We start from the raw sequence: 72,089 nt of genomic DNA on the forward strand, positions 1-72,089 counted from the left end.
GTCTGATCCCAGACGCTTGGTAGCCATGTTAATGAATTGGTTTAATGCCAGTTCTGCTGTGTGCTACAAAGCTGCGCAATAATAATTTGATTGAGTTAACCGTAGAAGACCTGAGAGTGTTGAGCGATGAGTTACAGAACCGCGCATGCTGCAGACAATCGCTGTGTTAAGATAAGGGACGCTGTTTTGAAACACAATGATCCAAGGTACTTTCCACGAGGTTCAGTACCATATACGAGCGTCTTTTAGGAAGAAATAATGGCAGGCTTTGTTTTTTCTAAGAATCCGAGCTCCGTGTGGTCCTGACACATAAATCTATCGCTTTCTGCCATCAATGGAGTTACTCGGGATGGGGATGTTTGTAGGAAACGCAAAAATAACGCTTGGAAAATAAAAACTATTTCCCTGGATGAAGAGACTCCACTTTTAGGAATAGATAGATATAGATTTCATATATATATTAGACCCGTACGCATGCTTTTTGGTCTGGGGAATTTTGGGAATGGCTTTCACCCGCTCTGATAAATAATACATTATTATTATTATTTATTATCTTTTTTATTTTTATAGCACCAACAATGTACGCAGTGTTTCTTACAATACATAAATTCAAGAAGTATGAAGATACTGAGACCAACCGATACATTTCCTAGAAATCTTTCGTTATTTAAACGTTTTTGCCTCGTTGATGCTTTGTACCGGGAACAGCTAATTGTCATGTGACGCAAAAGCAGCCATTCATAGATTGTTTAACGCCGCTTCTGTGCTGACGAACGCACGGCTACGTTTTCCTTTTCTTAACATGCTAGAGAGTTTAATAAATATTTTATCTAAGTAGCGCGCACCTCTAACCCTCCTGTCCTCTGGTTTACCTCTTCGCATTGAAACTGTCCTAAGGGCAAAAACTTTTGTGACCGCTGCTTCTTTGTGATTGGAGGCTACGGGTCAGATATTTATCTCGATATACAGCATTTTTAATGATCCCCCCTCGTCTGGGTGTTCTGGTCTCGGAACACTAAGCAAAAACAAATCTCTGCGCTCCGTAGCGTTCGCCAGACCAGCCTGACGTTGAATAATCGCGATCTCATGGATGTCTTAAAATCTATCCACTGCCAACAGTTAGAACAGAGTTTACCTCTCGACCTAATCGCGGCCGGCCTGTCGGCACCTCAGAGGGAATATGCCCTTTTTCCTCCTTGCTGTAATCCCCGGTGTCCCTTTTTTTTGCAATACATGGTACGTCACTATCTCAAGGGACCGAGATCAAAGCTGCCCGACGAGAGAACACGGCAGAAATAAACGGCCCTCGGCGAGACTGTGCCCTGTGGAAACGGTCACACAACACAGCCTAATCAGGTGCGTGCGACAAAGAAACAGCTCCGGGCAGCTATATATAGCATGGTGTGTACTCCATAACCGCACAACACTGCAACATGGCCTGTGCCGGTCGGCAGATCCTCATAGAGAATTGTTCTGAGCATGATGGTGGCTCCTTTTGGACAGTTTAATGTTCTTGACAGCCCCATTAATAAGAATGCATGTTAAAGTACTCTGTGAATATCCCTAACCCTCTGCCGGCACTTTAATATGCATTCTTCAAAACAAAAATAGGGGGGGGGAGTAAAACACTTAACTGCCCGAGATGTTGCAGCCCTGCTGCTGCAGCTGCCCTCATCCTCCTCCCTGGTTCTTGCCACCGATTGGCTGCTTCGTTAATTTGCAAAAGTAACACCACCAAAAATGTACAGGGAGACCACAGCTATCGTGTATGCTAAAGTGAATGTGATTGCTGGAGTGTCCTTGTAAAAATAAAATAAATAATAAAAAAAATATATATATAAATTCATAAATGAAAGAGCCATTTATCTCTGTCACAGCCCCCCACTGTCAGGTCACCGTGGGGGCAACGTAGATCAGAATTGAACCCCGTCAATGTTAACTTGTTAGCGGAAAAGGTTGCTTGATAAATTTCTAGTAAATGCACCGCCATTAAATAACAATAAAGAAAGGTTTGTTGCTTTTAATAGAATATCCATTCTTAACAGCGTGTTATCTGATGACCGGACCTGCTATTAACCCTTTGGCACTGCTCACCCCTCAGGTATTCAATGTACATGTAGGAATTTTGCTTTCCGCTTGTTCTGAGAATCGCTTCCCCACGTGCGTGTGGCTGGCTTTTGATGATGATGTTGCTCTGTTGCAGGGCATCCATCGCACTTTTAACCCCTTGCGCCTCCTATTGCACAGCCAGGTTTTGGCTAAATAATTAATTCGTCATTTTTGTTTCCCTAGAATAATCTCAGCCCGTGCGTGATTATATTGTCTGCAAATATCGGCGTCTTGAATATTTATGTTTTCAGCTTACTTGGAAAAATGGCACACCCCACAAATGCGTTTTTAATTATATGTGTATGTGAACACACGTAGAGATCAAGACATGTAAAACCTGTAATTGGGGTCCAGAAATAAGCAGTTGGTTAACCTGCCTGGCATAATTAAATAAATTATAAGGAATAGCGTTACCAGATTTAGAAGTGAAATAGTTCCATGCGGCAGGTAGGCTATTAAATATTTTCCGATTGTTCTGAGCTATATGCACTGCATAGCAGTCATGTTAACACATGGTTTAGTGTGATGAAATTCAATGCTAAATCAGTATATCTCAACAGGGATTGTGAAAATATATGCATACACATTGTATATATCAGGACATAATAACAATCATTTGTTCCTTAGCAGGTCTAAAAAATTACCTAGATGAACACGGTACACAAATTACACCGTGCCGTGATTTCTTCAACAAAAATAAAGCCAAAATGGAGAAGCCATGTATGGAAAAACTAAACACACCCTTACTGCTTCCATAGAAGTTAAGATGCTAAGTAGCTGAGCTTTTTGAAAGGAATCGTTGGTAAAAAAAAAACATATATTTTTTTTACCTTTGCCTAAAATTAGCTTAAAATTGGAGGCAGTGGGCAGACCCAGGATGGCAGGGATAGGAAACCAATATGTGTCCATCGTACCCCAAGGGGTGCACCCCACAGTCTATTTAATTAACGCAAAGCTCCTTGGTTATAGTGATGGAGATTTTTTTTTTTTAAGGTGTTTATGGGATTTTTTGTTTTTGTCTCTGTATTTCCATGCTACCTTCGTTGGTGCTATTAACCTATAAGCCAATGGCATCATCATCCATGAGTTTCGTGCAACGTCGATTCTCTCTTATGATATGACATCAGCTATCTAATGAACTACGCAAAGTTATTGGGTACCATTGAGCCTTTTTAGTAGGGAGGAAATGTGAAGCGTTAAATCTGCTTGTTGGCGAAGGAACTTGAAATGGCTCCGTTTGGTAATGGCCTTGGCATACTAAACTCAGATTACGGTTTGTTTTTTAGGGTGTTGTGACATTGTAAACAAGCAAAACATCTCTATTGGAATGTAAGGTCGTCTCCAACTAAAACTGAATAAAAGGTATTTTTGTGCTTGGGTTATGATTTTTAAAAAGCAATAATAATTGTTTCGTATAACGTTTCCAAAATACATCCCGTTTGGTATTCAAAAATCTCCTGGTTAAGATCTGGAAGAGAATCTCACGGCCAAAATCCCAAAAGGTTTCAGTGGACTTCTTCTGCTTGCGTAGACGTATACAGCTGGCTAGGATTTGGGAACCAGACTTTTATCTTGTCAGGAAACCGGAGGAGATGGATCCACGGAGATCAATGAAAAATAATAAATAATGATAAATTGTAGCAGTGAATGGCATGACTCCATGAATCTACCCACTCATGAATGGACCCACTGATTTGCCCAGACATTGTCATACCATTTCAGGTGTCCAAATCGGGATACCTGTGTTGGGGCCAGAGGTGGGTGCCGGTTCAAAGCCCCAAAGAGCCACCTTGTGGTGCTCAGCTGCCGAGCAGCACATCACGGGAGCAATAGCACAGACCTCAATCTTACAGCTCCTTTAAGCCGGGGAGATCTCCCCAACTCACCCATAATCCCTGATGCCCCCCAAAGCAGATGGTTCAGCGAACAGGGACAGCGCCTGAAAATAAATACTGCCCCACTTAAACCAGGACACTTAGGAGGTATGCATTGTCCCTGCCATAAGCCTGAAACCAGTCACTGGTGAACTCCAAAAACGTAGCGTGATATTAGGCATCTGAATGCGATCCGATTAGTGACCTCGTACCAGATATCGCTGGCTTTCCTGTGGGTTCTCTTATCAGCGAGCTTTTCCTCGTAGTGCGGCCGGACGCGGCCTACTGTTTCCTGGTTCTTGCCCCATTTTTGTTACATTCTAGACCTTCTGAAAACATTGTTACCAGTGTTGCCTCACCATATCCATATAGCTCACTTTCTTTTTGCCCATTCCTCCTTTAAATAGCGCAAAGGGTTACCCTGGAATACAGAACTTTATTTACTTTTGAAGTCATCCTTGACGGAGACCAAGAATAAAATAAATCTCATTATTCCCCTTGTCTGTATAAAAATATATATATAAAAAAATATATATATATATTTGAATTTATGCTGTGATTTATTTTCTTTTAACAGCACCGAGGACTTCTTCAGTTTGTCTTAAATTTAAATATTCCGTAACCATTTGCCAATTGAGTCAAAGCAGCATTAGCCGCTAGAAGTTGATTTGGGTTGAAGCATTCAGTACTTCTTCAGCCCAGTTAAGTCAGGTCTGCTTAGTGCAAGATGATATTCAGGGAGTCTGAATAATTGATAAAGTTTCCTTAGATTAAGTTTCCCCACCATTATTTAGCTGTCAACTCCATCCGTGACGTTACTTTTCCATGATCTTTTTTTTTTTTTTTTTTTCCCCTTTTCTTTAGCATTCGATGGAAATTAAAATGTAGAATGATTTCCACAAAAAAAGAATATTGTACAAGTTTCCATTAGCCTGTCGGAAGATTTAGACCTCTGAGGGTCCTCTGAGCGATCGAATGCATGGCTTAATCACGTTGTTGTTGTTGACGATAAAAAGTTGAGAGGCTTCAATTTAGTTGTCTCAGAAATTAGGCCAAGAAGGTGGAATTATGTGAGTTTTGCGAAAGGACAATTAGAGAAGAATGTAACCTGTCGCACGTGATGGACGCAATCCGGCTTTTTGTGGCCGTGGAGGGCGATTCCGGTATAAATAATACTTAAGAAAGCCAGAAGCGATATTTCTTTATAAACAGATTGCCGAGGACGGTTTTCAGTCGTAAAGATCTCAAAGCATTTAACAAATAACATCAACAGAAACAAATCTTTGCCAATACCTGTCAACGGCCTCTGAATTATTTATAATTACCGATATATTTGAATTAAATAGCTCCCACGGAATCCGCAGCGCCGTGTAGTTAGTCCGTGTAAGCAAACTGGATGTGTGGAGGACGTTGGTTGTAGGACTTTCCAATCTCAAGGGAACCTGAAGTAATTAAGAGAAGAGTCACTTTCTCCCAGGGTTCCTTCTTCTGTTATTCACACGCACGTTGCTTGTGATTTACATTTTTCAGCTTTGTTACATATGTCTTATGCTGCTTTTATGAAGTAGGCTTATGCCCATTGTCCATGTACCGGTCACCTTTTGTAATTTTATCGGACAGGATTGTCCATCGAACTTTAAGCCCACAGTGTCCCCTTTGGCTGCTTGGCTCTTCGTCTTGCTAGTGCAAGTGTTGCAAGCTAATGTTCCGCTGTCCCAGACAGATGCTGATGGGGTTTAATTGAAGCCCTGCCACCAGGGGAGAGGAATTAAGACCCAAACTCTCTCTCTCGGTGCCAGCTTCACCTGGCAGTGCTGCCTGCTTGGTGATGGCCATCGGTCAACGAAGCAAGCAATGTTTCTGTTTTGTGCATACAACGAGCAGACGGGCACAGCGATGCTTGTCTCGGAATGCTGTAATGTTGTTAGGTCACTTGCCGTATGATCGCTTTTAGCTTTGTTTTGATATAAAGAGAGAGATCCTCCATAGTGGTTGTTATAAAATGCCTATTACTTAGCATTTTGTTATCATGGTTCATGACTTCAGAACCGCCGGCTGCAAGCGGTGAGGAGTCCCGCACACAGACTGCTGCCGAGCTCGTCGTTGGCCAGCCCTGTCGTTTGGATTGTGGAAGGTACACAGACACGTTTTAATGCTTGTTTAACCAAACCCGCATGTGTTTATAAGCCCTCATCATGTGTCTGATGGAACACCTGTTACCGCAGCTCATTTTCATGTCATTTTCCTTTGTTGTGTGCATTTGTCAGCGCGTTAGATGGAAAAACTTCTCGGTATTTAACTGGAAAAAGAAAACTGCTAAATTGTCTCATCTACGGCAAATGGTAGTAAACACTAGAGCTCCACTTCCTTACCTCGAGGCTGCCTCCCTTCCCGTGTTGCCCTGGGTGAGTGTTCGCCCAGGCTGCCTCCTATCTCCATTGAGAGATCTTATTGTTTCTTCTTAAGCGCCAAGAAGTGTGGAGGACAGAGGATACGTTAATGGCTTAACACCTTAATAGGCACAGATTAAAGTTGGTTAATGTCTGTGGCATCTGCTTAGTCCCCCATATTCAGGTCACTTTCTGAAACCCTATCTTTTATTATCCATGTATGTTAGAGACCCACCTTACGTGTATGGAGATTAACCAGGAGCTCACAGCCGCGCGTTACTGAAGGGATCTACAGTCAAAGGTCCTCTCCAGCCCTAGGTCCTCTCCAGCCCTAGGTCCTCTCCAGCCCTAGGTCCTCTCCAGCCCTAGGTCCTCTCCAGCCCTAGGTCCTCTCCAGCCCTAGGTCCTCTCCAGCCCTAGGTCCTCTCCAGCCCTAGGTCCTCTCCAGCCCTAGGTCCTCTCCAGCCCTAGGTTTTTGATGTTAAATGCACCTGGGTCAATTTTGCCCGGACGCATTTTATGGCATTGAAGTCTTTGCAGGCATTCTAAAGTTATTGAAGGTAAAACATCAGGCTTCAGTCTCTCGATTCCCATACCTGTCTTTACAGAAATCAGGAAGCATTCATGTATACGCTTCTTTGCACATGCTCCGCAGCACTCCCATGGAAATGAGAGGCGGCAGCAACAGCCAATCACTGGTGTCGGTACACTGATATTTTGCTGGCATTCGTGTGATTGGCTGCTGCTTCTCCCACTAATTTCAGTGCATGTATGCAAGTACACTTCCTGCTTACACAAGAAGCAGTCGGGGGCGGAGTCAAATGAGACGGATAATCCAATAATTAAGGAATTATGCACCAATTTACATTCCATGCATTAACAAATGAAAAATATAGTGTTGGGAAGTAGTCTTAAAGAAGGTGTTTAGTAAGATGAGGGGTAATTTAATAATACACCGTGTTCCGTGGAGAAGTCTTAAAGAACATGTGACGGCAGACGGAAGTTTGAGTGAACGATCAATATGAACCATGGATATGGCTGAGCCTCAGTGCGTTATATTTTATTATGTACTAAATTTCCACCTATCCTCTGTTGGTAAGGATTTACTACGCCGATATGCAGCCGTTATTCAGCAACCTTTGTGGGCGCTTTAAGGCTTTATGTTCTCTGTCATTTCATCTTTGCAAACAGGAACAGCGTTGGTATTTATTTAACACTCGCCACCTCCTCGGGGAGTTCATTTAAGGTCCGTGTCAGACGACGGTCTATAGTTTCTTTGTCTTTGGAGGACCAGGGGAATTAGATTTGTACCTGTGTTATTTGTCAGTGTGGTTCTTGTCGTGCCGGCTCCCGGCGCATCAGAACTCTTAAAGCAGCACAGCTTTCACTGACTGGCTGACTAAAGAAGAAGGCAAAGAGTACTTTAATATGCGTTCTTCAGAAACAAACCAAAAAGAGGGTTTGAGATAGAAGCTGCAGCCCTGCAGCTGATGTCTTCCCTTTTTGTTTGACATCTCTTGCCACTGATTGGGTACTTGAAGCAGTCAGGTCGTGGCAGGCAAATGCTTCTATTGAAAGCAAAGGGGGTGCTTGCTGCACATGTGCCGCCCGCCGGCCCCCGGACTGTGCTGCCCGTGTCCTGAGCCGGTGACATGGACTTGTCAAGTCGCAGAATCCAGACACAACTTGAAACAAGTTTCACTGTAACGTTTGATCCGCCTCGTGTTTATTTTCAAAAAGAACGCCGCGTGTTTTGTATATAAAACATTTCTAGAAACATCGCCTTCGGCTGTCCTCGGGGTACTTGGAAAGAACTAATCGGCACGAAGTGAACATTCTCTCGCTGGTGGAATTGTGATTCTTACACATTCAAGGAATCGTGGCCTGGTTGCAGCGTAGCTGGATGTCCTGTGCTTCGTTCATTCCCTCGCTTTCATAGCCTGTCTAAAATAGTCCATGGGGTCGTAGAAATGTGTGAATCAGGCGTTCTTCATAGTAAAGATGGCCCTTAACTTGTGCCACAAATCATTCACGCACATTCTACCCAACTTATGGGTTGGATATTAGGTGGCATCCTGGTGGGCTTGGCTTCGGTGCCACGGTATACAAGCCAATGGCTTGGGGGTGTTATGGGCAACTTTGGCTTTATCTAACTGTCTATAGATTTTCTGATTGATATAAATCTGTATCAACAACCTTAATGGTGCCTCATTCATAGATTTACTCAAAATTCTATCCCTTTAATTCAGACCTTTAAATATGTTGCCGATATTCACCAGCGATGGCTTGTAAAGTTTATATTTTGAGTTATTTATTAGTATTGCTGTAATGATTATGGCACAGAGACTGCAGAATATAAACGTAGCGCAACTTCTATTTTAAATTGGTATCATGTTATAGTCTATCGGGTTTTCTCCTGTGCAATAATCTCTGTTTTTAGCTGTGATTGACCGCTGTGGTGTGATGTAGTGTGTGTGTGTGTGTGCGCGTGTGTGCGCGTTTGTGTGTAAGCTCTTTTGTGCAGGGCTTTCCTCACCTGTTGTCTCTGTAAGTCAGATTGTTATGCTGTATACTACTTGTCATGTCCTGTTTACCCTTCGTACAGCGCTACAGAATATGATGGCGCTTTGTAAAAACAATAACTATAGTGCCTGAGCTTAGAAACGCCGCACAAAATGTTAACGGCTCCCTCAAAAACCTTTTATTTTACCAACGCGAACCAAGTATTTCCCGCTGGTGTCCATAATCCCAAGTAACGGCCTCTTCTTTCCCCGCAATACACCTTCCCGCTCTTTTAAAAACTTCTTTTCTTCAACAAATTGTGTGTGTATATTATATACACACACACACACACACACACACACACACACCTAATATATATATTGTACATACACACACACACACAATCTAATATATATTATACACACACACACACACACACAATCTAATATATATTATACACACACACACACACACACACACACACATATCTAATATATATATATTTACTAGTCCTATCTGATTCTCTGTGGAACTGCACAGCATTTTAACCCCTTGAGACTCTCTTGTGATTATATACGGTATGTGTGTATATATATATATTTATATATCTAGAGACATCAGAGTTGTTTGTGTCCGAGGCTGATGGCAGCGGCAGACCAAACATTTGGTTGGATGAGTATAATAGGTGTTGCAGTCCTACTTTCAGCTTGGGCAGCTTTAACCCCTTGTGGTGTTGCTGCCTAGAGCTGTGTTATTGTTTGTGCCCCCTCCCCTGTGACTGATAAGATATTTTGCTCTTACATTTTCCATCTTAAGTCGGCTTTAAGGACTGCGCTGAAGAGCATGTTGTGTGAGTGCTGAATGGAATTACAAGCAGTGGAAACTATGTAGCAAGAGGGCTTGATAAAGCAACAAGCTATGCAAACCTCAGCTGTTTTTCCATCCTCCAAAGCAGAGTTAATTAGCATAGGGAAAGTGACTAAGGCTGACGTCACCCGTCCAGCTGACGGTGTGCTCCTGGCTGCACTTCTGCAGCCCCTTTCAGAGGAGGAGCTGCTCCGCTTCCTTATAAACTCTCTTTACTGTAAGCCTGGCTTCTCAAACGCTAGCCCAGCCTGGGATCTGGAGCCGCCGCCGCCTCCTCTCTAGTCCCTTTAACCCCACGAGTAACATGCATTTCCGAAACTTCAACTACAGCTTCGCCTCGCTGGTAGCCTGCGGGATTGGCGATGACTTCTTCTACGAGAGCGAAGCCAGGGTAAGCCTGCAGTGATTGCCGGCACCGTCCGTTCGCGCCGGGCTCGGTCTCGCCATCTACTCTAAGCTTTAGAATTTCGCACTACTAGAGTTATTCATCGCATGTTGCAGTATTACGGTTTTTTGTTCATAAATGGCTGTTTTTGTAATGATTTCATGCGGGATTTTGGACAATCTCACCGCCTGACTCTTGATTAGAATTAACATGTTTGTATATGATGGGGTTCATTAAACCGTTTACTAGTAGGGGTCTCAATCTGTACTGCTGAGAGGGGATGCGATAGAAACATTTATATACTTTGAAAGGGATTTAACAAAATACAGAGAGGGTCAGAGGCTTTGATGTAATAGAGGGAAGTTTTACTCTAGCAAAAGGGTGTTGGATAAATGGAACAACCTCCCAGCAGAAGTGGTAGAGTCTAATGCAGTGATGGAATGTAAAGTTGCATGCAATCTGCATATGGCTCCTGAAGACCAACGACTGATTAACGTCTGAGTCTTTACAGCAGGAAGGAATGGATGTTATCTGCCATCCTATTCTATGTTTCTAGTCCAAGTTCAGCGAGGTCGAGGCGGTTGGCAGCTTTAGTCGTCTCTGACACTCCTGTCTGGGGTTTGGTCTCTTACATGCGGCTGACATTATGAAACAGTTCTTTATACTGTAATGGAAAGTTGGGATTTAACCCTCTGGCTGCTTAAAAGCAATAACACTGTACATTCGTCCTATCATTTTTATTACAGAGCAGATCTTGATAAAGTTTAGGGCTGTGCTCCTTCTGCTGTTTCGGGATTACTACTCCCATCACCCTCAGTGACCATATTGTAACTTCTAGAAGATAAACCCTTATCCCAGAGTGCTGAGATTGCGGACAATAATGTGATCGCCTTTATAAATCTGATTTATCGTTATTGATTTATATGGCGCCGTCATATTCTGCAGCGCTGTACAACGGGTAGACAGGGCATAGAAAGTAGTGCATCACAAAACAATGGACTTACAGAAACCAAAAGATGAGGACGGCCCTCCTCAAAAGAGCTTACAATCTATCCTACTGAATCGCTCCAGCGCCCCCAGGCAGCACGATGGTGATCACTGAAGTCACTTTATCAGATATATTGTATACTTTGGGCGTCATTGTGATGCAAATTGAGATGAATGTACCTACAAATAATTAGGACGGGAACATAAGCCCATTTAGTGAGAGGAGTGAACAAAGTATAACAACGCTTTGCTCGCTGCTTCCATCGACAAGGAGTTAATTCTTTATTTGGTGTAAATGATACAAACATTGAAATAATTGGGAAATGATTGGATTTGTAAGCGGTCGGCGCCCTCTATGGTTCGAGTGAAGAATAACCCAATCCTTAGAGTCTTGGGTATTAATACAATAATGGACTCCTATGATGAATTGGTTGGCTTTATTTGGGCGTTTGGACCCAGTATTTATCAGCTTGTGTGCCAGCTCGCTTCTTTAGCACATAGTTCCTTGGATTTGTTCACCCCAAGTGGTCCAAAGCAACATACAACACAAAAGTAGATTATATGTATTTATTCTCATAAGAATTGTAAGAGTGTAAGATTTATTATTATATCCTTTAAATAATTTAGAGGTATATTTACTTAATTTAGCCTTTGCAAACAGCAACACCCAACAGAGTAGAGAGACTGATACAATCACAAATAGTGTGTGTGTGGATGCCTGTGTGTGTGTGATTGTGTGTATGGATGTGTGTGTGTGTGTGTGTGTATACATCAAGCCCAGAGTAATGGCTTCTTCAGATACCATATCGGTTACAAAGAATGGTCTGTAAATGAATAGGCGCTTCTTGGTCGGGGACGTTTTTCTTCTTTAGCTCCGCGTTCTTTCCGCAGCAGAGAAGTGACAGCTGTTTCTCTTTCCAGAAGGAGAGTGGCAGCTGTGATAATGGAAAAGTATATTAAGTTATTGTGCAGACTGTGCATATAAATCGTCATCGTATCCTTAAATAATCGGCATTTGGGTTACGAGTCGGTGATGAGTGTTCTTTACTGCAGAATGATACAATCGTAAGAAAGGAGGAGGAAAAAAGGCTTTCGCTTTCACATTGCGAGAAGCCCTCTGTGTTCCCCAGGGGTCCCGCGTGTGACTTACTGTAAATTATCGGTTGCTTTATTGGGATCTCCAGTAAAATGAGAGTTTAAAAAAATAGCACTTTTACCAGAAAATAGAAACCATCTTTTTTAAGGGTACTTTTTATGATGAGCAATGGGGGAGATGAGGATGCTGCGCTTTAACGTTTTACTGGAAAAGTACCTTTAATGTGTGAAATCTGCATGGTTTTTAGAAGCGGGTTTTTTTTTGTTTGTTTTTTGTTTGTTTTTCTTTTTTACTAATAAAAATAAAGCAGGAAAATAATCCCCAATCTCAGTAGTTTATTGACAGACGAAGCCCACCAGCCTACTCTTTACTTTCAATATATCTGGTTACTATGAAGGTGAGGATCAGGGGAATGGGTGGCTGAGGACTGATTGAGGTCCAAGTCTTCGCAGCAGGGAATAATGGGTGGATGGATGGGTGGGATGGTTCTTATCTGCTGTCCGGTTCCATGTCTCTATGTAACCGCTGCGGAGTTGGTGACCAGTCCTGTTTCTTATCTATGGAATGACTGCTTGTCCATGGAACGGTGATTTAGTTGGTGGGCAGGAACCTCCACAGCCTCCAATGTGTTTGTAGATCGAGATGTCTGTTGTTCTGTATGACCGGAGAGGCTTGATACGATTTTCTCAAACATATATTTTCTGTTTCTTCCAGACCAAATTCGAGTCTCTATTCAGGGCCTTCGACAAAGACGCCACCTTTCAGTATTTTAAGAGCTTTAAAAGAGTGCGGATAAACTTCAGCAATCCCTTGTCTGCCGCCGAGGCCAGAATCCAGCTGCACAAGAGCGAATTTCTGGGGAAGGAGATCAAGCTGTATTTTGCTCAGGTTTGACTTCCTATTTATTGTCTTTTTTGCATATTTTCTTAAATATTATCTTAATACGATGCTTACTGGATTTAACCGCCAGACACCGACCGTTAGAAATACCCGTCTAGCTTTAAGTTCTAGAAAACCCAAATGATAAGAGAAATCCAGAATTGGATAGTAGACTTAAAGAAAAATAAAACCTGCCGCAATCTGGTCTGCCCATTAGCGTTCACTCGCTGTGTTACAGAAATGGTGTTTGATACCTAAATGTTTTTCGGTAGTTTATCTTCACGTAAAGGAATGAATGTTAGTGAGTCTATGCGTAAGGCGCTCTTATTCCCGTTGTTTTCCTTTTGTTTCGTAGACGTTGCACATAGGAAGTCCGCATCTGGCGCCCCCAAAGCCGGAGAAGCAGTTTTTAATCTCTCCTCCTGCATCTCCTCCGGTGGGTTGGAAGCAGCAAGAAGACGCCACTCCAGTGATCAACTATGATCTCATCTACGCCATATCGAAACTCGGCCCAGGTAGGCAGAGCCACCCCTCTGAGAGACTTGCTATGTATGTAGCAGCAGTAAACGTGTTAAATTGATGGGATTATGGGGCCCCCTAGTGGCTTGCTGCCATACTGCAGTACTTAATCCACTGGGTGATCTCACTTAAAACAAACAAGTATTTAACTCCCACTAGTCCCGGGTAATATCACAAGTTACCCACTGCTCCAGGCTTCAGATAATACATACCCAAACTACGAATGCAAACGTATATTCTGTTTTTCCTATGAAATGATTATTCCCCCTCTGTGGTGTGCAGGGCATATAAACGTTGACAGATCTGTATTTTTATTCCCTCATGTGAATCTTAAAATCAGTCTATTGTCCCGGACACCTCCGCTAAAGAAAAATATATATTAAAATACTCGGTAACCCTCTGCGAGAACTTTAATATGCATTTTTCCCAAATTAATGGTTTGACCGATTGGCTTTATGAAGCAGTCAGTTGGTGGCAGTGATAAGTCAGTGTATCGTGTTCGGGGAGATTATATTTGGCCGGACGCATCTCCTGCACACCACAACATGAAAATGTAAAAGGAGCACGCTTACGATGGCTGGAGTTCCTGCCAAAAATGACAAACGAGGCAAAAGTTTACATGACTTCTTGGAAAGGTTTAGGCGTTCAGCGGTACCAGGAATGATGTTTAGATTGAGTAGGTGGAACAGCAGATGGAACAGCACCTTTAACCCCAGGCGTATGCTTCTCAATAGCCGTTGGCCTTTAGCATGGAGACTGACTGCCAGAAGGAAACTCCTACGGGTCGGGGATTCAGGAACACTAATCATTCATTCACAATTAATGACAATGTTCCTAACCTGTCCTATGGTCATGTTCTTCGCCAAGCGTCTGACTAGCTACAAAACACAAAGTATCTAACCGGTTCACCCCAAGTAACCCAAGCAAGTCCTTCATTAAACCAGAATAACCTTTCCTGATAACTGCACACACCTTCATCTTCTCTGAGTTCTCCACTCCACACTTCATATTTTGGTGGTGTGCGCATGATATGTCTTTGAGGAGACCACTGTGTTGGAGAATTAGTGTGGAGACTCGGGTCTCTCCAGACGTCCCTCCAGACGTTTGACCCACCGGCTTCCTCTGGTTGGAATGGTTGGTGGTGGATACAGTATGTCGTGGGGCGTAGCTTTTAAAACGCCTTTGCCTTTGGGAGGCAGATACTCGGCTTAATAAATGACTGTGTGCCGGCGATGGTTTTAGTCTGTGAAAAGCAGAACATTTTAGCCAATTCTTACAGAAATAGCTGCTGCGATTAGACGCGTCGGGCCAAGTTTCCATTGTTTCCAGACTAGATCATTTTATTCTCTGCAACTCCCCCCCCCCATGTTCCGTTAAAAGACTGACAAACATCACGTATTTTTCCGCATCCTTGTGCTAATGTGGGAACTGTTGGCAGGCTGTATTTCCAGTTCTTTGCTTACTCACTACAGACGATCTCTGAACGTTCTAAAAAAGACCTCTCGATGAAAGGAAAAATTCCGATTTCAGGGGAGAAGTGGGAGAGGGCAAATTTTATTGGCGGGGGACTACCTTTTCCAATCTCCAAAATGTGACTCGGATTAAAGCTAGAAGAATTGCTGTTAAGAGGATTAACCTTTTGTGCATGGAGAGATTTGATACAATTATTTCTCCCCCTTATGCAATTTGCCCCCTCCTCCTATCAAGGGTCTCAAACAGAATATAAAGGGAGTTTTGGTAAATTTCTTCCTGAATTGTCTCTCTTCCTATAAAAAAAATAAAAAAAAATTAAGTAATTTTGTGCATCCAGAAACTTCCCGCGGGAAATGACCACAGAAAGTTTCCTTCTAATCGTGCGGAGGTGTCGGGGTGGCGGATGCTGTTCCAGGTGTGCTCCTGTCTCCTGCATGCGTTGCTGCTTTGTGATATACAGCAGATGCTATGTTTCAGGGCTTGGCAGAGACCTCTACTATCGAGATTACATGTTGTGAGCCGCCAGATTAATGCGACGTCCTACTATGTGTGTTTGGTTCAAAACAGGCTCACAATGTAGCATAATCAGAGATAAATATCACGCTCTAGTGTCTGCGGGTTTAATACCTTAATTATTATTGGTAGCATCAGACAGTGTCCGCTTTCCAAACAATAGTTGGATTTGAGGAGCAAGCAGGTCTGTAGCGTTATAAAGCCTCTAAATGTGGATGAGGACCCCCGGCCATCATACCTTTTATGAGCTTGTTGGACAGACCGCTCCAGAACCCATGGGCATTAATATTAGGGACCTATAATGGCCTCCAATTTCATGAACAACCTCTATGGAGACGGCTGCCTATGGGCTGATTTTATACGCCTGTTAGCAATGGATGCGACTGAAACATCTAAACTCAATAATTAGGAGGGGTGTCCAGATACTTTTGGTCATATCGTGTATTAAGGCACCAGAGGTCCTTCCTTCAAATGCTGCTGACAAGAAATGTCTGAGGCTTTCAGATACTGGATGACCGAGCACCCTGTCTTATTAATATTAATGTCCGGTCAGGTGTGGAGCAGTGGAAAACTCTAGATTTTTTTCCCCCCTCTTCCCTTTAAAATACCACGTAAAGGGTATAATGGAAATGTTCTTTCATTGTCAGTGGGATCTGTAAATTGAATCTGTTCTATATATATATAGATAGATAGATATATATATATAGATAGATTTTTTATATTATATATTTTCTTTTACAGGTGAACAGTATGAATTGCACGCCGCAACAGACACCACGCCAAGCGTTGTGGTCCACGTCTGCGAGAGCGATCCTGAAAATGAACTAGAGTTGGTGGAAGATGAAGACGGCATGTGCGGACCTAAACCCAAAATCATCCAGACCAGAAGACCAGACTACATGCCCGTCCATCTGAGCTGAAGCGGAGCTCTCGGCAGCTTGGAGGGACGCGTCGTGTTTGATGAGCTATTTTACTGTCCGAGGGGCAGGTGTCGCGGTTTTGGGACAGCAGCGGTAGCTGCTGAATTCTAATGCGGCTCGGCAGACTAAAGCCAGGGTGTCGCCCGTTTGCTTTTATTCCACGCCGGTCGTCGTTCTAGATTTGGGAATAGTTTGAGTTTTCTCCGACCCTCCCGTTCAGATGACTTGGCGCGGGGGGAGAGGGGTCGATAACGCTTGGGAGGCTTTAGTTTTGTTTCCTTTTCCCTCTGAAACGGTTGATCTGCAGGACCCGGAGGACTCTTCGCTCGGTCGTTCTTAGTAATCGAGGCCTAAACTCGTTAGTTTATCGCATCTTTGTACCTCGCTGCAAATATGTATCTCACGTTGGACATCTCTCAGCTTTGGGATTGGAATCGTTTTTATTTTATTGTATAATCAACCTTTAGGGAAATTCATTGATTTTATTGTATTTTTTTTTTTCTTTGCATGGAAACTAAGGATTTTGTAATTAATTTTTTCCCTTGGTAATTACACTTCCTGAACATTTAGATGAGGTCTACAAGCAAGGACTATATTCCGAGTGATCTTTAACCTCTACAAAACACAACAAGGGAACCTGGATTACAATTTTCATGTTTTTTTTTTTGCAAGAAAACAATGTAATATTTACATTACAGGCTGCACAAATCCGTTTACCTTCCTGTTGGTATAGCTTTGGGTATGGTATACTTCTATTTGGTTACAGTATGTTCTAGGGATGATCAAAAGCCATGCTCTCTCGTTTTATGCTCTTCTTGGTGAACAGCGTTTTAGCAACTGAATCTAGAATCCATGCGTTCTGTGATTTGTTTAAGGTTTACAGCATCCCCTCGCTTTCCATGGTTTAACGAGCTGTGAACAGGCATGAGGGAATTTTAAAAGGATGTGCAAAGCATGCTGGGAGATGTAGTCTGCCATAGCTTCGAGTGTAGTATCGTCTGTCTAACCCTTACCGTTCCTTTATGATTTACGGTGATAGGGGGTTTGTCGAGTCATTTTCTAGCCATGTGGTTACAGTTATCACCTTCTGCTTACAAAGGGGTTCGAACTGCTCAGTGTTACAAGACAAGACCCATCTCTCTCGGCCAAGCCTTCAAAGTCCGCTTTCAAACTGGAAGTAATGAACTTCTCTTTTCAGTTTTATATGTGTATTATTTCACATAATAAAATCTCTTTGTATTAGCATGTCTAATCTGTGGTTTTATTCAACAATATCGTACACACTTGTTTTTTTTAAATAATTGATTTATATAGCTCCATCATATCTGTATCGCTGTACAATGGGACGTACAAAGTAGTATACTGTATAACAGGGGTGGGCAATTAATTTTCCCATGGGGCCACATGAGAAATTGGAATGGTTTTAGAGGGCCAGACCTCTACAAACTACAAACTCCGAAGCCTTGTCCATTTTGTTAACTTATGTGCTGTTTAATAAAGTTATTCAAGCCTACGTCATTGGTAGAGGTGCTTGAATAAGTAAGGCCTGAATAACTATTAGCACAGCACAGAAGTGAACAAAATGAACAAGGCTTCGGAGTGCATACCGTATTTTTCGCTCTATAAGACGCACCTGCTGATAAGACGCACCTAGATTTTAGAGGAGAAAAAAAAGGAAAAAATATTTTGAGCTAAAAAATGGGCTAAAATATTTATTACAATAACTGAATAAGCTATGAACACAGTAAGACACACGCAGTAAGACACACACAGACACAGTGAGACACACACAGACACAGTGAGACACACACAGACACAGTAAGATACACACACACACAGTAAGACACACACACACACAGTAAGACACACACACACAAACACAGTAAGACACACACACACAGTAAGACCTCCCTCCCTAACCCCCCTTCTCAGTATCTCCCCTCTAACTCCCTAACCCCCCCTTCTCAGTATCTCCCCTCTAACTCCCTAACCCCCCCTTCTCAGGATCTCCCCCCCGCCCCGGTCACTTACCTTAAACTCCTGTGTTGGAAGCGTGAGGCGTTTGTCTCGGGTGCCGGCGCTTCACTGCTGATCGCCGGCGTCTGACGTCATATGCCGGCGCCCAGCGTAAAGCGCCGGCACCCGAGACAAACGCTTCCAACACAGGAGTTTAAGGTAAGTGACCGGGGCGGGGGGGGACACCGGACTCATTGGTGAGTCACCAGGACACTCTTTGCGGGCCGGTCCGAGCTATTCAGCGGGCCGGATGTGGCCCGCGGGCCGTGCTTTGCCCAGGTCTGCTGTATAACATAACAATTTGGACCTTACAGGAACAACAGGTAGAGAGGGCCCGCTTCAATCAATGTAATTGTTAGGAGGAGTTTAGTTCTAAACCATCACCTTATGAATGTTAAGCTCCATGGCAGGCCCAGTGCTTTGGATTTTTCATAAATATATACATTGGCTATTCTTATCTATACGTTCCATTACATAGAAACATAGAAAGTGACGGCAGAACCAGTAGGCCCATCCAGTCTGCCCAACCTCTGAGTACTTTCCTTTAGTACCTGCCCTTATCCTATATCTAGCTTGGCCTTATGCCTATCCCATGCTTGCTTAAATGACTTTACTGTATTAACATCTACCACTTCTGATGGAAGGCTATTCCATGCGTCCACTACCCTTTCCGTAAAGTAATATTTTCTGATGTTACCATTAAACCTTTGCCCCTCTAGTTTATGCTTGTGTCCTCTTGTTGTGGTAGTATTTCTCCTTTTAAATAAACTCTCTTCCTTTACCTTGTTGGTTCCCTTTAAGTATTTAAATGTTTCTATCATATCCCCCCTGTCCCGGTTTTTTTCCAGGCTATATAGGTTAAGATCCTTTAACCTGTCCTGGTAAGGTTTATCTTGTAGCCCTAGTTAGGTAATTATAGAATGTAGGGCTGCAACAACTTATCAATAATAATCGATAATGAAATTTGTTGCCAACGAATTTCATTATCGATTAGTTGAATCGATTATTATCGATTATAAAATGAGGGGTTTTTCAGAGCAAACGCTCAGAAAATACCCCTCATTATATAATCTGTTTGAGTGACTCACAGCAGCAGCTCCTGCTTGCCAGTCCCTCCCTGTAATCACTGTGACAACTGGCCCCGCCCCTTCCTTCTCCCAGAAGGCCAGAACCACATGGCTGTGACACTCATCTAACTGTAAGTATAAAATTAATATTTGGGCTACTGAAAGTTAGGGGGGGTGGGGGTTAATTTAGGGGCAGTTTTGGTTAATGGGGTGTTTAGGGTTAATTTAGGGGCAGTTATGGTTAATGGGGTGTTTAGGGGCAGCTATGGTTAATGGGGTGTTTAGGGGCAATTATGGTTAATAGGGTGTTTAGGGTTAATTTAGGGGCAGCTATGTCTGGGGAGGATGGAGTGGTGTATCAGGGGGTATAAGGCATATCTGGGGCCACAGTGGCATATGTGGGGGTGGAGTGGTATATGTGGGAGGCAGCGTGGCAAGTCTGGGCTCAAATGTGCATAAATTGGGGGGGGGGCTGGTTGGGAAATAAAGACAATAAATGCATTTTATCAAAGTTTTTTTTTTATTATGCTGTTTGTATTTAACATCATTTGTTTATTAAATTATTTTAAATAAATGAAAAATTTACATTCATTTTTTTTATCCCATTAATCGACAAAATAATCGGCCAACTAATCGATTATGAAAATAATCGTTAGTTGCAGCCCTAATAGAATGTAAGAAAACTGACAGCCCCACGTTAGGGTTTTGAGGTTACAGTAAGAGTTACCTTGGTAAATATGCAGCATTTGCCATGGAAATTTATGAAATGTTCCTACTGATTGCATCACGTTTGTTATTTATGTAATCACTATGGCAACCAATGGAATATTACGATTAATCGTACCATTTTTGGACACACACAGCTCTTGTTGTCCTTTTAAAGGAATGCATCTTTTTATGATATTAAATGTCACAACATTCTGATTGGATTCTCTGGAGGTAAGGAGCGAGCAGTGGTTTTGTGTATGTGTGATTTAAAATGTTGGCTGTATAACAAGTTGGCAACATATACAAAGCAAACTTTGAAAATGAATTAAGCATGGGGGCCCGGGTTTAATGCTTAAGACCCATGGAGTTTTAGTCCTGCTCCCCCTGATTCAGCGTCCTGATTCCTGCCAAATAATGTACGATAGCTAATCGTTTGAGCCTTTAACATGTTTCGCAAGGTGTATTTATACAATAAAACCATCAGGTGGCGCTAGAGTGCTGCGCTTTAGAGTAATCTCACAGCGAATATGTTCAATTTTATGTTTTATATAAGATTCTGTTAGCTGCTTCATATGCAGCTATGCGATATTTTTTTCTAAAAAAGATATACCGTATTTGCTCGATTATAAGACGACCACTCAATCTCAAGTTTTTATATTTTTTTTAGTTACATTTTGTTCACTGCAGTTGTGTTAAGCTACATAATTTCCTGCTGACCTTGATTGACAAGGTGATATATACGTGGGGTAATAGTAAGGCATCTTTCAAATTCATTATAATATATATATATAAAACAATCGATTTTGCATTTTACTGCATGCAAATCAGTGCAGGTATTTTTTTAGTTACATTAGAAAATACTGATGTCTCCTTAAGCTCCTCCTCCAGGCCCGCCTCTACTGAAACCAGGAAGTGTAAGCAGGGAGCATACTTAAGTATGTTTTCCTGCACATCATCTGTAAAAACACCAAAAAGGTTTACAATGTAGAAAAAGCTAAACTATAATGATTAAACATTCATACAGTTGGCTGCCGCTATTCTTATTGATTTCGATGGGAGCTCCTCTCCCTTCTAACTGGTCTTTTATACACGGAGATCTTTGACTGGTCAGCAGAGCCTCTGTAGGATGGTATACTGGGTGCTGTGCATTCTTCTGAGGCATATGTCCCAGCACTCGGGTGCTGCCCTGGGCAATGCTCCACTATAATACACAACTGGATAGGACCACTCCTCGTGCGTGGCCCACCTCTCTACATCAGACACGATTCATAGTGATCCACAATTCACAGTTTATATTTTAGCTCACACAGTAACATTCTGAACATGCTTTGTCCTCGGGGTATTTACTGTTACCTCCTGCCCTTAGGTATTGGCCAACTGGCTCATAACTGATGGAAACAGGAAAATAATATAATTACAATGTGCTATGTGTGATATCCAGCATATCATCTATAATTAACCTTTTTGCAACATTATTATTTTGTGACATTGTGACATGTTGTCACAATGTCACAAAATAATAATGTTGCAAAAAGGTTAATTATAGATTAATTGTTACTAAAAACAAAGCTGCCCCATAATGCAGCATTGATTTGAGCCATCTGTGCATTGCATCTGTGTTGGGTTATCTGTAATATGTTTCAAATGGGACATGAAGTTACGATGAAAAAATGTAGTATGGAGTTGAGATTAGGAGCACTCTCTTAAAAGAAGTGCTCCTAATCTCAGTTTGTTACCTGTATAAAAGACACCTGTCCACAGAAGCAATCAGATTCCAAACTCTCCACCATGGCCAAGACCAAAGAGCGGTCCAAGGATGTCAGGGACAAGATTGTAGACCTACACAAGGCTGGAATGGGCTACAAGACCATCGCCAAGCAGCTTGGTGAGACGGTGACAACAGTTGGTGCGATTATTCGCAAATGGAGGAAAGACAAAATAACTGTCAATTATAATGGATAGACTGCCAGAATACACGCATATACTCTACCATTACAAATGCTTGCCCATATGCAAATATGCCTGCCCAAACACACATACACACACACTCACACTAGCCCTTGCATCCAAACACTTGCTTGCCCTTGGACATACTTGCTCTAACATACGCACTTTCAAGATGCACACTCTCTGCCCTTTCTCATTATCTCTCCTCTTTTTCATAATAGCTGTCAATTATGTCTATCTCCTATTTCTTTTCACCTTTCTCTTTATCCCTCTTCTTTCTCTTACTCTCTACCCCTTCTCTTTGATCCCCTTGTCATTAGCTCTCATCCTCTTTCTCTTTATCTCTCTCTTTTTACCTCTCCCCCTTTTCTTTGATACCGTCTTTCTCATTATCTCTCCTTTTTCTTTCTCGTCTCTTCCATTTCTCTTTTTCTCTTCTCCTGTCTCACTTCATCTCTCCCTTTACACCCTATCTCCCATTTGCCTCATTATCTCTCCTTTTTGTCTCTCGCCTCCTCTTTGTCTCTAGCTTTCTCCCATTTCTTCTTATCTCTCCTCCATTTCATTATCTCTCCCTTTCACACTATCCCTCCTCTTATCTCTCCCCTTTTTCCAATTTCCTTCTCTCATTATCTTATCTTATTTCTCATTATGCAGCCTTCTCACTCCCCCCTTCTCTCTATCAACCTTCTCTATACTCCTCACTAGCTCTCTATCTCTCCTATTCACTTAGCTTTCTTAAGTCCGGTCTCGCTGCTCTGCCTTGATGAGCGCAGCTTTAGTGATTAGCGCCGAGATATGATGTTATCTCCTGGTGTTCTCTGTTTTCTCCTTTCTCCTTATCTTTCTCAGCTTTCTCTCTTGACTCTCCTTTCCCTCTCCCCTCCTTTCGCGCTACTTAACCAAACATTTTAGCCATCACTAGTAAAACCAGACCTGCCGCCACACCCTTGACCATGGCCCTAGGCACAAAATCTCAAAGTGTGTCCCAAAAACTGACTCGGCAAAAAAGGGGGAAAACCTTTTTTTCCCTTAACTTTCAAGCCTATGATAGCTGTGTGGTCACTTTAACTATTCACGTGGCCCAATTTGCAACCTAAATGCATTTGCCCCTTTGCCCACCGTCCAGCTAAATGCTCTAGAGATCCCCATGCGCAGGATTCAGTGGAGCCAGAGCCGGATCTGACTGGAGGTGAGATGTATTCAGTTATGTGTCAGTTACTTAGTGTCACTCCCAGTTATATTATATCTTCTTCACGTTAGGTTTCCTTGCTTTATCATGTTAGCAGGTAGGCCTGTAGAGCTAAGAGGAATATATTAACATGTGAGTCAGACCATGTACTAAAAATATGCTTCTAGCACACGTAACGTGCAGGCCCTGTAGCACGCCAGCCCCACTTGCATCATTTGTAATCCAATTCACCTGCAGGCAAGTTGAGCCAATTCTGAGTAATTAAGGGCAGCATTGCTAAGTAGAGCCAGGAAGAGAAGGAGAAGAATAGAACACTTTGTAACATAATAAATGCACAGGAATCCATGCAAAGATGTGTATTTAAATTAAGAAAGCATCTGGAGTGTTTAAATCGGTGTCAGGTAGTAGGTCTAATCACCGGCTGTAGATAAGATGGCCTTCTTGATGCCTTTTTAGTCCTAAAGGTCATTGAATAATTATCGCTGCAGTGCATGTACATTCTGACAGGGCCGGCCTTAGGGGTGTGCGGCCGCACAAGGTGCCATGGCAACAGGGACGCCTGCCCGGGACTTAAATTAAAGCATCGTTTTTTTTTTGTTTGTTTTTTTTTTAACATCCTCCATATTAAATAAAGTTGTTTTAACGTTATATAACGTGGAGGATGTTAAATAAAGTTAAAACAAACAAAAAAAACCCCGATGTTTCAATTTAAGTTCCGGGCAGGCCGGGCCCCGATCGGTCACTCGTGAAGTTTTCAGCGACCGCTCGGCGCCCCTCACTCTCCGTGACTCCGTGGCGGTGCCGGCGTTTATGGCTGTGAAGTGCGCACCGCGGCAGATCGGGAAGACGGACGCCTCCCGCTCCCACCGCAGGACTCTGGCAACGAGGTAAGTAAGGATAGGGAGAAGGGGCAGGGGGGGCAGTGAGAAGGGGATGGGATGGGAGGGCGCCAGAGGAGTAGTCCGCACAGGGCGCCAGAACACTTGAGGCCGGCGCTGCATTCTTATACTAGTTCCCTTGATCAATTGTCTACAATGGAAATAAAAATAAATAAAGCTGTGGCATGTGTTCGCTAAAAACCTTTATTTCCATCAAACGCTTTTATTCATATCAGATGAGATAATGGAATTAAATAATCAATACAGCAATAATAGTTCCTCAAACAAATGATACGTCTTCTTCTACTTAAATATGCCTAGTAACAGAAAAATAGATTGCCCCGAAAAACCTGTTTCTGTCCCTGCAAAGTGCTGCCGGGGAGTATGTAGGATGCATATAAAACAGACTATTCAATTTATTAATTATGTCAAGTCCAATGAGATCTCCACCCTGATTAATGAATTGGATTATGTCTGAGTGCATCTGCATTCTACATACTGACAGGCTGCACTTGGCACAGTCTTTCTGAAAAACATGTGCTCCTCCTGCAAGGCTGTGGCTCCGGCTGCTCCTCCTGCAAGGCTGCGGCTCTGGCTGCTCCTCCTGCAAGGCTGCGGCTCCTCCTGCTTTTCCGGCTGCTCCTCCTGCAAGACTGCGGCTCCTCCTGCTGCTCCTCCTGCTGGGCGGCTCCTGCGGCTCCTCCTGCTGGGCGGCTCCTCCTGCTGGGCGGCTCCTGCTGCTCCTCCTGCTGGGCGGCTCCTGCTGCTCCTCCTGCTGCTCCTCCTGCTGGGCGGCTCCTGCTGCTCCTCCTGCTAGGCGGCTCCTGCTGCTCTTCCTGCTAGGCGGCTCCTGCTGCTCCTCCTGCTGACCAGTTTGTGCAGCCATTGCCTCTCTGTCTCCAACTGCTGATTTCCAGCACAGGCAAAGTTTCTTATATGCGTCCGTAATGGCAGACGCAACATGAGTGCAAACCCTTACACTGCATCTGCATGTGCATATGTCTGCCTATGTCATCAAAATAGGACGGCGCCGGGAAGGCACTTCTACTTATTTTATTTGTGCAGAGAATAATTTTATTTGAGACAGCGCTGAAAGGTGAAGAATGTAATCTTTGAGTGAGTCACTGCATGGATTTTCACCGCACGGACGATGAGCAAGTTAAAACAGGCCCTGCTGCTTTCCCCATCCCCTAGCTGCTTGCCTGGCAGTGGATGCGTTCAGCCGACATATCATATAATTACCACCCGTCAGCTACAGGGCTGGCTCAGCTAACGCTCTAACAAAAGCCCTGAGAGCATGCGGCAGAAAACGCTCCTATTCATTTCAATGGAAGCACTATTCTGCCACTGATTGGCTGCTTCAAGTTTCCTGTGTGAAATATGTATAAATTATTAGCTCATCTGGAATACCATATACCATTAATATTTCATTACGGTCCAATGTATGCAACGTTTGCCTGCATAATCTACATTCATTCTATATGGTGGAGATATATATATATATATATATATATATATATATATATATATATATATATAATAATCTATATGTTGTATATAGGCAGAGATGTTGAGACTGATGGAATGATATTTAAAACAGGTTTTTGTTCTGGTCTCTGCGTATAAAAATATACCTCCACACACCAAGCATTGTAATGTAAGTAAATGAAACAAGATGACAGCTGTGATAAAAGCGTCGAGATTTCAGATACGAAAATCAATGGAAGCCAGTTCTAGGACTTAATGAATTTTCCATTTAATTAAAGACATTGTAGGACGGGGATGACAAGTAGGAGAATGGCCTATGGACCACCGCGGTCCTCCTCTTACACAAAAACACGGATATTAATCATGGCCGGAGCGATACCGATGGATGATAACTTATTCGGTTCTGGCTGTAACTGCCAATGGGTCCAAGCCTGCTGTTAAAGGTGCCGTTCCACCTGTTCTACTGAATTCGACGTGTTTGTAACTAAACGCGTTATTAGAAACATTCCCAGTGCCGTTGAATGCCCAAAACCTTTCTAGAAATATAGTTTTTTTCCATTTATAATTTCTGCCTAGAATAGTTTATATCAATAGCCCCATGACGGCGAGATAGCTACTCGTTCCCAAATAAAAATCTCATTAGAGGGGTGACTTAGCTTTACCCAAAGATTAATCTTTGAAATTGTTATTATTTTTCTCTTAGGGTGATGTAGCTCTCCTTGACACACGGTATGTAATATAGCCCTCAAAGTAAATTATTTTAGTATGGAAATGTATTGCGTTTTTCTCCAAGCGCTTGACCTCCCTGGCTACACCCTTGGCAGAGATCATGTCTCCCTTCGTAATACCTGCCTGCTGATTCTTAAGGCAGGTATTCCAAGTCAGCTCCTTAATAGCTTCCAGACGACTGCCAAGACGAGCTCAGGAAAGCGCTGTGTCTCCATTTAATGACTGACACGCCAGATCCACCGCGGACCCGACCGAGAAGCCTCGAGACAGTAAACTGCTAGACTTCTCAGCATTCTCTCCTTTACTGGGATAGGTGAGCGCGTCGTTAACCCTGTAATGTCTACCTGAGTATATCAACCCCGGAATATCTGGGGAGGCGGAAGGATTGCCATATTGCTTCGTGTCGTAATAAAATACATACTTGTCATTAGCGGAAATATGGTGGCTCGTTCCCTTCGCCTACGCCCTTAGCATGACCATATATTTAAACGCTTTATCATCCACAAGTAGAATTTTAACTATTTATGCTTCCATTATATAATCAGGCTATTGTTATGCGTTTCACTCCTCGTTATGTCCTGGTTCCTCATTGTACATCGCAGTGGAATACGATGATGTCATATATATGTCATACCTATCAGATATTTAGGACTTTGTGTTTCTTCTATGGAGCTGAAATGTAACTGTATTTTTATATCATTTTGTGGATTCTCAGATGATTATCTTTTTTGCTTTTATAATTTCCGCGTGACATCTACTTGATATATTTAGGTAACCGTAAGCTATATTTATATTTTAACAATCAATACATCATGCTGGACCAATTCAGCCTTTTTTTGCAGAAAGAATTTGCTGTTTGCATGTATAGTTAATTTACTTTGATTAACTCTTTCATGTCACTCACAACTCGGTTAGCTAGGAGATCCGACTGGTCCTAACCCAATGTTGGAAGCGTTTCCAGCTCTGCTTCTGCCGATTCACTGCCCTGCTTGCCCATCTCTATTGAGGCAACATTGGGAGGGGGAAGGAGGATTTTGAAAGTTCGCTCTTTTATGGATGTATTGCAAATTCAATTAGAAAGTTATGCTAAAGGGGTTTAAACGCACTGTTTATGGGACGCGTACATAGGACAATACCTAAAGAATATAACGGAGTGGTAGGAGTTGGTCTTTAAGCCCAGGGTGACACCATATAGTCGTTGTGCCTGGCAATGTCTGAAATGTAAGTGGAATTATAGCTGCCCATTTGGTGACTTTTATCTCTCCTACGATGGCGTTGGACAAATTCACTCATCTTCTTAGGTCTCGTTTAATGGTCGTACCGCTGATTGGAACGACAGTGCCATTAGGTTCTGCTCCCCCCCCCACTAAACGCCATTTATCACATGTGGAATTTTCTATATATAATGAGCAGCAAGCGTTACGTACTCCAGTGAGGGCGATATGGCAGATTTTTCAGTTTTGCTGAATGCCAAGTTCCAGGATATATGTCCAGGTGGAGACACTCGGTATGAGCCGAACCATGCGCGGCACACTCCGGGTAAATATTGACACATATACGCTAACTGTATTTGCTCTGACGAGTTCATAGCATTTAGGGATATTTACAGATCGTTTACAAGTGATCACATTGTGTGTCGGATGAACAGAAGATCTGCTCGGATATCTTCATGGCGAGCCCTGCTGGGGGCGTCCTACTCACAGTGTCCGCTTTCACTCCAGCCTGTCCATTTTACACGAACTCCAGACCATCGTGCACCATGCAATCTTATGCACGACTTTATCTCCCCTCTTCATTGCTATATGTCATTCTATCATTACATTCTTACAGTGTACACCCACTGTTTCCCTTTTTCCACCTCTACACATCACCCATTGACCGTTCATATTCCTTTTTTTTCCCCTTCATGTGAAGAATCATAGCATTCAGACAGTTTCTCGATGATGGTTATCGTGGCTTAAACAATAATCCTTGAGCAGGTGGAATTATTATTGATTGTATATAGCGCCATCATATCCCGCACCTCATATCCCGCACCTCTGTACAAAGAGTAAACAGGACATGACAAATACTGCATCCAGGGGAGGGCTGGTACCATTTGGCCCCGGGGAGGCAAGTGGTCCGCAAGCTCCCCTCAAGGCCAAAACACTCTCACTCACTCTTTTATCGATCTGGTCGTGCCTCACGCATGGGTTGAAGGCTGACGCTCATGTACAGAGGGGTCATGTAACATCATGTTACGCGACCATGCTGAGCAGCTGCCTCCCACAGCGGTGGCTCATGCTCATAAAGACCCTCCTTTTTAAATTCTGACCTCCCCAGGGGCAATTATCTTCCTGACTTCTTGGCCCAGCCTGCTCGTGTGTGCATCGCATAGCAATTTGAACTTACAGAAACAAAAGGGAAAGAGGACTCCGCTCAAATGATCTTAGATAGACTGACGTTTCCTTAACTCGCCAGTACGGGAGGACAGCTAGTGGCACCATTTCTGACAAAAACCTCCAAGGCAGGTTAAACGCCAAAAATATCTAAAAAAATAAATAAAAAAAAAGTTACCTTTCCTCGTAAATTACAATCCCGTGACGTCGTATTTTAGTCCCATAAGGAAAGTTTAAGGTTCTCCTCACAGCCGTATATGGGAAGACGTATAAAACTTGCGGTGGACATTCATAAACATGACTCGGAATGTTTAACGTAAAAGGGATACAGTGTATACACGAACCATCTGTCCAACAATTCGGAAGTCGGCATGGATTTGAGTGGCACGCTCGTAAACTCGCGCGGATAGGCATTGGGCACAGCTCCATTTAAGTAAAAAAAAAAAAGACAAACGCTCCTAGAACATTTACAATAACGTTGTCATAGCAGACAAATCTCTTTAAAAGAGTAAAAATAACCAGTAGATCATAAAAGGGTAGGCGTTTGTATTCATCAGGTACTAAGTTAGATTTTTTTAGAACACAGAATTCAGATTCTTACTAAATCCAAAAGTGGTATAGTGGGATCGCTTAGCGGGACAGCATGACAATACCTGAGAATCGGGACTGTTGGGAGGTATGCAGGGTAAAGTAGCATGCCAAGTAAAAACTTGGGTCAAACATCTTCAACTTAACTATGGTCCTTCAGAGTTTGCAGGAGAGTTGTGGTTTGAACCTATTGAAATCATAATGTTTATAGCCTGGAAGATCCTTTATAAAGCATGTCTCAACCTGTGATGTTTCCTGAAAGTCTTGACTAAACTATTATACCTCCCATATACCTTTGTCATAGGACCAGGGGAGGGCTGGCAGCCTAAGGCCTGGGGGGCAAGTCACGTGAAGTGGCTCCGCCCCCTCGCACTCACCTTTCACCCCTCACCTTTCAGACTGCTGGAAAACTTATCTAAACGGCCGCTGGGTGCTGATGCCACCGGCCGGAGCTACTTTAATCCTTTTTTTATTTATTTAATATGCCGGATCGGCTTGCCATATTAAAAATAAATAAATAAAGTATTAAAGTAGCGCCGGCCGGCAGCATCAGCACCCAGCGGCCGATTAGATTCGATTTCCAACAATCTGATGGGCGCCTAGTGATGGGAGCAGCGTGAGGGGTGAAAGGTGAGTGCGAGGGGGCGGAGCTTTCACCCCTCACGCTGCTCCCATCACTTGGCGGCCATCGCATACGGCCGCTGGGTGCTGATGCCGCCGGCCGGCGCTGCTTTAATACTATTTTTTTTCATTTAATAGCCGATCCGGCTTGCAATATTCAATTTTAAAAAAAGTATTAAAGTAGCGCCAGCCGGCGGCATCAGCACCCAGCTGCCGTTTAGATTATATTTCGGGCGGCCTGGGGGGCAATTGCCCCCCGGCCCAGCCCGCCTTTGCATAGGACATTTCAGATTTTTGGGCCCACGTGGCTGCCCCACTGTCCTGCTTTTGTGGGTATTGTGGCATAATGGGTCAGTTGGGAAGGTCTTCTGATCCAATATAACTGGCCCAGGGAGCTGGTTCATCACAGACCTACATGTGCAGCTCCACACATCACCTCACAATGCTTTGCAGCTAAACACCGCGTGGTGGCTCTTCGTTTGAGGTGACGAGGTAGTCCTCCAATGGCACTTTCCACTTTAGGCACCAAACCTGGACACCTGAGATGTTGGGGGTTATGGACCATGCATAATGGAGGAGCAGCTCACCCCTTTATTTGCTGTGGGTGGCATTCATATATGTGTTTAATAAAAATTTTCGTGACTCTGTTAGTCTCTGTATCGCTGCTCAGCGTTAACAATAACATTTGATGTCACTTCCTGTTATAAAACCAACAATCTTCCCCTCCGGACTGAGCTTGGGGCAACCCAGGGTTCTGCAAACAGTTCCTCTAAGTATAGAATGTTACAATTGATTTCTCCTGACCTTGTTCTCTGTTTCTCTTTATAGGAAGAGATCTAAAGAGACCAGGCCTTTCCATGGCATCTGTCAGTGATAATGAGACATTGTATGGTGAGTTGTATGGAAAATGTGTCAGCTGCACGGCGGTCCTTTCTCCTACGTCACCAGCCAGTAGTACAGAAGAAGAAGGCCCGGAGAAATTAGTCTATGTTCTGCTTCTGATAGGATGTTTTGCCTTTTTCACATTTTTCGTGATGCTACGCAGAATTCCCTCCAAGAATACGGAACACTCTGCCGATCCTTACCACATGTATATAGCCACTGAGTGGACGGATCCGAAATATACTCTGATCAAGCTGAAAGAAAGAACTTCAATTGCTCTATGCTCTGTCAACCAGGCCGCTCTAGAAGCCTATCCTGAAGCAGGAGCTTCTGGGTTTCAACCATGAAATGGAACGTTTCTTTTAATGAAATAGGATGTTTCTTTTTAATGAAATGAAATGTTTCTTCTTAATTAAATGGAATGTTTCTTTTAATGAAATGGAATGTTTCTCTAGTCTTTTTTTTGGGGGGGGGGTGAATATTGCAGGTTTCTTAGAACATTCTGCATATTGGATTCTAATCTGATAGGACATGTCTTGAAAAACAAGACTCACATTTCTTGACTTTAAATTCTTTGAATATTGATGCGAAGAACACAAAGTACGGCATGTTAGCTGTAGAGAAACTGCACACCTCATCACCCCGAAGCAGCACATGGGCTGAAACAAAAGTAGATCCAGTGACTTACATAACAAAGGTATTGACATAAACTGCATTTAATAAATTAGTTTGTTGAGATGACAAATGCTGTTTGGCCATTTAATAGAATTGTAATTCCAACACACACACACAATAACACACACTAACATACACATATTAACATACGTACACACACCAACATACTTACACATACATACAGGGGCGTACCTAGTAGCCTTAGGGCCCCGGTGCGAGAATCTGTTAAGGGCCCCCCCCAACCCAATCTACCCTCCTCTCACACCATCTACCCCCTCTCCCCCCCTTCTCAGGCTATCTACCCTATCCCTACCCCCTTCTATCTACATTTTTGTTTTTATTTCCTTTTATTCGCCAACCTGACCCCCCCAGTTATGTACATCTGCCCCAGGCTTGCCACTCTGCCCCCTGATATGCCTTTTAACCCCCTATATGCCTCTCTGCCTCCAGAAATGCCTTATACCCCTATACACCACTCTGGTTAAAAGGCATATAATGGGACAGAGTGGCATATACGGGGGTATAAGGCATTTCTGGAGGCAGAGTGGCATATAGGGGGTTAAAAGGCATTTATAGAGACAGAGTGGTATATAGGGGTTAAAAGGCATTTATAGAGGCAGAGTGGTATATAGGGGTTAAAAGGCATTTCTGGAGACAGAGTGGCATAAAGGGGGTTAAAAGGCATATCATGGGGCACTCTATCTCCAGAAAAGCCTTATGCCTCCTATATGCCACTCTGCCTCCCCGATATGCTTTATACCCTCCTATATTCCACTCTGCCTCCAGATATGCCTTTTAATCCCCTATATGTCACTCTGCATCCAGAAATGCCTCAAAAGGCATATCATGGGACAGAGCGGCATATAGGGGGGGTATAAGGCATTTCTGGAGGCAGAGTGGCATATAGGGGGACACACTTACATACACACACATGCCGATTTTTTTGTTTTTAAACAGTTTGTACAAAAAATACATTAGTTTACTGACCTTCTACTTCTCTTCACTTCCGTCCTCTGATAGCCGCACACTGTTCTCTTCTCTATCCTGACAGGAAGTCACTGACACGACATCCGGTGCTCCAGCAGTCTGAGTGCGGGGGGGCGGAGCTTTCACCCTTCACGCTGCTCCCATCACTAGGCAGCCATCGCACACGGCCGCTGGGTGTTGATGCCGCCTGCCGGCGCTGCTTTAATACATTTGTAAAATTTAATATGACAAGCCGGACCAGCTTGCCATATTAAATTAAAAAAACAAGTATTATAGTAGCGCCGGCCGGACGCATCAGCACCCAGCGGCCGCTTAGATTAGATTTTGGGCAGCCTGGGGAGCAATTGTCACCCTGCCCAGCCCGCCCCTGGCGCCGGAGGCGGCTTCCAATCCTGCTCCGCCGGCCGAATCTGTGGGCCCACCGGGAAATTTCCCGGTATCCCGGTGGGCCAGTCCGGGCCCCCTTGAGTGGCAGAACTCAGGGCCCAGTCGCAGTCGCGACCCCTGCGACCCCGGTAGTTCCGCCACTGCATACATATTAACATACACATAGAAACATACTCACACATACTAACATACACACACTAGCATATTTAAACACACACATAGAAACATACTTACACACTCACGTCCGTACTTACACACATCTTAGTGTCAGGAAAAAGGCATTGAGGTCTGGGTTTGTCACGTTTGGTGGGACTGCGGGGACCTCCTTTACACCAGTGTTCTTAGACTGACTTGTTGGGAATGATGGTGTTCCAGTACATCAAGGGCTATATGGTTAGAGATCTCTCAAAATAGAATAGATTCTTACCAGATATTAATGTATTTTAATATATTTTGTTACATTACAATGATTCTTTGGAGCTGCATTGGAGTAACATTTACATATTTTTGTCTTCATTCAAAGGCCCTACCGTCATTGCAGCGGGGCCCCTAGGTCTTAGACCCCCCTAGGCTTCTTACAGCAGAATTGGGTCCTTTGAAACTTGCCCTAATCCGCTGTTAATGGTGTCTGTTTCATAAAGAAGAAGTTAACGTACCACTAACTGTGTTTCTTTGCTCCATAAGTGTGCATCAATATCACGCATTTAATTCAAAGACACAGCAATTTAAAGGGGGGCATTAACAAAGCTAATGGGGGGGGGCAGGGCTTTGCATTAAGCCACTGATTTAAACTGCTACTGAAACGTTATCTTCCAGTGTAAAAAGGCTTTAGAGAACTGGTTGCCAATGGCCACTCATTGGTCAACGGATCGAATGCCTCAGTGTTCAGCTAGATTGATAGAGAGGATTTCTCACCGATGGAGAAGTGAGAGGACATCACCCATTTCACTTCATCTGCCGGTCCATAGACTGAGGCACCGTCCCCATCCCACGCCCCGACATCCAAGAAGCAGATACTATAAAGGGGAATATAAAATAGGACTTTAAAACACAGAGAGAACGCGCTTCCATGTTTGTTTTATATAAGTTACATGAGATGGAAGGTATTTCTGGAATGAGAAGGCCTCGCTATCGTATCCTGATTCAAATCAAGTGCTATTAGGGATATTTATTTGGTAAACGATTGCAGAAGCATTCGAGATATTTTCTTTGTTGAGCTTGTCGGTATTAAAGGGAAATTATAGCAGGATTAATGCAGACGTAATAATCTTTATGAATTCTGTCTTCGGCATTGGATTAAGTATCAAAACTATGGTTAGAAACTTCGAACTTCACCCGGACTGGTATGAGCTATAATTCATTTATAGAGCGCTGGAAGATTCTGCATGCGGATCCCCAATGAAGGAAGCCAAAGGATCTAGACATAACACACGCATGCTATACAAACAAATGTGTACAAAAAAATAATAAGTGGACATAATAAGTTGAATAAAAAAATAAATTATATGCATAGTATTATCGAAAATAAAAACTCTGTTTATCAGTGCTGTGCTTTCTGTATCTTTGATAGAATGTGTCTTCACAGATATCTCTAAGATGTTGAATTGTGTTGGGTTCTTTGGTTAGGTTGATGGTTGTCTCTTTATGACATTAGGGTGACCAGCATACCTGAGAACTTTCAAAATGAGCTGACCTGAAGACTCTTCAAATAATGTTGCGAGAGTCCTGTTGAGCATGTGCATGGAGCATACTGTGGTGAGCATGGAGCATACTGTGGTGTGCATGGAGCATAGTGTGGTGTGCATGGAGCATACTGTGGTGTGCATGGAGGATACTGTGGTGTGCATGGAGGATACTGTGGTATACTCCCTACGACAGAGCCGTAGGATGAGTTAAATGAGACAGAAGGATCCCAAGAACTAAAGAACGCCTGCACAGATTTGAATGTAGTAAAAATCACGCCACAAGGAGACAACTAGGCCGTTTGGCTCTGACTCAAGTGCCTTCAGCCAACAGTTGGGTTGGAGCCTGGCTTTAACCCATATTGACTCACCCAGTTCTAGAGCATGTTCTTTGTCCCTAGCTTTTCGGGGAAAATTCATTATTTCCTACATGTATTTGGTATTTGTTCCTCATTCCTGGTGTTCTCGCTTATTCCACGCGAACCTGGTGACTCCACTAGGATTGTGGCCAGACCTCAGCATTCGCCTGAATTCTCCCAACTTGCTTATGCTCTTACTGCCAAACCTTATCTTATGTATCAATGCTGTCTTAGGTTTGTGCCTTTTCAACTTTGTTTTGGTGGATGAACATAATCAAGAATATTGCCGTGCTGGTTAATGAGGAGTGTTTGGAAGTTCATGACACTTTTTAGTAAGCCAACATCATCATAGAGCAAGATATAGAGTCTCAACTTTCAAGGGCTCGAGGAGTTTAGCTTAGTAACAACCATCATTATTAATCTTCAGACAGTTTTATTTCTATCGCAGGGTGAAGAAGCTGGTATACGGCATGTGCTGGCGATTCAACTTACAGACCAGTAATCACTGGGGAAGAAATGATTTAAATGGTTTTTGGAAGCTGTTTAGGAACATATTGCGCAATAACATTAAATTTAATTTTTAGGAAAGACAGATAATATTGAGAAATGTATAAGGTCAGTTTACTAAACACTGATGGATATTACAGAATTAGATGCCAGAGTAGCTCATGGTCAGGGGCGTAACTAGAAGCCTCAGGGCCCCGGTGCGAGAATCTGTTTAGGGCCCCATCCACCCCAACCCAATCTACCCCCTTATCACACCATCTACCCCCTTCTCAGCCTATCTACCCTCTCCCTACCCCCTTCTCACTATCTACCCTCTCCCTACCCCTTCTCACTATCTACCCTCTCCCTACCCCTCTTCTCACTGTCTACCCTACCCCCCTTCTCACTATCTACTCTCTCCCCCACTCTCACTATCTACCCTCTCCCTACCCCCTTCTCACTATCTACCCTCTCCCTACCCCCCTTCTCACCATCTACCCTCCCCCTTCTCACTATCTACCCTCTCCCTACCCCCCTTTGTAGGGCACTTACCGTGCAGTCGTGTGGTGGGGGCGCGAGGCCTCTGTCTCGCTGCTCTGCCACGGTGCGCACGGCGTCACTGCTGAGCGCCGGCATATGACGTCATATACACCCAAGACAGACGCCTCGCGCTCCCACCACTTCAGTCTGGGCAGTGCTGAGGCAGGCGGCGGCAGAGGAGACAGAAGGCCGCCGAGCAGTTGCTGAAAACGACCGCCCCTCTGACTGGCAGAACTCCAGGGCCCGGTCGCAACCCCTGCAACCTCAGTAGTTCCGCCACTGCTCATGGTTTTATCCTGGGTCTCCTTAATGATCATATTATTATATTCTGCTGCCATCTTTGCGATGGTGTATTTAGCACAAAGCAAGCTCCATAAAGACATGGTTGGTTGAGTTTGGTGGGAAGATCTTGACCGGCCGCACAGAGCCCCGACCTCAACCCCATCGATCACCTTTGGGATGAACTGTCTGATACATTTGGTCACACAGTGTGTCTCGAAGACCAAGATGACAGCACATTGTATCACTTTAGACAAATACGCTTTTATAACTAACAAGGTCTAAAACAAACTGTTTCCTCGTCTTATCTGGCTGTTGGTGGAGAGAGAAAAAAAATTGTGTCAACAGGGATAATATATGATTGCTGGCAGCTGGGCTGTAACAATAGCTAAAAACTTTTATCACGATGGCTCTTATCTTTAGGCAGTTTTGTTGGTGTGTACAGAATGGAAATGGTCAGCCTGACCTTGTCCCCCAAGCTGATTATGAAAGTACCCATGCGTTCTGTGCTCATAACTATTCCTGCAGGTATTAATAGCTGCGAGAAAAAAGAACACCTAATATATGATATGAACAGGTAATGTCTCCAAGGTATCATCGGAGAATGAAATGAATCACCTGTATTAAAGCAGGGATATTGCCCTTAATATACTGTGAGCAATATCATCAGCTCAATGTAGAGAATGAAGGAGTCGGCCTCATACCTGGTGATCCCAAAAATCTGCCCCTTCACTCTTAGCCTCTGAGATTGGGGCAAAAACCCTGAGAGTTCCCAGGTTGCCTATCTGTAGGATATGGACACGAGTGGACAACCGAGGACCAAGATGGTGGGAACTGAATGAATTTAATTTGGAGGAATCTGTTCCTCAACACCCCCATATCCTATGAGGGGTCCCTTAGACCAATGGGTGACACAAGCAGCTGCTTATAAATCAGGACCACCCTCGGTGAAAGTCATAAATAATAAAGATTATTCAAGGAGGGGTCCCTGTAGGACAACGAAAGGGGATGCACTTGAGAAACATTTAGATTCTTCAAAGGATTAAGTAAGAAGACTGGAGGCTAATGTGAGAAAATAGTACTTTACTGAAAGTGTAGTACATACATGGAATAGACCACTAGGGGAAAGGGTACAGGAAAACAGTAACATGATTCAAGAAAGCTTGAGCTGTGTATAAATCCTAAAGAATGAATAAGTAAAAAGTGATTCAGGGGCAGACGGGTCATTAATATGAATATAAACCCATGGAAGCGATGGGTGCAGCAGAAATAAACTAATAACGCCGGTCAGACCTTCCATGTGGACATATATTTCTTCCAATCCTAATTCCAGTCACTTAATTACTTGATCTAATCTTAGATTCAGGAGCCGTATGCCTATCCCATGCGTAATAAATTCCCTCATTGTACTAACCTCTACCACTACTCCTGGGAGGATGTTCCACTTATCTACTACCCTTTGAATAAAGTTTTAAAAAAGTGTCATTTTGTAGGCAGTAAATTTTAATCTATACATTGTGTTATTTAATAGACATATTAAACGGATGTTGTATATTTTGATCTTTTTTTCAAATGTACCCAAAAACAAGTAAATCTTGTTCTCTCTGATGGGTTTTGGGGCTGGCTCAGTGTCTGCAAAGAGAAAATGCGTCTAAAATACTGGAATATACAAGCGGCGAATACTATTTATGTGAATAGTGTGATAAACATAATAAAACGCAAGTACATGTACATGTTTAGCGAATCTCAAGGCTACGGTGTCTTTATGGCACAATTAAACACACAAGAATGTGACACCCTGTATTTAACTACAAAAATGTACATTTCACTGAAAAAAAGTAGTAAAGGGGATGCAGAAGACCCATGTAGGCAGGGGGTGGCAGGGCCAAAAAAAAGGAGAGTACTGGGGTAATTATATCCGCACAGTCGGGGCTGGACTGGGGATAATGGGGTGGCTGGCACTTTAAGGCCAGCGGCCACCTGATGACATAAGTGTGGCCAATGGCTCATTATACTCACATAGCGTGCTGCCGGCCGCCAACTGCAGGACCTGATTTGCCGCTGGATCAACAGAGAGGGTGAGTGTGCGTGCCCGGTGTGCCCGGGTGCTAGATAGCCAGTCCAGTCCTGCCTCATGGATAAATGGCACAGCATCACAGTTTAAAGGGAGAGTCAATATACTTTCTTCTTCTGACGGATCCATTTACTTAAATAAGTAAGTATCCCAACCTCTCCTTGTTCTAGCGTCTGGAGGAACGCGTAGGAGGAAAGGATTCAGCCGGCTTGGCTCCGGCTCACGCTGCAGCCCGTGCTGGCTTACCGAGCGGTGATACGAGCCAAGAGACTGGAGGCAGCCAGGAGATAGAACCTCAATGTGAAATAAACATAACAGGCATCACTGTCCCTTTAAGAGAACCCACATCATTAACCCAATGTATTTAAATCATAAACAAATCAGATGGCGCGGGTTTAATCCAACAGTCATGTCTTAAGATCCGCGAGCTGTAGGCATGACTTCACTATACCGATATTTATACGGAGGAAATGACACAAAATAATGTCATCTATGAGGTCATAGTTTATATTGTCGGCAGAGCTGTCCCGCAGGAAGTTAGGCAGCATTTCAAAGATGTGGAATGTTGTGGAACGTCTTACAAATTGGACCCTAATTTTATGACCCGTAATTTCGAAAGCCCAAGGTGTATCAGGCACTCCCTCCCATCATATAATCCATTATTACAGCGGGTAGAATAATACACGCAGCTTGTAACTAAATAGAAATGACATTTTGCTGAATGAAATATATTCACTGTTGTGTCCGGGGTTGGGCAATTAATCGTTCCGTCTCCAGACGGTTACTTGAGGGTGATGAGAGTTCACATAACAGTTTTAGCGCCACCGATGATCACCTGTTCAGTCAACGGCCAGTGAGAGTGGAGTCTGGGCTACCAAAATGAAATCATAAGCAGTGAATTACATGTTCCAGATTGCAGGGCTTTGTTTGCATTGATAGAGCTTTTGCCACAAACCTAGTGCCATATTGTATTATATTGGTGGACGGGACCACCCCAGCACAGTGGTACCTGCTGCAGGTTACCCTACTTTGGTGGTGCAGGTGATGCATGGACCCCAGAGGAGCAACTACCTTATACTTTCTCGGCATTGCTTGGCAAACTTGGTACCGCTGGCAGCTATGGATCCCACTGCCGCTTCTCCTAGAAGTAAATGATTTATTTTTAAGTATATATTAAGTAAATACAAAGCAATTTAATGTGTATTCTTCACGGAGCTATTTCTTGGACCCTGCTTGAGAGATTGTGTCTGTGGGTGGCCATGGGCAGAAAGAAATGAGAGACAAATTGAGAGAATAAAGAGAGAGAGAGAAGAAAAAAGAGAAAAGAGAAGGGAAAGCACAGAAACAGGGAGAGAGAAAAGAGAGAAGAGAAAGAGGAGAGAGGACAGTAAGTGGTGAAAGGCGATAAAATGAGAGAAAAATAGAGAGGACTCTGCAAAGGCTGCTCAAACTCATATCCCACGGCCACTAGCCCATCATTCCCAGGGAGATAAATCCACGGCCTGTGTTTGACATATCTTGGCACGCCACTCCGCTCAGATCTGTAGAGGCGGAAAGAATGGGGGGGGAAGCAGAAACAGCTGTACTGAGGGTCCTTTCGAACCAAGGGGCCTGGGGTACTTAGGTACTCCTGCCGGGAGCAGCTTCCGAAGAACTAGCCTTCCGAATTCTGCAGAGCCTCTGGTGCTGACCATTCCCAAAAAATCCAGATCACAAGAAGCGCATCAGAGACCACTCCAGGGGGCTTGATTCTCAGATATTGCTAACAAATTATAACATTTCTGGCCCATCCAAGTAAACAAATTCTGAAAAAATGTTTCGATGCCTTATTATTATTATTGTTAATTGTTTTATATAGCGCCATTGTTTTATATAGCGCCATCAAATTCCGTAGCGCTGTACAATAGGTAGACAGGACATAACAAGTAGCATGTAATATAACAAAATGACTTATTACCAAACGACTGGCACATTTTTACTCTATAGAACATTTTTTTCCTGTATAAAATATGTTTACAGCAGTTAAAAGCAGCACGTCATCAAAACCACAATATTTACATTTTTACGTTTTTAAGACCTTTTCAGCATACAGCGGAGTAACTAATTTTAGCTCCAATCGTTTTATGTCCAGCACCGAATGCGCAGGATCCTTTATTTATAAAAGGAACCTGAGCGGGGAGCCCGGATGACAGCAGCTTCCAGGGGGTGGAATACATCATGGTTAACGTGACATCTTTTACTTTTTATGGAAAAGCAGAAAATCCCAAATTGCATCCTCATCTCACCCAGGATCCCAAGGCATGCGCCTGCACTGTCTCTGGATCACGGAAAGCCTTCGGAGCCGTGTGTTCTGGGTGTGGAATGCGTGTCGTGATTAGCATGTTCACTCCCTCCCTCGCAGCTCTTTAAACATTTAGCAGAGATTGGGATGGAATAAGTTCCTGGGGATGTAAGGGTGCAGTAACATTTCCCCCCTTTATAACACTACACGGAATGCCCAACTCAACGAGGTAACCCCAGGCACTCTTCTCATATAAGATCTTTGGTGGAGGCGTTGAAAAGGTACGTTCTCTAATAAAATAGCTTTTCGAGATTAGAAATATCACAATTTTAATTGGAAATATTTACTATATTACCATTTTTTTTATTTTATTTGATTATTATTTTTTTAAGTAGTTTTAATGGTGTTATTTCCAGTTCTGCGGAATTTTGCGGGGAAACATACGCGGGTTTCTTCTGTGTTCCCAAGTAAGGTGCTCAGCATTTGTTTGGTTTGGAACAAAGTTGTAAACATTTTGGTTATTTTGTCCAGGAAAATATATATTTTTTGGAACGTTGCATATGTGTATCACTTTCCTTTAGCGTTATAAATAAATATAATACATATATTATAAATATTTATATATATATATTATATATCGGGCCAGTTTTAATAGTATTGTTTAAGCCATGCTTCTCTGCTCCGAGGGGCCGCTGTTAATGCATACATAGGGTCTTTTCCTTTATACATAACCAACATGTATTTGGCCATTGACTCAACGTACTAGACGCTGCAGCAGCCCTCCTGGCGCCACTAGACCCCAATACGCCATATCTGGCTTTGCCTACTACAGCTTACAATCTAACGGTAATAACTAATATTTTACATTTAAGAGAAAATGCACACCTTGTAAATAAATCTGCATGGTGTAGTATGCAATAAGCAGCTCAATAAACTTTTATTTAAAAAAAAAAACTTTATCTTGGTTTTTTTTATTAAAAGTTATTAAAATTTGACTGCAGGTCGGACCCCTTTGGCCCGTCTAGTCTGCTTTTTCTTGCTGTAAAGGCTCAGACCTTAATCAGTCCTTGGTCTCGATTCAGGATCCATATGCCTACTCCATGCATGTTCAAATTCCCACACTGTAGCCTCTACCACTTCTGCAGGGAGGCTATTCCACTTATCTACCACCCTCTCGGCAAAGTAAAACTTCTCTACAATACATCTAAGCCTCTGACCCTCTAGTTTTAGATTATGATCTCTTGTTCTAACAATTCTCGTCCTTTGAAATAAACGTCTTGGCTACGCCGGTGATCACACATTAAACATATTCAGCACACGCATAAAATGGCACACAGTGTTATCTGACATAGCTTCCCTTCTGTCTGGTACAATGAAAGTTTGATGTCGTCTTAGTAATCGGGAGGCGCTCGTCGTGCATGTTCAGTGTCATCGATTCCCTGACCGCTGAATACGGAATCTTACCTCTTCCCATTCCGACCATTCAAATTAATGAGATGATGCCATAGATCCCCAAAATGACAGATAAAGTAAGGCAGCGGCCTCGACCGAGGGGCCACCATGTGCTGGAACCTGACGGCTGCAATGGAAGCCTCCACGACGAGTGGACAATACGCACAAAAGGTCTACGTGGACATTGGCGTTCTAAAGGGGCTTCTTGCCCGGGGCGCTATTTGTTTGGGGCCCTGCCATGACCGTAAGCTATTCTTGGTGTTAATGGTTGAATTTATTTATGATAAAAGTTGTGTCAGCGACGATTTCCCTTAAAGCAACCCAAAAGCACCTCTGCTTGCATAGTGTCTGGCGCTGTCAATCTGCATTAACATACCTGGAGCGTTGCTGTAGGTGTCCCACCCTCCCAGAGTATGAGGGGATTAGGTTACCGCCGTCTTTTCTGCTAAAGTTCAAACCGAGAACCTGACCCGCACATCTTCTACGGATTAAACTGCGTTAATAGCCGCGCAGGCTCTCAAATCCTCAAAAACATTCCTAGACGACAAGGTGAATAGCCAGTACTCTCAATGGCCTCTAATCCTCCTTTCATAAATGGAATGTCGTCGATGTATATTAGTCATTTATAGGAGTTCCCGCTCTGTTATAAGCCTAATATCCTATACAACCAGCCTGACTCTTTATCATGCTGCCTGTGGGAATCAGTAGAATGGCACTGTCTCAGTCACCCAGCTGGACTCTCTGACTAATGAAAGTCTATGAAGGAACAGTCGACATTAGAATTACCATAAAGCATCAGCTCAGTGTGGTGTTTGAGGAGGGAAAGTTACCCAAAATATCACATGACCAACAACAATGGCGGCCGCCAGGTCTGCAGATAATCGAGTTTATTGGAACAAAAAGACATAAAACCAGGTTTTAGTTAACGGCAAACTTCATTTATTACTACTATACATCGGGGGCTATGTATCCAGTGCTAGGGGTTATTGCTGTATGCGGCGCTTGGGTAAATTACTGTATACAGCACTGGGGGGTATTACTGTATACAGCGCTGGGGTTATTACTGTATACAGCACTGGGGTTATTACTGTATACAGCGCTGGGGGGTTATATTACTGTATACAGCACTGGGGGGGTTATTACTGTATACAGCGCTGGGGGTTATATTACTGTATACAGCGCTGGGGGGGTATATTACTGTATACAGTGCTGGGGGTTATTACTGTATACAGCACTGGGGGTATTACTGTATATAGCGCTGGGGGTTATTACTGTATACAGTGCTGGGGTTATTACTGTATACAGCACTGGGGGGTATTACTGTATATAGCGCTGGGGGGGTTATCACTGTATACAGTGCTGGGGGTTATATTACTGTATACAGCACTGGGGGGTTATATTACTGTATACAGCGCTGGGGGGGGTTATTACTGTATACAGTGCTGGGGGTTATATTACTGTATACAGTGCTGGGGGTTATATTACTGTATATAGCGCTGGGGGTTATATTACTGTATATAGCGCTGGGGGTTATATTACTGTATACAGCACTGGGGGTTATGAAAAAAAACTTCATAAAAACTGCTAGGATGAGACCAAAACAAGATTTCGTGCCCCAATCTTTGAGTCAGCAAAGCTGCTGTAAGTGAGATAGTCTTGTGATCCGTTAGCACAGCTCACATTTACTATTTTAGTCTCCATTTAAGATAATAATAGGGTTCTCTCCGAACAACGGAATCATTCGAATTGCTACAGCGTGAATAGCAGGCATGCGGTTGGTAAATCACCGGATGGCATGCTGAGTGTCAGCTCAGTGGCCCCAGTTCCCCTAGCCATAAATCTAACCTTTGGAAGGTACGAGATCATTTGATTCACCAAAAGCTGCCGCCGCGGGCGTCTTTCCGAAAACCAGATGTGGTTTTGTATGCCTGAAATTTAAAATAAATTGGGAGATGAGATTTTTTTTAAACGTGTTAAAAGTATGAATCAAACTAATTAATTGAATCAGACGAATGAACCAAATGGTAATATGCAGCATAGAGGAGAATAGTTCTTGTCTCAAGGTCACGGGTAATTGATATAATTTAATTCAGACAAGTAGGACAAATACTGCACATATTATTAGGACTGGTATGTGAACTAATGCTAATAAAAGGGATGGATATGACATATATTACATGTAGTATTGATATGTACACGCACACACATATATATATATGTAAATGGCTGCATGCTGTAGCCGAGCCAGGGGCAGATTGGGTGAGTAGGGGGCACTGATGCCCAGCAGCCCACCGGGCATTTGCCCAGCCCAGTCCTCTAAATAGTTCAAAACTTTTACAAAACAAAGCAAATCCTAGATATACGTGATATATCTCAACTCCTTTGGAAAAGAAGGGACTTCTCAGCCATTCTGTCAGCACAATTTGTTATTTTGGAAAAAAATAATATTTTTTGCATGCTATATAGATATTATATTGCGTTTTGTTGTTTATATAACTTGGATTCGGTAGTTGGAGGTGACTGTTTAACGTGCCACAAAAAGATCCGTAAGTAATACCTGGATACACATATTTTAATTCAAAATCTACTTTAAGCTATCTTTCCCATAGCCTTTTAGGTGGAAAAGATTTTGGAAGTAAGTCAGCGTTCGTGTCTCGGTGCTACCAAGAGAGGCTTAGGTCGGCTTGGAGTTAAGCTATGTTTCTATGTGTTTTATTTTTTTAGTGAAAATTTAGCTTACAAAAGTAAACATCACTGTCCACACAACACATACTTATTGTATAGATGTCTTTACAAACATATTATGTTAAACCTAAAGGTGTAGAAAGGTCTATCTACACTTATACAATTCTGCTATTTCTACTATATGCATTGTTCTGACTTTATGGAACCGGAGAACCCTGTGATGCCCTCATGCCGAGCAAATACTCTGAGCTCTGAGAGAAAATGGGCATCAGGGGCAGAAAGAAGAACAGAGGGTCTTAATGTGGGACCGTCCTTCCTGAATATTTTGCGCGTACCTTCATGTCAAGTGTCCAAATGGGGATATCTTTTCTGGGTTAGAGGATACTTACCGTTATCCACCCAATTCATCGGTAGGTGGGGAAGGTCAGGGGAGGTCAGAGGATCCCCCCGAACCTGCCCACGATCCCTACTGCCTGTAAAACTGGGCGGCTCGGGTTGGTGGACAACACCAAATCGACACGGTCCTGTGAAAAACAGGATGGTTGGGTGGTATGCTGTTCCATCAATCCTAGGAGTAAAACCACGATTCTTTCTGTTGATTGGGAGTTGATTGATGTTGCATATTAGTCATGTGTGAGCCATTTTTTTACCCTAAATCCCCTCTGAACATCATATGTATCAAAGCGAGTAAAGTAGGTAGTTGTGTAGCATATGGCCATGAGCTCAACAGCCCACCCTGCTACCTTGCGGTGGCAAATCTATGGATTTCCAAGACGCACAGCCATGAGATCCCGTTGGGCTTGGCAGTGCTATACCGCCTGCTCAACTGTAACCTGATGGACCATTGGGGGGGGGACAGAAGATTTGGACATTCTGTGCTAGAGACCTCATATTTCAATTATCAGAGTTTCTAGTGGATGCGTCAGGGTCTCGGGTGAGAGGCGACACAATCACTAGGAAGCTCAACTGGCGAGTGTGACGGGAGCGAATATCTAACGTGATATTCTTCTCATCTCATCATCACATCAGACCTGATCTCCAGCCAATTCACCGCCAAATGAATACACCCTTAATCCTTATTCCTAAATTAAACAGGTGTTCATGTATAAGATATGCATCCCCATGACCAATAAAGATCTCTTAATGCAGGTCTGTCACTTTTCCCAAAACCCATATTTTACCATTCAGTCTACTAAATAAACACATAAAAAGCGGGCCAGATTAAAACAAGAAATACATATTATTAAATATCTATTAAAACCCACCCAACTTTAATGTCTTGATCTCAGTATCTGCATGATTACCCCTCCTCATTATGTTATCCCTCCTGGATTGTTATTAAGGTCGCTGATTGTTGTTGATTGACTGAGGTTGCCTTTGTAGCTTTATGACATACGTGCGACAGATCTCAAAGTTCCTCGAATGAAAGGGTGCTTATTTTAATACATATATTGTAAAAAATGACTAGTATCAGGTGTAAATATATTTTGTTTTCTAAAATACCCCAATTGCACTTTATATTTAACCCCCAGAGGTTAATGAGAGCTCTGTAATTCCTACCAACTTTTGGTTACCAATGAAGAACAGAACATTGCTGGCGAAAGTTACATTTAGTGAATAGCGTATCAGGGTTTCTAAAGGTAATTTACACATATAATTATATAAGAATATCTTTAAACCAGCATTTGGAGATTTCCGGTTCACTGAAAAAGATTTTTAAAAAATATATAATCTCTAAAATATATATTTGCCTTGAAATACGCAGCTAATTCCAAGTAAACAGTCCTTGAGCTCATGCATGATGCTTTAGTTCTTGAGTATATGCTATTGGTTTCTGGCCAATAAATATAAAATGGAAAAGTATCAGGTTTTTAGAGTCGAGCTTCCAAATCTGTTTTTGCCTTGATGGGGTTCTAGGCACACTTGGCGAATCAGCATGCCCTACTCACACAATCTGCTGGCACACTTGGCCAATCGGCATGCCCTACTCACACGATCTGCTGGATATTCCCAGCCGCACACTATATGAGCACACGCTGCGTAAACTGTTGGCGTTATATAAATAAAGGATAATAATAATGAGCATAAAAAAATAACGTGCCGCCAGCATTAAGTGCCAGGGCCCCTTCGTCATCGCCAGTCTGACCCTGAGGCCAATTACTAAGACTAAGTGAGTCGGACCAACAGTTTAACTATGGCCAAAGGGGAATACTTTTGGCTTAGGGCTTGTGGTTAGTGGGTTCCCTGGGGGTAGGACTTTATACGCAACTTTGTGGCCAGTTAATTTATGTAACTCAACAAGGCTTTTAGAAGAAGAAGGAGATCTTTGATCTGCACTATTTACTTTATAAACACATTTTCTGCTCTTTCTATTATTGTGAGATATGTTGATAGCGAACGTTAACAGAATTACTTAATTACTTTTTGTTACAAAACAGTAGAAGGGCTTTCCAGTTGAAACGCGCTAATCTTTTATGACCCGGTCTGTGTTTCCTCCTTTGTGCTGTATCTACGGACACACAGCGCGCTCTTACAAAACATTCATACATCATGCTTGCGTTTGAGAACAAAATGAGATCTTCCGTTCCAGGAACATTTTGTATGCAATGAATGTCAAGTCTCCCTTTGTTATTGGAAGGGTTAGTAGAAGTATTATTATTAAACACTCATCTACCAGACAGGCCAGAAGGCTTATTTTTCCCTCACAAATCTCATGGTGCTGCCACAACCACAGGGGATTCTGGGTAGGCGCATGCAAATAAGGTCAACAATCATCACCTTTTGTTGACCTTTGTTGACCGAATTTCTGGGGCTTTCCACCTTTGGTTGAACAGAGTGTTAGAAAACTTGGTGTCTGTTGATCCCAACGTTGCTATCACCATCATAACCGGGACAGTAATGGGGACTTCCACGGCCGATGATATTTTTGCTATAACAATGATCCAATATTGTCATGAGAAGTGAAGAAAAGAGGATTTTTTTTTGCCATTTTAGAAAGTTGTGATATTAAGTTGTTGTGACCTTCGTAACTCCAAACCCACATTGAACTAATTACATAGGGTAAAATTAATTTGGCCCTCCTTAAAGGATCTAGGCACAAAATAATCTTAGGTAATTCTCAGTATAAGAAATAATGTGCATTAAAAAACCTACATTATATGTATTCGAAGAGGAAAGGTTATTCCTGAGACACGTTCCTACCGAGTTCTACTGAACCCTGCAGCTCATCAGAGGTTTACATTTTGCAGAGACCAGTCAAGTGTGCTGTTCAACATCTATCTGCATTGGGTAGATTACAATAAAAGCCACATTTTTGTATTATTTCTAGAATGGCTGAATTCCACCTGTCCTATCTCTGTTGGGGGGGGTTTTTAGGGTCTGGTCACTAAGCACTCGAGCAGTCAGTCGATTTAAGGATTAGATTGGACTCCAGTTGCGTGCCCTAACATGCTAACACAGTGCAAGTTGGTTTCAGTGAATTTTTTAGGATGGGTATGAGGGTATCGTAGTGTTCTATAGAGTTACTTAGTAAATGTTCTTCATTTTTCAATGTCATGAATGCCTTGCTTCACATCCACGTAGAAACTGGAAATGGATGACCTTGAACGTCTCAGACATAATTTGCACATGAAAAACTGAAGGAAATCTCTGTCTCCGTTAACACGGCACAATAATTGCTTTTATAACGTGTACCCTGCCAATGAAAGGGTCACTTGTTATTATTTCCCTGTTAGAACAACCAGGCTTCTGTTAACACAATTTAAGGACTCCTAGACCTTGCCTTTGGCAACTAATGAACAAAACCCGGAACATGGATGTGCTTTCTTTTGTCTGTTAACGATAATAAAGACTGATAATAATATTATTAATTTAAAGAAATACTATATAGAAGGTTCACTTAATATGTACAGTGAAGGAAAAAATTATTTGATCCCCTGCTGATTGCCCACTGACAAAGCCATGATCAGTCAAGAGAGACAGAATAATGCATGTCAAATAATTTGGTTTGCATTTCACTCAGTGAAATAAGTATTTGACCCCCTTTGCACAACATGGCTTAGTACTTGTAACTTATTTGAAGGGATTCTGGGTAGGCGCATGCAAATAATTACTGAAATAGAGGCTAAAGGTGATCATTGTTGACCTTATTTGCATGCACCTACCCAGAATCCCTTGTGGTTGTGGCAGCACCATGAGATTTCTGAGGGAAAAATAAGCCTTCTGGCTTGTCTGGTGTCTGTAGATGAGTGTATAATAATACTTCTACTACCCCCTTAATTTTAAGTGGAAGGGTTTCCATCACCTTTACCCACCATAACTTATGTAAGGGTATTTATCATGCTACCCCAAGCCTCAAGTGTAAAGCTGGTATAGCAACTTCATGTTGATGAGTCTCATCAAGGACAAAACACATGAGTAGTGCCTGACATCCCTACCATGCTGAGGACCTTCTTTGTGTGCAATTGTGTGCGCAGGACTCTCAGAGACGTAGTGAAAGGCTCTGCTGGAAACTCCATGTCTCGCTTCTTCCTGCTGCCCCTGTGGAGGCAGCTCAAGTGGGAAAAGTGGGACAGCTCCGTCCCTTACAATTGGACCATGCCCTGGTTCTACTCGGACGTGGGCAAATTTGTAAGGGAGCACCAACTGGAGGGAGTTAAACCAGACTTGTGGTTACCCCGTGTGATCCACAAGCTCATCAGAGCCAAAGACACTATCGAGAACATCCCAGGGCTCCCCGACGCCACAGCCAAGACTGTCTGGGCTAACGTGTCGTCGAGCAGGCTAACCAACAGGCATAAAGACATTGCATGGATGGCCATTCAGGGAGGCCTCCCCCTAAGGACATTTATGCATGCCAGGGGGCTGTGCAGATATAGACACTGCCCACAGTGCATTGTGGAAGAGGAGACTTCCCTCCGCTTGTTCTGGCAGTGCCCGTTTGCACAGGCCTTGTTCAGAGCCCTGGAGCTGGATCTCAAGGACTCTATCGAGAGAAAGTACCTGTCCTTCCATTCGGTACTTTACGGACTTTTCCCAGGGACACACACGGAGAGCGCCATTGAGGATGCTTGGCGCCTCATGTGCTGCGTAAAGGACGCTTTATGGTTTGCCAGGAACCGCCTGGTGCTGAGGAGGGAGCAGGTCACAGTCCGTGACTGCCGCAGGCTTATCCACAGCCTGCTGAGAGACTACTCTCTCATGGGCAGTCTAGAGGCTGAAGACTAGCCCCATTCTCCTCGGCCCCCTTTCCCCCCCATTTCCCCAGGTTATGTTCCACTAAAGTGCTAACCATCAGTGCCACGTCTGGGAATGTAATTGTACACTGCTTCTTCTGAGCTTTCCGTAAACTGAAGTCGTACTGTAACGTGTATTGCCCTGCGCTGCGTCGCAGTACTGCTTATCGTCTATCTGTACCAATATTACTGATCTTTGTATTCCTGCTAAAACAGGTTGATGTCTGTTTTATCATAATCAGTTTTGTATAATAAACTTAAATACAAAAAATGAGTATTGATCTGGCTATTGTACCTCCTACCTGAGTTTTGTCTAAAGGCAATGGGTAATTACTTTTAATTGATCTATGTATAAAGTGGATATAGAGGCAAAAGCCTTGTGGTTATGGCAGCACCATGAGATTTCTCAGGGGAAAACAAGTCTTCTGGTGTCTGTAGGTGGGTTTAATAATGCTTCTACTACCTCATAAATATATACATACACAAAAGGAATAAGAGCAATGACTTTTTATGTTAGTTGCTCACAGAGGTGGGTCAACCTGCAATGGACAAGCAAGAGCCACACCATAAGAAAAGCCCCTAAACTGGACAAGCAAAAGCCACACCATAAGAAAAGCCCCTAAAATGACCTCTATGGATGCTTCTGAGGACCTAAAACTAAACTTGAGATGGCATTTGAGCCGGCTCCTTCTTTCCCAGCAAGCCACCTTTCACTCACGCTGCTACCGCTGATGATAATGCATTATTTTGCTTCTATAGTTTAATGTACATTAATTTACTTTGCTGCCAAGTTTCTCCTCTACATACTTGACATCTGTTTTCAACCTCAACTCTCATTATTCACAGCTAGCATTTGGAGTTGAACATGATGGCTCAGCATGATGGGAGTTGAAATTGACCACTGGAAGGTTACCTATAGCCAAAAGTTAACTAATCTGCATGTTGCTGCATAGGTAGAGGCCAATAATAATAATAATAATAATAATAATAATAATAATGGACACCTATATTCTAAAGTTTACATTTTCAAACCTTATTTGTATTCACAGCATACACATCTGAAGGCATTCGAAGAAAATGAATTATATAGCAGAGGCAAATGTGACGGAGGTGAACTCGCTGCTGTTGACCTATGCACAGAAGTACACCCCTAGGCCAAGTAATACCACGGTTATCCCACCAGCAGATCAAATGGAAGTCTTCTACATCCTTCTCCTTTTGGGATTCTTTGGCTTTTTTACCTTTGGAATAATGATGAGTTATATACGCTCCAAAAAACGCGAACACTCGAGTGACCCCTACCACACGTACATTGCGAAAGACTGGAATAAAGGCCAAACGTTACCTAGTACCATGAGGAGCGTGTCGTCTTGCTACTTAGTAGAGAACACGTTTGCGGTGGAACAGCCTACCAGTCACATTCCATCCACCAGCTCCAACTGACTTTATAGAGCTTCGAAACCTCCTATGCGCCTCCCATAAGCGTACTTGCCCCCTAGGGCATCTTAAACAAAGAATTATAGCAAAGCCGTAGGCAACAACCCAAAGGAACCGGAACTGAGAACAAGGCTAATTATCAGGAGGTCATGCGAGGTAAAGAAACCAGTTCCTTATAACGACTACCTGGCAAAGATGGCACCTTAATGTCTTTTTCCTGCAGCCGACCTTCTTAGCGTGAAGGAGACCTTCGCATACAAGGGACATCAGAGCTCAAACCGAAGCCCATGAGTGATGACGAAAAACCGACCGTTATGATATCATTTGGCAAGACACATATCCACGTAACACGGAACGGGCAAACGCTGTCAAGATACAATGGCCCTCATTGACTTGGATTTCGTGGGATTGTCATATATAATGTACCATATAAGTACAAACTGGAATGCATATGGAAAAGACATTGTCAATTGTTAATGTACGAACAATCAGCTTTGAGATATGATGTGATATATCCCCTTTATTATATCATACCGATTTCAAGGTATTAGTTGCTTGCATTTGTTAGTTCTTAACAGTATCAGATATTCTGTCATACGTTACAAGGTATTAAAATGAATTATAAGGATCTCATCCATTCATATATTTGTCAAGGTATCGCCATGAGAGTGGTTATTGTAAGTACTGATTCCATGAGTACAGAAGACTGTCCAGACTCTCTAATCTAAGTGGATGGGGCAAGTTCCCAGACCAGGAACTGATTCACATTGTAGGTCACAAGTTCAAATATTCATAGTGCTTCCCCTTTGCGGGGCAGAGCGTTGGCAAAGCGGGACCAAAAAAATGGTGAAATTAGGTGGGGTAAGTGACGCCTGGGCAGACCATTAAGTGCCCTTTCCTTTGACCGACACAGCGTCGAGACTATGTAGTCATATGAAATCTGCCTCATGGAGAATCTGGCCAGGGTTAAGGACATTCTGTAGATCCTTTTGTGTGGATCTGCTAGACTTTTGAAAATAATCATAGAATCTTACATTGTAACATAAATCATTGATTTCTTTCGCTCCAAGATCTCAGTTGAGCGGTTGGTATGTTCATCACGTCTCAGGCAACTTGAATGAACCGGTTTCACACTTCTTGTATGAGCTTGGTGGCATCATCTCAGCTGCTTGTTACGAAATGATTGGATGTGTGAAGAAGTTTGTTGGCTTGGAAACTTTATCCGAATTAAGTGCGCCACGTGCTGGATCTTAGCTCAGCACCTTGGTCGGTTATCTGTCTATTTAGAACGAAAAGGCATCCCTAATAAAATCCCCCCTTCCGATATAGTGATCACAAAAGTCCGAGGTATGGTGCTCCCAATAGGGCCGCAGGGGACACTGGGCTCCAATTACAGTTACCAGATAAAGCACCGAGCGGCCCAGCTATCCAGTCAAGGGGTGAGCCGGCTGGCGGATTCCCCAAATCTCCCGTAAAGCTCACGGCGTTAAGGAATGAATCAGGCTTTTTTGACCTTTGATGTTTCTGAATCAGCGAAAAGTCTCATCTAATAATCTAATAAGCTGCTGGCTGTACATACCGGTTGAATAACACCAGCGAGGATGTAGGGAAACGGGTTGTGTGACATCGAAATTCAACGCAGTCAAGTTTACAGCAATGTGACACAGGATCGGACTGAAGCAATGCAGATACAACTAGTTTAGACAGAACTTGGAGAGCTGAATCTCCCACTTGGCTTAGAATACAATTAACATTTTAAAAGATCACAGTGTCAATCAGTCAACAGACGGGGAGGAAAAGCAAGATAAAACTAATCCGCGAGGACTAGAAAAAGAAGAAATGTCATCACTATGATGTCAAAGGGCATATGTTTTATTAAAAGCACATAGTGTACAGTATATCAATGATGTATTTGAATCAATACATTGAATCTTCACGGTGGGTTTAATATTTCAAGAGTCTCAGGGTCAGCTCATTTAAAAAGTTCCCAAGTATGGCAAGGAAACACTTATTTGCTAAATTTAACTAATCTTAATGTTCCTCTCCTGACCTCTCACCCTCTCTTCTATCTCGCCTCGCCGACTGTCTTTCAAGAATTGCATCATGGATGGCTTCCCAGTGCCTGAAGTGCAACATCTCCAAGGCTGAGGTTATGGTGATCCTGCCATCCCCTCCGTCCATAAATCGCGACATCTCTATCAGTGTTGACAACATCACCACCCAACCAACAGACCAAGTTCACTGCCTTGGTTTCACACTTCATCCCATTCAGTCCAAAATCCTGCTGCATTCACCTGACTAACATCTCCCTAATCTGCCCATTCCTCACACAAGAAACAACCAAAATACTAATTGTGATATCCCACCTGGATTATTGTAACTCCCTCCTTACTGGTCTCCCCCTCTCCCGCCTTCCACCGCTCCAATCCGTCCTCAACACTGCAGCTCGGCTGATCTTTCTCTGTCACCGTTCCTTTTCTGTTGCTCCTTTTTGCCAATCTCTCCAATGGCTCCCCATACCCTCCAGAATCAAATTCTGGGACAAGCAGAGGGGCTGCCACCCCCTTGGATCTGGCAACCTAGGCAAGAATATTCCACTGGATCCAATCCAATGCCCAATGTTTTTTTTCTTAAAATACTGATTTTTACTGACAGTGCGGGTCTGGAGCAGCAGAATCCTCTGAGACAGAGTGCAGGCGATGATAAATTGTTTTAGGAGGGGGAGGGTATATTTCTGTGTGAGATGATTTAACCTATTTAAATACAAAACTTTAATTTCTCATAAATTAGTCATTGACATTACCTTTGGAACTGGATAAAACTGGAGGCAACATAACACCCGCTACAGAATGCGTATATTTAATAGACTGATCTTATTGTTATGTCTCTTTCTTTTTAGGAAAGTATAAGAGCTCTTAAACTTAGTATTGATCAAAAGGTAAAAAAGATTAAAAAAAGAAATGCATGGAGGTTGGTGGGAGCAAAATAATAATAATAATAATAATAATAACGTAATTAAATAATTAAAAATAAAATAGGAAAAAGTTAAAAGGGGTCCCCTGTATCCTAAATGAATGGAGGGGGTTACCCTTTCCTCACCCTTTCCCACCCCCTGTTCGGAATAAAATTACCTAGTAAAATTAGTGACTTTTGGGATGCACTTTTACCCAATAACCTGAGCTTTAATTCACGTTCCCAGTAGCCCCAGGCTGTTGAGTTTTTGACAATGTTAAAAAAATTGAATATTCCATTTATTTTTGATGGTCAAAAAATTCACAGACCCCCCACATTACCAAAACATCTCCACATCTACAAAACACCCCCAACATCTGGAGGACCTCTTTATATTTTTACTGTTTTTGTTTTTTTTTTTTAAAGAAGATTGTTATCTTTTCACTGAAAATGTATTCGTCTTTTCAGCACATTCCCTTCCATTTCTTACAATGCTCCGGAATGTGACTTTTGCCACATTAACTCTTAAAAGATACTTTTTGCTAAAATTCTCCCATAATGAAGAATTATGTGTGCCCTTACAAGAACGTACAATTTTATTTCTACTCTGCCAAATGCGGGGCCAGACCTGGGATACGGAGCATACCTGGGAACTCTCAGTGTTTTGCCCGGAGACTCCAGGTGAAGCGCCGCTCCTTCAGTTCTCCGGGTCAACACCTGAATCCTCCAGGTCGTGGGAGCGGGGTCTTGACAGGCCCCACTTCTCGCCCATTTCCCCTTTAAACAGGGTGTTTCCCGCAATCTCAGCGGGCCCGCCCCCGATGTCAGCAGGACCACCCACTGACATCAGTGGGCGGTCCTGGCCGCGTCTCGCAAGGGTAGGCTCCAGGTACCCGGAGCCCAGAAGTTCCTAGGTATGGTGACCTCAGGTTGCGGGAGTGGTGGCAAAATCGGGACTGTCCTGCACAAATCGGGACAGCTGGGAGGCATGCGTACAGAGTGCTCACATTCACAGTAGTTAGGCTGCAGGAGACGGTGATTTTCCCATGGAAACCAGTTACGTTAATGGGGTCATAGTAACGATGAGGCCTAACAACAACTCTCCGATGTATATACCGTACACAACACAGCTAAACAAAACACAATTGTGTACTTAAACAATGCATCCAATTCTAACACATAATGGAGTTCTTTCATGTAAAGAATATGTGCAAGCAAAAACAGACATAGCCTTTACACAACGTTCCTTTTATTTGAAGAAGAGACCTCCGAGGCCCCAAAAGCTCATGTAAATTTACTATAACTAGTTCTCGTGACCTGCCTCTGTGTGACATGTAACACATTGTGCAATATAATCACAGAAATGTTTCTGCTACAAATTAGATGCGTATCTTCTGTGAACACAGCCCTAGGCCTGACCCAAGGCAGCAACCCCAGCTGCCCCCCCCTCCATGGCCACCGTCCTCACTACAGAGCCCCGAGATACGAGCATACCCAGAGAATGAGGCTCTCGAAATATTAACCCTTTAAGCCTTCATGAAAACCTTGACTTCCCGTGATTTAAACATACACCTAATTGAGTCACCTGAAGTCAAGCAGGGATATCAACCATAACATACAGGTAGCAAGACCACCAATCACAGCAGTGTAGAACAGGACTTGAAATTGGGAAGGAAAACCTTGAGACTCTCGGGTTTGATGTTTAGCCCGGAGACTCCGGGTGAAGCGCTGCTTCGTCAGGTGACTGCGGGGAAACTCCAGGTCACGGGGGAAATTTTAAAGTCGTGGAAAAAAACAGGTGTTTTTCCAGAAAGAAATTGACTTTTTCAGAAAAATTTGAAAAAAACAATGCAGAGTAGAGTAGTTTTAAAAATGTAAAGTGATTTTGTTACATCGGGAACGTGAATGCAGTGCATATAAAAGTATCGAGCTTTCAATAAAAGTAAAGCTTCATCGGTAAATACATTAGCTTTTTAAAACTTTATTTTTTGTTGCAAATGGAAGAACAAGGTCTGTATACGTTAACAACATTTCAGCTGTACGTGAGAGCAGGGGGGTTATCTTTCCCTCAAATGCAACACAATAAATGAAGAAACCATCAACACAAAAAAAAACAAAAGATCTCCTCTAATCCTCCTCCATGGATTGGACGGGAAAGCGATCGCCCAATCAGATCCCATTGGAAATGAGAAAGTGAAGTAGCTGGCGTTATTTGCTCATCTTTCATCAAGGTCTTCATGTAATATAACTTAAATTTACAATTTATCATTGTAAAAGAACATATTCCGCACTCCATTTTGTTTTAATTTTCCAGAAAAAAAAAGGTTTTGGAAAAGAACAAAAACAACAAGTTTTTTTTCCAATTTTTCTCTTTCTTATTCCACCTCTAGTTGTGACACGCATCTCCCCACCTGTTCCCTTCCTGCTCCCTGCCCGCTCCCCTCCTGCTCCCCGCCCCACTCCCCGCCTGCTCCCCGCCCCACTCCCTGTCTACTTCCACTCCAAAAAATGGTGTGTCTTCCGCGACATTAGCGGGACTTCCTATCCGCATCCCGTAAGGGGGGCTCCACATAGCCGGAGCCAGATAGTTCCCAGGTACGGCTCCCGTTAAAGGTTCCCCGCAGCCTCCGTAGTGTAAAAGTACCAGCTGGAGGGCTCTCCCTGGTAAACGGTCCACTAAGAACAGGGGCACCGGGGGACCGGATCGCCATAGAGGGTGACCTGCTGCCTCCATGACCGGCACCCTAGGCCAGAAAACACTACAATAAGTGCTATCGAATGACTTCACGTACGCAGTTTCTATGCCAGCTCTGGCTAGTACCGGCCCTAAGCAGGGCCGGCCGAAGACTTAACGCCGCCTGGGGCGAAGTTTAAAACGTCGCCCCCCCCCCCCGACGCCGACGACGCCGACGACGCCGGGGGGGGGGGCGTCAGTTTAAACTTCGCCGAAGCCATTATCTACCTCCGCCCCCCCGGTACTTACCTTTAAACAGTCCTGCGGCGAGTCTCCCTGCTCTGCCACGGTGCCGGCTCGTAATGCTGAGCGCCGGAAATTGACGTCACTTCCAGCGCTCTGCATTACAAGCCGGCACCGGGACCGAACAGGGAGGCTCGCCGCAGAGGAGAGAGAGAGAGGGGCGCCGAGCGGGTAAGCGAAAACCACTCGGTGCCCCTCTCTCTCTCCTCCGCTTCAAAAAAACAAACAAAAAAAAGCGCTTGGGGCGGCAAAGTGCCGTCCCTTCTAAAGTGCCGCCTGGGGCATTTGCCCCAGTCTGCCCCATTATAGGGCCGGCCCTGGCCCTAAGTGTCCGAAGTCACTGGATCCCTGCAGGGCTGAAAGGAACTAAGGGAGTAACAAACCCTACTTATATCGTGCGAGTCCTCTGTAATATATAGGGAGACTCTAAAGGCAAAACTGTATCAAAAGAGGAAAATAGGAAGGTGGAAACGTGAATTATTTTGGTTTATGTGGGGCGCTGGCAATGATCTGCGGTGGTCCGGCACACACAACCGAGGAATCCACAACCGCATCCATCAGCACGCAGCCCGATACACAAACATCTGCGTGAGATGAGCTCTAATCCAAGCGGATTATTCTCTTTGTTCTGTGGATTGCAAAGAAGTGCCGGAATGACACAGATTGACGGGAGTTGTAGCGCACAACAGCCACAGATCCCGCGTGTCCGTCCCTTTAATTGACACCCTATTGTGCTTTTATTTACGCAATTCCACCTCTACACAGACATTCTCCTTTGTAGTCACTATAGGTTTTTGTGCAAAGGTTCAGACCGGCCGAGTCCTTCAACAATGGTTGTGATTACCTGTTTTTTGTGTGTCGCTCATTGATGGTAACACAATATCTCTAACGTATTCGTTAAAGAGCCCGTGAAAAAAATGCGGAATGTGATACAGGCAGCTAAAGCAATTACACAACTTTTCACACAATGACGGGTTTTTCCCCAAAAAAAGAGAAAAAATACTCCAAAAAAAGGATTCATTAAAATACAGCCAATGGGGTACATTAAAGGGACGCTCCAGCCGTCATATGCACTTTAATGAAAGCTGCGTGGTCCCTTTAAACTACCAAAGGAAATAGCTCTGCACTAGTGACATCATGTGACATCATAGCCCTTTAAATGCTCTCTCTGTATTCAGTCTAAGGAAGGGGTAACAAGCTGGGTGAAAGTCAGGGCTGTTAATAGTCAAAGTTATGTTTGATCTCCAATAAATTGTCTGGATCAACATATGAGGAAGCCGAATTTAGTCTCATCTATGCTAGCAGTTAGGTGACCGAGCCTCGTGTCTCGCCAGAGGGTCACATAAATAAAATACAGGAGAAAAGTTTATTTCAAAGGAGGGTCAGAGGCTTAGATGTAACATAAAAAAAAGTTTACTTTACCGAGAGGGTAGTAGATAAGTGGAACAGCTTTCCTGCAGAAGTGGTAGAGGCTAATAAAGTTAGGGAATTTAGACACACATGGGATAAGCAAATGGCTCCCGAATTTTAAACCGCGTTACTTTGAAGTTTTTACAACAGGAAAAAAAACATCAAATTCAGTTTGTGTTACTTCTGTTTGGAAACGCATATCTTTACAAAAAAAAAAGCCTTAAAATGGTGAATTGTTTGTCGTCCATTATTTCTGGGGTCAGGTGAGCAAGATAACTGCGGGAAATTTGTATAAATTCTTCATTTAGTTGCCAGTTTTCCTCTAGGATTTAATAAAAAACAAATAACTGAATACAGGCTGTTTTTTTCTGAAGTCTTAAACTAAATATTAAAAATGTTCATTAATAAAAGTGAGTTTTGGCTCAGTTTCTGCTGCATTAACCTCTTTCACTTCCTTTTACATACATCTCACTTTATTTAAACACGTCGGGGTAGAAACCTATTGTAAGTGATCATTAGAACACGTAATTATATAACTTGGTGAAAACATATCGATAAGAGCATTTAACTCGCTCCGGGCAACGCTATCTGTACGCCAGAATACGTCCATGCGCCGGTTACGGTACACCGGCTAATGAGTTAATAATTAAAGCCACTTAATGCATAGAATGAATAGCATGCAGACAGGTCTGTGGGTGAGCATTATTCAGCGCGTCGGCCTTATCCGTAAAACCCGACACATCCATCACCCGGACAATGAGTCAGATTAGTAGGTAAACCCGACCTGTTTACCCCCCATATCTCCGTTATTCAAGAAATTAAAAGCAAGTAAATTATTGCCAATGTAACTTAAATCCTTAGTTTATTAAATGTAATGCGAATGTGTACACATACTGATTTACACACACTATATATATATATATATATATATACACACACACATATATATACACACACTATATATATATATACACACATAACACACACTATATATATATATATATATATATATATATATACACACATACTGATTTACACACACTATATATATATATATATATATATATATATATATATATATACACACACACATATAATACATACAGTATACACACACAGACACACATTATATATATATATATATATATACATACATACACATTCTATATATACATAATACATACATTATAGTATATACACCCCTCACATTTTTGTAAATATTTTATAATAGTAAGTATGAGCGATAACACCAAATTTTACACACCTGCTCCCCATTCACACCTGAGACCTTGTAACACTAACGAGTCACATGACACCGCGGGGAGGGGAAATGGCTAATTGGGTCCAATTTAGACATTTCCACTTAGGGGTGTACTCACTTTTGTTGTACACTCACTACTTTACATTGTAGCAGAGTGCCATTTCTTCAGTGTTCTCACATGAAAACATAATAAAATATTAAGGGTGTACTCACTTTTGTGAGATAGTGTATATATACATATACATACATACAGTGTATATACACACACACACTATGTATATACTGGTGCCAGGGTCACTTAATTATCCCCACTCCAGCCACATCCAACCCCGTGGTCCCTTCCATGATCTTGTACATGTAGGCTGATGTAACGGGGGCTTCATTGATTAAAGGTAACAGGAGGGTTTAATTGTTGGCTAGGACATAATGCATTGGGATCTTTACTGTGCACACGCAGCAGCCCCGGGGAATGTATAATGTAATCAAACTGCATTTCTCACTGAAAGGCTGCTCGCTCATCTTAAAGAATCAGTAAAGCACACAGCATTTATGTCACTAATACATTACATTACTGCTCCTTTTAGAAAAACTTCAATACCCCCCCCCCCCGACGACTTGTTCATGCGCTGCTTTTTAAGGTAAGCCATTAGGATGAAGTGGGAGTGGTTATAGGTTAGCCACACCCATTTCTGACTCCTCGGTTGCGATGTGCTGCATTTATTTATTGCGAGATGCGTGTACGGGATGTTATCTGTTCACCGGAATGTCTGCGTTATATAACCGCGCGGACACAATTTACATCAGCCGTCACCAAAATAAAAGCCGGTCTCCAATATATAAAACAAAAAATATAAATCTCCAACTGTCTCTGATGCAAAAATTTAACGGCAGGATCAACAAAGTCGTCGTGTATTTTTTGGGAGAATTCTAATTTTTTTTATAGGGATTATAGCCTATTTTTTAATAGAAACATAATATGTTATTTTTATATCACTGTTCTTTTATATTTTGTCTTTCAGCCAAGATGGTTATAAATACATTTATTATAAATTATCCGGAAAGATTAATGAGTCGCAATACGTCCGCGCGGAGGAAAGGAGATATAGAGGAGATGTAATAAAACACTTAAATCGTGAAAGGGATTTTTACAAAGTGCAGGAGGGGAGTTTATTTTAAATAAGGAGAAATGTTAGAACATGAGATGATCATCTAAAACGAGAGGATTCGATGGAATGTAAGGATGTTTTACTTTGCTGAGAGGGTTATCTATCTAGGTGGAGCAGCCTCCCAGCAGAAGTGGCAGAAAAAAGTGAGGAAGGACCTGCTTACAATCTAGAATAATGACTCTGATTTACAATGTCTGTCTTTACAGACACTTTCCACCCACAACATTAACTATATTATTATAAATGATCTAATATACAACATATAAAATGATATGTATTTATAACATAGAAAATTATACATTTAATTAGAAATAAAGATTTAATTTGGTTCATTATCATTTCAAAATAAAAAAAGCTTTCCCATTACTTAAAGGTGAATCACCGTCATTTCCGTCTTTGGCTACAAATGGTGTCCAATGTCCCGTGTATTGCACACTCAGACGCCATACATCTTCGTGTGCGCTAACCTACATGTTTGGGTCTATTCACCAAGAGGTCAAGCGGTAAGTCAATCTAACGTTCACTCCGACTGACAAAACTGACCAGACTCTCTTGCAGAGGGCATGCGGCTGTCTGCGGCTACAATTTGTTGCAAATTGCAGGTAAGGGCATGCAAGTTCAATCTCGCAAAATTAATCCTCACTCCATTAAAACATAAAAAAATGAAATGGACCCCTATTAAACAAGGGAGATGTACCTAACCCTAGGAAGCTTATGCCCCTGTCATCTACTTGGGGACAGGGGGTTAAATCATATGAGAAATCCTTAAGGGAGGCACAGACCCTTTGCCGTTCCATCCCTTTGGGATGGAGTGGTTAAAGAACGTCCCTTGGGGCAACTTCAACCCCTCAGCCACTTTTTTTCTGAATTTGTATGCCTTTTATGCTTTTTAGGTTGTGCGCTCCTCTGTTTTTCTATAAAATAAGTTAAATCTCAATCTAATGAATAGGAACCATTCCAATATTAAACTATGAACAGTCCCGCAATCATGTTCCAAGTAGACTGCGGCACCCAAATATTTCTACTACTAGCGGACCTTAAAGCAGGGATTGCCACTTAGTAAGATTCACCCCTGCCGGGGGTATCCATATTCCGTTAAATGAGTGCAGAATGAAGGAACCCCTCCAAGAATGTGTCCTCCTCCCCCAAAGACAAAACGCAGAGACTCAAAGCTACTCCCAGTTACGGGCAGGTGACAGCATTCTTTGTACACGGCGGCGTTTGCATGTCTGAGATTTATTAACTTGAGAATAACACAAAAGGTTCAGATTACTTGCTTTAAAATTCTATGATTTGGTTAAAGGGCCACCCCGGACTGCTGCCGCCATCCTGTGAACACAGCGTGGAGAGGAGAGCGAGCAGGTACGGCATTCGGAGATACCTACGGATCATTGGGCAGACGGGCTCTTTGGGGCAGTTGAGGTGTTTGAAGCCCGGAATCCATTGTGGAAATTGATGCATACGGCAAGTGTAGGGGGTGGGTATATTGAAGTTATTTGGGGGGGGTGAGGGGGAACAAATGTTGGTTTGCGGCATTTATAGTGTATGTGCGCAGAATGTATAGTGCTATATACGTGAAAGAATAAACATGTATATTTTAGAGCTTCTTGATCCAAGGAGAAATCTGATTGCCTTTGGGGTAATAAAGTATTTTTTTCTCCCCCAGCTTAATTTGGGGGGTTTTCTTGCCTTCTTTTCGATCTTTGGATCAAACGCAGAAAGGATAGGTAAAAGGGTTGAATTTGACAAACTTCTGTCTTTTTTACCCTAAATTACTAGGTTACTACTATGTTACTACTATGCTACTAATATGTTACTATTACTGTCATTATTACTATGTTATCACAATGTTACTAATATGTTACTATTACTATGTTACTACTATATTACTATGAGACCTTACATGTTGTTGGCTTGTAAGGTAAATGTAAAGGAGTAGTTATGGGAAGTCACCTCCCCCCTCCCGTGCTGCTAGTATAGGGCACAGTTGGTGCATCTGAGATGTGCTTCACTAAACGAGCGGTGAGACAAATGCAGACTGCTTCACTGAACCTTCAATGACGGACATTACAGCCCCTTAGAGGGTTAATGACATCCTCGTGAAGGTAGGAATGGGATCCTGTGGAGTATTTTCTTCATTTTCACCTTCTTGTTCATGAGAATTCACACAGATTTCACAGCTAATTCTTCCATATTACCTATCCTGGTACTTAGTTTATGGAAAATATGCACATTATACAATAGATTGTAAACTCACAAGATCAGGACCCTCTTCTGTTAACCCCGTCTTTACTGTGGGTACCTTGTACACCAAAATCTAGAGCTTTTTTCATGTTTTTAGCTGAGATTCTCATTTTACATTTTTAAATGTATAGTCCGAAAATTAGTATGTATAATATATTAAAATATGGAAAAATAAATAAATACATATTTGCATGATTTTACTATGATAATTGTCACTAAAGTTGCGTGGATCAAAATACCCCAAAATGTATAGTGTCTTGAGTTTCTAAATACCTTAAATGTAAGAATTCACAATATATATATATATATATATATATATATATACCGTATATATATACACATAACCCACAGATAACCTGGGGTAATAATACACTATACTAACACAATTTAGATTTAAAGAAAACCACATTTTCACACGTAAGCCAGCATTTTCACCCAGTTTTGTAGACTACAACTTCTGTCAGCCTCATCTTCCACCAGCCTGGCTGAGGGTGATTAGAGTTGTAGTCCACAGGTCATCAGTGCATTTGTTTTAATAAAAAATAAAAAAAATAAAAAAGAAGAAGAAAAATCAGTATGCTTATAAAATGTGGGTTTAGGGTTTCTTTTGTTAGCTTTATTATTTTTTATATACCAATGCTACAGGTGCTATAAGACACTTTAAATGCCTGATTAGAGTACGTTTGTTTTAGTGGCGTGGCTGGAGTAACTCATTCAGAAGACAGAGAAGAATCGATTGTTTTTACACAATGTCATTTCTAAACCCATTTTTTAGCTGTTTCCATAAAAATCGCTGTGCCCTTTAGGACTGTAGAACCCTGAGATCCCGTCGTAACCAGCAAATATTAACTGCCGTGGACAACCGAATGATGTGCTATGGACCTTCACAAACCTAGTCACAGATACTCCTTGGAAAAAAGGGGAGAAAAAAGAGGGATTTGGGTTCCAAATCCTTTGGGTTCCCTTCCTTTTATATTTTTTTATATAGTACGCCTATGTTTTTAAGGTGCAAATATATATAAACTTTGGAACGATCCCTCAAAAAAAGCTATATTCTCACAGAAATAACCGTACCCTGTGCCATGTTTATACATCAAGCCATACTAAACACTAAATATATTTCGCGGTACGGTAGCTTTCTGATATAAAAACCTTATTTTTGTGTATGTTTTCTCTCCTAGGATCAGTACATGCCACTAAACTTGGAATGTAGGATGGATCCTCTCCGGATTAGCACCACGCAGCAACCCGCTACTACCGCCAGCTGGAGCGCGTCAGAGACCAACGCCGCATGGTACATCTTCACCGTGGTTGGATTCTTTGGGTTCATTATCTTCTCCCTCATGGTCATCAGCCTCCTTAATCCCGATGAAAATCAGGATCTCTATGACGAATACCTAGACAAAGATGCAAAGAAAAGAAAACCCTCCTATAAAACAGCTCCAGAATACGGGGTTTCTTACGAGAACACGTCGGCATTAATTCAAGAAAAAGACGATAGGAAAACCGACAAAGACGTCCAAAAAAATACAGACAAAATGGAGGACAAAACCGAAAGTGCGAAGACGCACAGGGATTTTACGGTGGTCGTGGCCACGATATCTTAATTATTATGTATTTTTAAAGAAATCATGATTGCAGAGATTAGAGGGTATGGGCCACACTTACTCTACCCTCGCCATTAGGGCCGATGTGTGAGGTACCCGATCTCTGGGCATGATGTCATAATGTAGTCATGAACCAGCACCCAGCTCGTAAAGTTTTTACTTATGACGTGTGTTAAGTGTGTTTCATCAGAGGTACAGAATTGGGAGCCATTCCTCTAGACAATCAGGGATAATTTTGACATGTTCCACTGACGCTAGGAGTCAATTTTTTTTAAGGAGGAGATGGATAAAAAAAAAAGATGGAAGGAGAGAAGTAAAAATGATGGGATATTTTTTGGGGGTGCACTCGGGAAGGTAGAGATTGGGGAAATAAAAGTTCTAGGACTCCAGAAAGGGGGACTCCCAGAAATATTCCTGTATTATGGGGTCTCTCCAACAGGCTGTCAATGCCATGACTAGGCAGGGATGATGGGAGTCTGGAGTACTGCCAATGCAAATCTGCACCTTACTGAACCAATTTTCTTAATAAAATAAAAATATAATAAAATAAAAATATAAGCAAAAAACACTGATCGGATATAAATATTTTTGTATATTGACTTGTCCCTGAGAGTTTCCTGCTGCACAGACCAACAATTTAATCCTCGATATTGTTCATAACGCAGTTATCTGATTATTCTATTGAATATTAATATACATTGTATCTTATTTCTTCTGCATTCTGGAAGAAGAGGAACTGCTTTCTCATGGAACTATTTGTTTGACTGTATATTTATTTTTCTGAATGACTTCCTTTTTATTAAATACTGCCCGCTCACAACTTCCCCAATGCACAGCAGGGTGTCTCTACGTGGTATCCCGTCATCATTTCGCCTTTCCACCATAGGAAGTAGGTTAACAGTACGGGGGGCATCACTTTTAGGGATGGGCAAAAACATTTTCCCGTGAGTGAAAATAGTGAAAAAAGTAGCACTTTCCACACCGTGGACAAAAATCTGGTTTCTAGGGCCAGTTACAACTATTCATTGAATACACTTTATAGAAAGGGTTTTCTTCTGCGTCATATTCTGGGGAACTACTCTAGAGGTTTAGACAGTTCAAGGGTGGATATTACTCCACTTGGTAAATGGAGCGATAACAAAGCCCAATGGGTCCATTAAGTTGTGACCCACCGAGGAGTCTGATTTCCTAGAGAGTGATCTGGTAGTTGATGCCCCTGGATCTGCTGCCCTGGTTCTAGAATGTGGTAATGTCGGCAGTTTTTTTAATCTCCCAATCTCCTTCCTATCTATTCTGATAGAAGTGAGAACCTTCAACATTAAACTTCACCTTTACCTATAAATGACCGACGACTTCCACCTAGTGGCAATAACGCAGAGAAACTGCACCTTGTCTATCACTGCCGGACATAATACAGATGGGGCAGGTGTAACGGAGAAGCCTTCCTGCCCCAATGAATCCTCTCCCTGCGCCTCAGACTCAGCAACCACTGCAGGCAGCTTCAATAAGATGCAAAGAAAGAAGATTTAAAGGCAGCCGTCATTCTCAAGGCATAAGAGAGGCAAACGCTGCTGTCTGTCTCATGACTGATGTACCCTCGATGTCCGGGCCAGGCCCACCCAACTAATTTAACTACCCAGATGTCCAGACAGGAGGCTCCGAGCACCACCAGCCAGGAACCCCAACCGAAATACCGCCAAATGCTCTCCCCCAAAGCATTCACCCCCTACATGCCTGGTCAGCTTCCGTCCCCCCACTGTGACAAAATCAACCAACCAACCCCACAAACAATAGGGAGGGAGATTGTGACAAACTACATGAGGTAGGGTGACACACAAAATGGTCCCTAACCCAATGACACCTGCCATTAAATAACCCCCCAAACTACCCCCAAAATTCAACAAATGCTGTCAGGCCTAGCCCTACTCGGCACCCCAGTCAAGGCCCACTCCGGCCCATTGTGGCCCCCTTGGGCATCTTTATTGAAATTGTACATTGCAGGGTTGCATTAAAATCCTCACTGCCCAGAATGGTGCATTTCTTTCATTTCTGTTTGCAACTGGGATGGCTTCATTTAATTGAGCGGGATCTTGGATTCATATTTGCCGTTCAAATTGCCATGACAACCAGGTTTAGAGTAAAACACAATTCCTCACCATCAGGAACAGTCTGGGGATTAAAAACTGGACCCGGCCCTTTAAGGTCACCACCTGCTACACCCTTACACCTTCCAAGCTGATTGTATCCCGCAGGCGGGGGCCACACCAAGAGGTTCTATCGGGTAGCCGGTCCAGGCCGGCCCCTGATTCCCAAAATGGGTTGTAGCAAGTTGGGCTATTAGGGCACTTTAAGGAGAACGTTCTAGATTCTCCAGCATTCTACCTGGAACATGTATACATCTTTTACAAGCTTCCTTATTTAAAGGGCAAATCAGGCCACCTTACGCCTCGGGAGGTATATGGATAGGTGAGAATCCATAGCTGTCATCACTCTCTAATTTGCAAGACAGTCCCTACATCTGCCTTTACATTGCTTCCCTTTCCTTTATTTGAGTTCATACATTTCACAAACCCTGCAGCATGTGGTATGTATAACATTACCAAAGGCAATCCATTACTAAGCTATACGTTCCACATACTGCAAAGCAGTTGCAGAATTACGTGTTGGGATGACCATATTTTTAACCAAAAATGATTGTGAAACATATACGCTTCAGGCTTTACAAAATCATTGCTGCCCCCAAACATGCACTTTTTATAAGAAATCACCATATCGGCCTTATCTTTACTGGAAACAAGGTTATTTTCTACCGCAGAATTAAATGTAGCGATCAGATTTCTGGATGTGTTGACAGAAAAATAATTATATATTATATTAAAAAAACCACTTTCGTACGTAGTGGGTCCCACCCGATGCGTTTTGTTGATATCTCCAGATATTTGCATCTCAGGCCTCACCAATATTTAAATTCTATGCCCCGCTTTAGTTAATATATATTTAAAAATGCCTAATTTAGGTGAATGTGGAATCTATACTACACTGAGTATTAACACCCACCAAATAACTGGGCAGGAACTGGATGAAGAAGGATCCAAGATGGCAGACCATGGAGTTATAATTCCAGCCGTGTATTGATTGCCAATAAACCCTCATGGGGGTAGCACAAGCCGTAAATGTTTCTATAGGTACCTTATTACCTAAAACTAAGGTAGAACACACAAGGTGTTATTCTTTTGTTACAAGTATCTACAACTACAGCTGCTGTATGAAAACCAAAATGGCGGTCCGGTTACCTTTCTTTACTGACTCCTCTCCTACCCATAGGAAGACCGTTAGTGAATACGTCCAAAGAGGTTGGCTGCAGAAGGATCACAAAGGTAATTACAACTGGTTTAGGTTTGCCGTCCCTTTTAATATACAGATCTCTGCGTTTTTGTGTGCGATAGCCATGGATTCAAAGTTGCTGAAAAATATTTAAGTGTTATTGCCCTGCGGTGGACGCATACATGGGAGGAAAAGAGTTAAACTACTAAGTAGTTAATGAGAGTTAGTTGTTGAGGTTAGGATCATCCAGAAACAACGGGACAACAAATAGGTGAGAGTAGGTCCTGGATAGAAAATAATGGCTTTATCTCCATTTGTGATTGTATTTCCTTCATGAGGTCATCCAAACCGTGTTTTGGTTTAAATTATAGGCCATCATGCAGGTTCCCAGGTCCTTCCTCGCTAGAGATTTTTCAGTAAGGACCTTCTGATCGACTGAAGCCTGTTGGCTCCTTCATACTACTAGACAGGGGGATTTATTCACTAAAGTGAGAGTTTGCAGGAGAGCTGTGGTTTTGACCTCGCTATGCATTATAAAGGGCCATCAATGGCAAACGCCTCTGCTAGAATGTCCGAGAGGGCCCTGCATAATGAATAGCTCAAGGTGTGAGACAAAGTTCAGGAATTCTCATTGATTTAAAGTTGGACCTTCGTAATGTAATGCAGTGAAACTGCTACTCTCCTGCCAATGCTGCCTCTTAAACATCGTGCATGGGATGGAGGTTACCCCTTAAAATTAGCAATTTCGGGGAGATTGATTAGTTGGCAAAAAAAACCTACACCTGTGTGCTTTTGAAACAAAAATAAGCACATGGTTACAAATCAGACCTCCTGCTCCGCCAGTCCCACAGTTGCCCACCAGAGGGCGCCGATACACCTTTGCCACGTTTTCGTAAGTTTGTAACAATTTATAACCAGATCCAGATTTTCTTTCCGTTTTTTTATTTTTAGGAACATATGAGGTTGGGATATAACATGGGAGCCCTGAACCAAACCCGAATGGATCCTTCGGCTCTGAGCTGCTTAGAACAGGTTCCGCCAGACTTTTCCAATGAGACCAGCCCCAGCCCCAGCTATCAGCTGCACGTGTCCCTCGAACATTGGGTTTACATCTTTGGGCTCATTGGAATTTTCATTTTGTTGAAATCGCTACTGACCATCATCACCATGGTAGAAGACAAGCCGGATGACAGCGAGGTCGTTATGGCCAAATGTGCGACGTTAATGTCCAACCCGATTCCTCCCCAGATCATGGAGAAACTCATGGAGCACAATGAGAGTTTTGTGATCACACCCCTCAATTCACCCACCTTATGTCACTCCCTGAATGCCTTCACGAGCTCTCCTGATTTTCCCAGCGGGAGTCTACGCTATCCTCAGTCTAAACCCGTCAATGGAGATCAAGTGCATGAAAGGCAATGTCCGTTCTCCAGCACAAAATCTCTAGTGTGAAGGTCTCCACGTTCAAGATTTATATGTTTTTTTTCGGGGGGGTTCAGCACAAAGCGGTGAAGTTTAAAACACAAACACACAGTTTCCTATATATTTTTTTTTATTTTTTAATTTTCGCCTATTTTTTGATGGCAGACACCAATCCTATTATTGTCACGGCAGGGGAGGACAGCCCTCTAGTGCTCTCTATAGAACAATGTATCGTACGCTCACCATGACACGGGAAACAAAAAAGGAATTGTTCAGGATGAAGAAGTATCGCACATGATTAAAAATGCATAAAAAAATCAATACATTTGGTGGTTGCTGTTTTCAAAAAGCGTATTTAAAGGGAAATAACATAACCGCTAGCTGAGCATGAGAACTAGTGTTTATACTCAATCCCATTTCTCTGGTTTATTCACTAAATCGTTTGAAGGGGAGCTCAGCATTTTAACTTGGTGATGTAACTGAAGACTTGGGGATGAGATGTCATACTAGAAGCTCAAAGGGTTATATATATATATATATATATATATATATATATATACTAAGCATGCTGGGAATTGTAGTCCATAGCTTCTGAAGATGCGCTGCTAATCAGTCTCTCTTAGCCAAACCAGTCGCAGTTGGCTTAATCATCAAACTTCTCCTGTGTTTACTCCTCGTTGCTCCGTGTCATCCTTCCAATTCCCTTTCTCACCTATTTGATTTCCCCACATCCACCGGCACCCATCTTTACTCTTTACATCCTTACCCCAACGTGCCGCACCCCCTCAATGTATTAACCTCTGCCACTTCTGCTGGGAGGCTGTTGCACTTATCTACCACCCTCTGGGTACAGAAAAACTCCCTTACATTTAATCTCAACATCTGACCCTCTAGGACCTGTTATCCTAACACGTCTCTTCCTTAGATATATACTTCCCTGTTGTTCTCTATTAAATCCCTTTATGTATTTAAATGATGTAAGCCGAAACCACAACTCTCCTACAAACTCTCCTGCAAGCTCTCCTCTCTTTAGTAAATAAACCTCAAAGTCATAATTCAACAGCGGTGGCGGGACAATGAAGTGATATTATGTGTGCCAAAAAAATTAACTCCTTCTTATCCCTTAGTCAGACAGCTAGAGTTTCTTTGCCTTTTATATGATGAGATAAAACGATTCGGTTGAGAAAAAGGTTGCTGCGACTTACGTTGAATGACGTCTGTGTTGGACAAATAAGGGGGAAAAAAACAGCTTTAGATAAGGGTTCCATAGGGGAAAACCTTAGGTCACATGCCATATACATTCATTCTGATGCCCTGACTGCTATATTTGTGTTACCTAGATTTGGATTAGATAAGGGGGGGGCACACCATTTTTTTCATTATTAGAGTAAAATCACATTTTCAGAAATATTGTACTATTTTCTTTTTTTTAAACAGTTTTTACCCCATCATATAATGTTTTCAGACAGCTGCGTATTAGCCATTTGTATGCGTTCGAGCTGTTATTCGAGCCAAGCTAGACAAACACTGATTCCTTATCATGCTGCCTGCGCTAAACAATAGAATGGCTCAGTCATAATCACCCAGCTGGACACTCTGACTAATGAAAGTCTATGCAGGGACAGACTTCATTAGCATTGCCATAAAGCATCAGCTCAGTGTGGTGTTTGAGCAGGAAAGTCACCCAAAATATCACATGACCGACAACAATGGCCGCCTCCATGTCTGCAGATAAAAGGAGTTTATTGGAACAAAATTAGATTTTTATTAACATTAACCTACTTTAGTGTATACAGCGCTGGTTTATATGCCCCAAGCAGTTCAATTATTATTACTATTATTATTTATTATTATCTTTAATTTACGCAGCGCTTAATTCTTTATATAAGAGCACTGAATTAAAAAAATAAAATGAAAAAAACTTATTTTATTAACACCAATCTAAAAGTAGGGACTGGGATTGTGTGTGCTTTATTAAGTTATATGCTCCTTCCTTACCTATCCGGCCCAAAACCAAATTGGATAAAGAATCCGGGTTCCAACAGTCCTTCAATGCTGTTACATTAACCCCTTAATGACAAAGCCCGTACATGTACGAGCTCAAAATGCATTGTTTTCAATGGGTTTAGGGACCGCCCATTGTCCTTAAGGGGTTAATAA

The 72,089-nt window shown here is 42.6% G+C and overlaps 2 protein-coding genes across 2 annotated transcripts; both read left to right on the forward strand.

Annotated features, from left to right (window-relative positions):
- Nucleotides 1–9,950: 9,950 nt before the first annotated feature.
- Nucleotides 9,951–16,710, forward strand: RCAN1 (regulator of calcineurin 1). Its single transcript, XM_053456494.1, has 4 exons — nt 9,951–10,133; nt 12,925–13,098; nt 13,445–13,604; nt 16,336–16,710. The coding sequence occupies exons 1-4, from the start codon at nt 10,047–10,049 to the stop codon at nt 16,512–16,514; spliced, it is 600 nt and encodes a 199-aa protein (XP_053312469.1). The 5' UTR covers nt 9,951–10,046; the 3' UTR covers nt 16,515–16,710.
- Nucleotides 16,711–51,206: 34,496 nt separating this feature from the next.
- Nucleotides 51,207–51,572, forward strand: KCNE1 (potassium voltage-gated channel subfamily E regulatory subunit 1). The gene has a single exon (XM_053454458.1). It carries the CDS (start codon nt 51,207–51,209, stop codon nt 51,570–51,572), a length of 366 nt encoding a protein of 121 aa, XP_053310433.1.
- Nucleotides 51,573–72,089: the final 20,517 nt, after the last annotated feature.

The sequence above is a fragment of the Spea bombifrons genome, chromosome 2 (assembly GCF_027358695.1).
Source record: "Spea bombifrons isolate aSpeBom1 chromosome 2, aSpeBom1.2.pri, whole genome shotgun sequence".
Taxonomy (NCBI): domain Eukaryota; kingdom Metazoa; phylum Chordata; class Amphibia; order Anura; family Pelobatidae; genus Spea; species Spea bombifrons.

Coding starts and splice junctions, on each gene's coding strand:
- RCAN1 (XM_053456494.1), top strand. CDS start 10,047: ATGCATTTCCGAAACTTCAACTACAGCTTCGCCTCGCTGGTAGCCTGC. Junction 10,134..12,924: donor TCTACGAGAGCGAAGCCAGG/GTAAGCCTGCAG, acceptor TGTTTCTTCCAG/ACCAAATTCGAGTCTCTATT. Junction 13,099..13,444: donor TCAAGCTGTATTTTGCTCAG/GTTTGACTTCCT, acceptor TTTGTTTCGTAG/ACGTTGCACATAGGAAGTCC.
- KCNE1 (XM_053454458.1), top strand. CDS start 51,207: ATGAATTATATAGCAGAGGCAAATGTGACGGAGGTGAACTCGCTGCTG.